The sequence below is a fragment of the Tinamus guttatus genome, unplaced genomic scaffold (genome assembly GCF_059628265.1).
Source record: "Tinamus guttatus ecotype Peru unplaced genomic scaffold, ASM5962826v1 Tinamus_guttatus_pri_ptg000415l, whole genome shotgun sequence".
NCBI classification, from domain to species: domain Eukaryota; kingdom Metazoa; phylum Chordata; class Aves; order Tinamiformes; family Tinamidae; genus Tinamus; species Tinamus guttatus.
In genome coordinates, this window is record NW_028288949.1 from 525,854 (window position 1) to 597,067 (window position 71,214).

General features: G+C 50.2%; 1 protein-coding gene and 1 long non-coding RNA gene across 2 annotated transcripts; one reads left to right on the top strand and one right to left on the bottom strand.

The window, feature by feature from the left end:
• The first annotated feature begins 24,961 nt into the window (after window positions 1-24,961).
• LOC148593347 (uncharacterized) lies at window positions 24,962-25,510 on the top strand. The gene is made up of 2 exons (XR_015913744.1): window positions 24,962-25,078; window positions 25,400-25,510. It is a non-coding gene; the product is annotated as an uncharacterized LOC148593347 (long non-coding RNA).
• Window positions 25,511-33,665: 8,155 nt separating this feature from the next.
• On the bottom strand, window positions 33,666-56,480 carry LOC104565799 (thrombospondin-4-like). The gene is given in 17 exon segments (XM_088531393.1): window positions 33,666-33,735; window positions 36,247-36,386; window positions 38,050-38,222; window positions 38,837-39,033; window positions 39,133-39,181; window positions 40,138-40,316; window positions 40,630-40,823; window positions 42,246-42,298; window positions 43,090-43,208; window positions 45,123-45,282; window positions 46,728-46,835; window positions 47,093-47,197; window positions 47,921-48,073; window positions 49,943-50,020; window positions 50,645-50,782; window positions 55,049-55,221; window positions 56,390-56,480. Coding segments are annotated over 17 exon segments (2,157 nt in total). The 5' UTR covers window positions 56,466-56,480; the 3' UTR covers window positions 33,666-33,673.
• Window positions 56,481-71,214: the final 14,734 nt, after the last annotated feature.

Genomic DNA, 71,214 nt, shown 5'->3' on the forward strand with positions numbered 1-71,214 from the left:
TGCAGGTTTGGATCCCAGCGGCGGAGCTGTCAGATAAATACAGGTGCTGGTGATCAGGTGTCCCGACCCCATCTGTGGTGCAAAATCCCAAGCGGCAGCTCTTGTGGAAGGTGTGACGCAGCGCCGGGCACCTTCGCCTCGGGCCTGGTCTCAGGACCTACAAGTTCATCCTGGCCCCTAAATCCAGAGGCAATATCTCGTGACCTACCGAGGCCACCGCTAGGGTCCACAATTCTGGTGAAGGCTCTCGGGAAGCTGGACACCTCGTTAGACGCAAGGGCCCCACAAGTGCAGGTTTGGATCCCAGCGGCTGAGCTGTCAGATAAATACAGGTGCTGGTGATCAGGTGTCCCGACCCCATCTGTGGTGCAAAATCCCAAGCGGCAGGTGTGGGGAAATTTTGACGCGGCCACGGGTGCCTTCGCCCCGGGCCTGCGCTCAGGACCTACAAGTTCACCCGGGGCACCAAATTCAGAGGCAATATCTATGGACTGATCGAGACGGCCGATAGGGTCCAAAATTCTGGCGAAGGCTCTTGGGAAGCTGGACGCCCTGCTAGGTGCAGCGGTCCCAAAAGTACAGGTCTGGATCCCAGAGGCTAAGCTGTCACAGAAATGCCGGTGCTGGCGGTCCCGATCACCGACCCCATCTGTGGTGCAAAATCCCAAGCGGCAGCTCTTGTGGAAGTTTTGACGCGGCGCCGGGCGCCTTCGCCCCGGGCCTGCTCTCAGGACCTAGAAGTTCATCCTGGGCCCTAAATCCAGAGGCAATATCTCGTGACCTACCGAGGCCACCGCTAGGGTCCACAGTTCTGGCGAAGGCTCTCAGGAAGCTGGACACCTCAATAGACGCAAGGGCCCCACAAGCGGAGGTTTGGATCCCAGCAGCGGAGCTGTCAGATAAATACAGGTGCTGGTGATCAGGTTTCTGGACCCCATCTTTGGTGCAAAATCCCAAGCGGCAGCTCTTGTGGAAGGTGTGACGCAGCGCCGGGCACCTTCGCCTCGGGCCTGGTCTCAGGACCTACAAGTTCATCCTGGCCCCTAAATCCAGAGACAATATCTCGTGTCCTACCGAGGCCACCGCTAGGACCCCAAATTCTGGCGAAGGCTCTCGGGAAGCTGGACACCTCGCTAGACGCAAGGGCCCCACAAGCGGAGGTTTGGATCCCAGCGGCGGAGCTGTCAGATAAATACAGGTGCTGGTGATCAGGTGTCCCGACCCCATCTGTGGTGCAAAATCCCAAGCGGCAGCTCTTGTGGAAGGTGTGACGCAGCGCGGGGTGCCTTCGCCCCGGGTCTGCTCTCAGAACCTACAAGTTCATCCTGGTCCCTAAATCCAGAGGCAATATCTCGTGACCTACCAATGCCACTGCTAGGGTCGAAAATTCTGGCGAAGGCTCTCGGGAAGCTGGACACCTCGCTAGACGCAAGGGCCCCACAAGTGCAGGTTTGGATCCCAGCGGCGGAGCTGTCAGATAAATACAGGTGCTGGTGATCAGGTGTCCCGACCCCATCTGTGGTGCAAAATCCCAAGCGGCAGCTCTTGTGGAAGTTTTGACGCGGCGCCGGGCGCCTTCGCCCCGGGCCTGCTCTCAGAACCTACAAGTTCATCCTGGGCCCTAAATCCAGAGGCAATATCTCGTGACCTACCGAGGCCACCGCTAGGGTCCACAATTCTGGCGAAGGCTCTCGGGAAGCTGGACACCTCGCTAGACGCAAGGCCCCACAAGTGGAGATTTGGATCCCATCGGCTGAGCTGTCAGATTAATACAGGTGCTGGTGATCAGGTGTTCCGACCCCATCTGTGGTGCAAAATCCCAAGCGGCAGGTGTGGGGGAAGATTTGACGCAGGGCCGGGCACCTTCGCCTCGGGCCTGGTCTCAGGACCTACAAGTTCATCCTGGCCCCTAAATCCAGAGGCAATATCTCGTGTCCTACCGAGGCCACCGCTAGGACCCCAAATTCTGGCGAAGGCTCTCGGGAAGCTGGACACCTCAATAGACGCAAGGGCCCCACAAGCGGAAGTTTGGATCCCAGCGACGGAGCTGTCAGATAAATACAGGTGCTGGTGATCAGGTGTCCCGAGCCCATCTGTGGTCCAAAATCCCAAGCGGCAGCTCTTGTGGAAGGTGTGACGCAGCGCCGGGCACCTTCGCCTCGGGCCTGGTCTCAGGACCTACAAGTTCATCCTGGCCCCTAAATCCAGAGGCAATATCTCGTGACCTACCGAGGCCACCGCTAGGGTCCACAATTCTGGCGAAGGCTCTCGGGAAGCTGGACACCTCGTTATACGCAAGGGCCCCACAAGTGCAGGTTTGGATCCCAGCGGCTGAGCTGTCAGATAAATACAGGTGCTGGTGATCAGGTGTCCCGACCCCATCTGTGGTGCAAAATCCCAAGCGGCAGGTGTGGGGAAATTTTGACGCGGCCACGGGTGCCTTCGCCCCGGGCCTGCGCTCAGGACCTACAAGTTCACCCGGGGCACCAAATTCAGAGGCAATATCTATGGACTGATCGAGACGGCCGATAGGGTCCAAAATTCTGGCGAAGGCTCTTGGGAAGCTGGACGCCCTGCTAGGTGCAGCGGTCCCAAAAGTACAGGTCTGGATCCCAGAGGCTAAGCTGTCACAGAAATGCTGGTGCTGGCGGTCCCGATCACCGACCCCATCTGTGGTGCAAAATCCCAAGCGGCAGCTCTTGTGGAAGTTTTGACGCGGCGCCGGGCGCCTTCGCCCCGGGCCTGCTCTCAGGACCTAGAAGTTCATCCTGGGCCCTAAATCCAGAGGCAATATCTCGTGACCTACCGAGGCCACCGCTAGGGTCCACAGTTCTGGCGAAGGCTCTCGGGAAGCTGGACACCTCAATAGACGCAAGGGCCCCACAAGCGGAGGTTTGGATCCCAGCAGCGGAGCTGTCAGATAAATACAGGTGCTGGTGATCAGGTTTCTGGACCCCATCTTTGGTGCAAAATCCCAAGCGGCAGCTCTTGTGGAAGGTGTGACGCAGCGCCGGGCACCTTCGCCTCGGGCCTGGTCTCAGGACCTACAAGTTCATCCTGGCCCCTAAATCCAGGGACAATATCTCGTGTCCTACCGAGGCCACCGCTAGGAACCCAAATTCTGGCGAAGGCTCTCGGGAAGCTGGACACCTCGCTAGACGCAAGGGCCCCACAAGCGGAGGTTTGGATCCCAGCGGCGGAGCTGTCAGATAAATACAGGTGCTGGTGATCAGGTGTCCCGACCCCATCTGTGGTGCAAAATCCCAAGCGGCAGCTCTTGTGGAAGGTGTGACGCAGCGCGGGGTGCCTTCGCCCCGGGTCTGCTCTCAGAACCTACAAGTTCATCCTGGTCCCTAAATCCAGAGGCAATATCTCGTGACCTACCAAGGCCACTGCTAGGGTCGAAAATTCTGGCGAAGGCTCTCGGGAAGCTGGACACTTCGCTAGACGCAAGGGCCCCACAAGTGCAGGTTTGGATCCCAGCGGCGGAGCTGTCAGATAAATACAGGTGCTGGTGATCAGGTGTCCCGACCCCATCTGTGGTGCAAAATCCCAAGCGGCAGCTCTTGTGGAAGGTGTGACGCAGCGCCGGGCACCTTCGCCTCGGGCCTGGTCTCAGGACCTACAAGTTCATCCTGGCCCCTAAATCCAGAGACAATATCTCGTGACCTACCGAGGCCACCGCTAGGGTCCACAATTCTGGCGAAGGCTCTCGGGAAGCTGGACACCTCGCTAGACGCAAGGCCCCACAAGTGGAGATTTGGATCCCATCGGCTGAGCTGTCAGATTAATACAGGTTCTGGTGATCAGGTGTTCCGACCCCATCTGTGGTGCAAAATCCCAAGCGGCAGGTGTGGGGGAAGATTTGACGCAGGGCCGGGCACCTTCGCCTCGGGCCTGGTCTCAGGACCTACAAGTTCATCCTGGCCCCTAAATCCAGAGGCAATATCTCGTGTCCTACCGAGGCCACCGCTAGGACCCCAAATTCTGGCGAAGGCTCTCGGGAAGCTGGACACCTCAATAGACGCAAGGGCCCCACAAGCGGAAGTTTGGATCCCAGCGACGGAGCTGTCAGATAAATACAGGTGCTGGTGATCAGGTGTCCCGACCCCATCTGTGGTGCAAAATCCCAAGCGGCAGCTCTTGTGGAAGGTGTGACGCAGCGCGGGGTGCCTTCGCCCCGGGTCTGCTCTCAGAACCTACAAGTTCATCCTGGTCCCTAAATCCAGAGGCAATATCTCGTGACCTACCAATGCCACTGCTAGGGTCGAAAATTCTGGCGAAGGCTCTCGGGAAGCTGGACACCTCGCTAGACGCAAGGGCCCCACAAGTGCAGGTTTGGATCCCAGCGGCGGAGCTGTCAGATAAATACAGGTGCTGGTGATCAGGTGTCCCGACCCCATCTGTGGTGCAAAATCCCAAGCGGCAGCTCTTGTGGAAGTTTTGACGCGGCGCCGGGCGCCTTCGCCCCGGGCCTGCTCTCAGAACCTACAAGTTCATCCTGGGCCCTAAATCCAGAGGCAATATCTCGTGACCTACCGAGGCCACCGCTAGGGTCCACAATTCTGGCGAAGGCTCTCGGGAAGCTGGACACCTCGCTAGACGCAAGGCCCCACAAGTGGAGATTTGGATCCCATCGGCTGAGCTGTCAGATTAATACAGGTGCTGGTGATCAGGTGTTCCGACCCCATCTGTGGTGCAAAATCCCAAGCGGCAGGTGTGGGGGAAGATTTGACGCAGGGCCGGGCACCTTCGCCTCGGGCCTGGTCTCAGGACCTACAAGTTCATCCTGGCCCCTAAATCCAGAGGCAATATCTCGTGTCCTACCGAGGCCACCGCTAGGACCCCAAATTCTGGCGAAGGCTCTCGGGAAGCTGGACACCTCAATAGACGCAAGGGCCCCACAAGCGGAAGTTTGGATCCCAGCGACGGAGCTGTCAGATAAATACAGGTGCTGGTGATCAGGTGTCCCGAGCCCATCTGTGGTGCAAAATCCCAAGCGGCAGCTCTTGTGGAAGGTGTGACGCAGCGCCGGGCACCTTCGCCTCGGGCCTGGTCTCAGGACCTACAAGTTCATCCTGGCCCCTAAATCCAGAGGCAATATCTCGTGACCTACCGAGGCCACCGCTAGGGTCCACAATTCTGGCGAAGGCTCTCGGGAAGCTGGACACCTCGTTATACGCAAGGGCCCCACAAGTGCAGGTTTGGATCCCAGCGGCTGAGCTGTCAGATAAATACAGGTGCTGGTGATCAGGTGTCCCGACCCCATCTGTGGTGCAAAATCCCAAGCGGCAGGTGTGGGGAAATTTTGACGCGGCCACGGGTGCCTTCGCCCCGGGCCTGCGCTCAGGACCTACAAGTTCACCCGGGGCACCAAATTCAGAGGCAATATCTATGGACTGATCGAGACGGCCGATAGGGTCCAAAATTCTGGCGAAGGCTCTTGGGAAGCTGGACGCCCTGCTAGGTGCAGCGGTCCCAAAAGTACAGGTCTGGATCCCAGAGGCTAAGCTGTCACAGAAATGCCGGTGCTGGCGGTCCCGATCACCGACCCCATCTGTGGTGCAAAATCCCAAGCGGCAGCTCTTGTGGAAGTTTTGACGCGGCGCCGGGCGCCTTCGCCCCGGGCCTGCTCTCAGGACCTAGAAGTTCATCCTGGGCCCTAAATCCAGAGGCAATATCTCGTGACCTACCGAGGCCACCGCTAGGGTCCACAGTTCTGGCGAAGGCTCTCGGGAAGCTGGACACCTCAATAGACGCAAGGGCCCCACAAGCGGAGGTTTGGATCCCAGCAGCGGAGCTGTCAGATAAATACAGGTGCTGGTGATCAGGTTTCTGGACCCCATCTTTGGTGCAAAATCCCAAGCGGCAGCTCTTGTGGAAGGTGTGACGCAGCGCCGGGCACCTTCGCCTCGGGCCTGGTCTCAGGACCTACAAGTTCATCCTGGCCCCTAAATCCAGGGACAATATCTCGTGTCCTACCGAGGCCACCGCTAGGAACCCAAATTCTGGCGAAGGCTCTCGGGAAGCTGGACACCTCGCTAGACGCAAGGGCCCCACAAGTGCAGGTTTGGATCCCAGCGGCGGAGCTGTCAGATAAATACAGGTGCTGGTGATCAGGTGTCCCGACCCCATCTGTGGTGCAAAATCCCAAGCGGCAGCTCTTGTGGAAGGTGTGACGCAGCGCCGGGCACCTTCGCCTCGGGCCTGGTCTCAGGACCTACAAGTTCATCCTGGCCCCTAAATCCAGAGACAATATCTCGTGACCTACCGAGGCCACCGCTAGGGTCCACAATTCTGGCGAAGGCTCTCGGGAAGCTGGACACCTCGCTAGACGCAAGGCCCCACAAGTGGAGATTTGGATCCCATCGGCTGAGCTGTCAGATTAATACAGGTGCTGGTGATCAGGTGTTCCGACCCCATCTGTGGTGCAAAATCCCAAGCGGCAGGTGTGGGGGAAGATTTGACGCAGGGCCGGGCACCTTCGCCTCGGGCCTGGTCTCAGGACCTACAAGTTCATCCTGGCCCCTAAATCCAGAGGCAATATCTCGTGTCCTACCGAGGCCACCGCTAGGACCCCAAATTCTGGCGAAGGCTCTCGGGAAGCTGGACACCTCAATAGACGCAAGGGCCCCACAAGCGGAAGTTTGGATCCCAGCGACGGAGCTGTCAGATAAATACAGGTGCTGGTGATCAGGTGTCCCGAGCCCATCTGTGGTGCAAAATCCCAAGCGGCAGCTCTTGTGGAAGGTGTGACGCAGCGCCGGGCACCTTCGCCTCGGGCCTGGTCTCAGGACCTACAAGTTCATCCTGGCCCCTAAATCCAGAGGCAATATCTCGTGTCCTACCGAGGCCACCGCTAGGAGCCCAAATTCTGGCGAAGGCTCTCGGGAAGCTGGACACCTCAATAGACGCAAGGGCCCCACAAGCGGAAGTTTGGATCCCAGCGACGGAGCTGTCAGATAAATACAGGTGCTGGTGATCAGGTGTCCCGAGCCCATCTGTGGTGCAAAATCCCAAGCGGCAGCTCTTGTGGAAGGTGTGACGCAGCGCCGGGCACCTTCGCCTCGGGCCTGGTCTCAGGACCTACAAGTTCATCCTGGCCCCTAAATCCAGAGACAATATCTCGTGACCTACCGAGGCCACCGCTAGGGTCCACAATTCTGGCGAAGGCTCTCGGGAAGCTGGACACCTCGCTAGACGCAAGGCCCCACAAGTGGAGATTTGGATCCCATCGGCTGAGCTGTCAGATTAATACAGGTGCTGGTGATCAGGTGTTCCGACCCCATCTGTGGTGCAAAATCCCAAGCGGCAGGTGTGGGGGAAGATTTGACGCAGGGCCGGGCACCTTCGCCTCGGGCCTGGTCTCAGGACCTACAAGTTCATCCTGGCCCCTAAATCCAGAGGCAATATCTCGTGTCCTACCGAGGCCACCGCTAGGACCCCAAATTCTGGCGAAGGCTCTCGGGAAGCTGGACACCTCAATAGACGCAAGGGCCCCACAAGCGGAAGTTTGGATCCCAGCGACGGAGCTGTCAGATAAATACAGGTGCTGGTGATCAGGTGTCCCGAGCCCATCTGTGGTCCAAAATCCCAAGCGGCAGCTCTTGTGGAAGGTGTGACGCAGCGCCGGGCACCTTCGCCTCGGGCCTGGTCTCAGGACCTACAAGTTCATCCTGGCCCCTAAATCCAGAGGCAATATCTCGTGACCTACCGAGGCCACCGCTAGGGTCCACAATTCTGGCGAAGGCTCTCGGGAAGCTGGACACCTCGTTATACGCAAGGGCCCCACAAGTGCAGGTTTGGATCCCAGCGGCTGAGCTGTCAGATAAATACAGGTGCTGGTGATCAGGTGTCCCGACCCCATCTGTGGTGCAAAATCCCAAGCGGCAGGTGTGGGGAAATTTTGACGCGGCCACGGGTGCCTTCGCCCCGGGCCTGCGCTCAGGACCTACAAGTTCACCCGGGGCACCAAATTCAGAGGCAATATCTATGGACTGATCGAGACGGCCGATAGGGTCCAAAATTCTGGCGAAGGCTCTTGGGAAGCTGGACGCCCTGCTAGGTGCAGCGGTCCCAAAAGTACAGGTCTGGATCCCAGAGGCTAAGCTGTCACAGAAATGCTGGTGCTGGCGGTCCCGATCACCGACCCCATCTGTGGTGCAAAATCCCAAGCGGCAGCTCTTGTGGAAGTTTTGACGCGGCGCCGGGCGCCTTCGCCCCGGGCCTGCTCTCAGGACCTAGAAGTTCATCCTGGGCCCTAAATCCAGAGGCAATATCTCGTGACCTACCGAGGCCACCGCTAGGGTCCACAGTTCTGGCGAAGGCTCTCGGGAAGCTGGACACCTCAATAGACGCAAGGGCCCCACAAGCGGAGGTTTGGATCCCAGCAGCGGAGCTGTCAGATAAATACAGGTGCTGGTGATCAGGTTTCTGGACCCCATCTTTGGTGCAAAATCCCAAGCGGCAGCTCTTGTGGAAGGTGTGACGCAGCGCCGGGCACCTTCGCCTCGGGCCTGGTCTCAGGACCTACAAGTTCATCCTGGCCCCTAAATCCAGGGACAATATCTCGTGTCCTACCGAGGCCACCGCTAGGAACCCAAATTCTGGCGAAGGCTCTCGGGAAGCTGGACACCTCGCTAGACGCAAGGGCCCCACAAGCGGAGGTTTGGATCCCAGCGGCGGAGCTGTCAGATAAATACAGGTGCTGGTGATCAGGTTTCTGGACCCCATCTTTGGTGCAAAATCCCAAGCGGCAGCTCTTGTGGAAGGTGTGACGCAGCGCCGGGCACCTTCGCCTCGGGCCTGGTCTCAGGACCTACAAGTTCATCCTGGCCCCTAAATCCAGAGACAATATCTCGTGTCCTACCGAGGCCACCGCTAGGACCCCAAATTCTGGCGAAGGCTCTCGGGAAGCTGGACACCTCGCTAGACGCAAGGGCCCCACAAGCGGAGGTTTGGATCCCAGCGGCGGAGCTGTCAGATAAATACAGGTGCTGGTGATCAGGTGTCCCGACCCCATCTGTGGTGCAAAATCCCAAGCGGCAGCTCTTGTGGAAGGTGTGACGCAGCGCGGGGTGCCTTCGCCCCGGGTCTGCTCTCAGAACCTACAAGTTCATCCTGGTCCCTAAATCCAGAGGCAATATCTCGTGACCTACCAATGCCACTGCTAGGGTCGAAAATTCTGGCGAAGGCTCTCGGGAAGCTGGACACCTCGCTAGACGCAAGGGCCCCACAAGTGCAGGTTTGGATCCCAGCGGCGGAGCTGTCAGATAAATACAGGTGCTGGTGATCAGGTGTCCCGACCCCATCTGTGGTGCAAAATCCCAAGCGGCAGCTCTTGTGGAAGGTGTGACGCAGCGCCGGGCACCTTCGCCTCGGGCCTGGTCTCAGGACCTACAAGTTCATCCTGGCCCCTAAATCCAGAGGCAATATCTCGTGACCTACCGAGGCCACCGCTAGGGTCCACAATTCTGGTGAAGGCTCTCGGGAAGCTGGACACCTCGTTAGACGCAAGGGCCCCACAAGTGCAGGTTTGGATCCCAGCGGCTGAGCTGTCAGATAAATACAGGTGCTGGTGATCAGGTGTCCCGACCCCATCTGTGGTGCAAAATCCCAAGCGGCAGGTGTGGGGAAATTTTGACGCGGCCACGGGTGCCTTCGCCCCGGGCCTGCGCTCAGGACCTACAAGTTCACCCGGGGCACCAAATTCAGAGGCAATATCTATGGACTGATCGAGACGGCCGATAGGGTCCAAAATTCTGGCGAAGGCTCTTGGGAAGCTGGACGCCCTGCTAGGTGCAGCGGTCCCAAAAGTACAGGTCTGGATCCCAGAGGCTAAGCTGTCACAGAAATGCCGGTGCTGGCGGTCCCGATCACCGACCCCATCTGTGGTGCAAAATCCCAAGCGGCAGCTCTTGTGGAAGTTTTGACGCGGCGCCGGGCGCCTTCGCCCCGGGCCTGCTCTCAGGACCTAGAAGTTCATCCTGGGCCCTAAATCCAGAGGCAATATCTCGTGACCTACCGAGGCCACCGCTAGGGTCCACAGTTCTGGCGAAGGCTCTCAGGAAGCTGGACACCTCAATAGACGCAAGGGCCCCACAAGCGGAGGTTTGGATCCCAGCAGCGGAGCTGTCAGATAAATACAGGTGCTGGTGATCAGGTTTCTGGACCCCATCTTTGGTGCAAAATCCCAAGCGGCAGCTCTTGTGGAAGGTGTGACGCAGCGCCGGGCACCTTCGCCTCGGGCCTGGTCTCAGGACCTACAAGTTCATCCTGGCCCCTAAATCCAGAGACAATATCTCGTGTCCTACCGAGGCCACCGCTAGGACCCCAAATTCTGGCGAAGGCTCTCGGGAAGCTGGACACCTCGCTAGACGCAAGGGCCCCACAAGCGGAGGTTTGGATCCCAGCGGCGGAGCTGTCAGATAAATACAGGTGCTGGTGATCAGGTGTCCCGACCCCATCTGTGGTGCAAAATCCCAAGCGGCAGCTCTTGTGGAAGGTGTGACGCAGCGCGGGGTGCCTTCGCCCCGGGTCTGCTCTCAGAACCTATAAGTTCATCCTGGTCCCTAAATCCAGAGGCAATATCTCGTGACCTACCAATGCCACTGCTAGGGTCGAAAATTCTGGCGAAGGCTCTCGGGAAGCTGGACACCTCGCTAGACGCAAGGGCCCCACAAGTGCAGGTTTGGATCCCAGCGGCGGAGCTGTCAGATAAATACAGGTGCTGGTGATCAGGTGTCCCGACCCCATCTGTGGTGCAAAATCCCAAGCGGCAGCTCTTGTGGAAGTTTTGACGCGGCGCCGGGCGCCTTCGCCCCGGGCCTGCTCTCAGAACCTACAAGTTCATCCTGGGCCCTAAATCCAGAGGCAATATCTCGTGACCTACCGAGGCCACCGCTAGGGTCCACAATTCTGGCGAAGGCTCTCGGGAAGCTGGACACCTCGCTAGACGCAAGGCCCCACAAGTGGAGATTTGGATCCCATCGGCTGAGCTGTCAGATTAATACAGGTGCTGGTGATCAGGTGTTCCGACCCCATCTGTGGTGCAAAATCCCAAGCGGCAGGTGTGGGGGAAGATTTGACGCAGGGCCGGGCACCTTCGCCTCGGGCCTGGTCTCAGGACCTACAAGTTCATCCTGGCCCCTAAATCCAGAGGCAATATCTCGTGTCCTACCGAGGCCACCGCTAGGACCCCAAATTCTGGCGAAGGCTCTCGGGAAGCTGGACACCTCGTTATACGCAAGGGCCCCACAAGTGCAGGTTTGGATCCCAGCGGCTGAGCTGTCAGATAAATACAGGTGCTGGTGATCAGGTGTCCCGACCCCATCTGTGGTGCAAAATCCCAAGCGGCAGGTGTGGGGAAATTTTGACGCGGCCACGGGTGCCTTCGCCCCGGGCCTGCGCTCAGGACCTACAAGTTCACCCGGGGCACCAAATTCAGAGGCAATATCTATGGACTGATCGAGACGGCCGATAGGGTCCAAAATTCTGGCGAAGGCTCTTGGGAAGCTGGACGCCCTGCTAGGTGCAGCGGTCCCAAAAGTACAGGTCTGGATCCCAGAGGCTAAGCTGTCACAGAAATGCTGGTGCTGGCGGTCCCGATCACCGACCCCATCTGTGGTGCAAAATCCCAAGCGGCAGCTCTTGTGGAAGTTTTGACGCGGCGCCGGGCGCCTTCGCCCCGGGCCTGCTCTCAGGACCTAGAAGTTCATCCTGGGCCCTAAATCCAGAGGCAATATCTCGTGACCTACCGAGGCCACCGCTAGGGTCCACAGTTCTGGCGAAGGCTCTCGGGAAGCTGGACACCTCAATAGACGCAAGGGCCCCACAAGCGGAGGTTTGGATCCCAGCAGCGGAGCTGTCAGATAAATACAGGTGCTGGTGATCAGGTTTCTGGACCCCATCTTTGGTGCAAAATCCCAAGCGGCAGCTCTTGTGGAAGGTGTGACGCAGCGCCGGGCACCTTCGCCTCGGGCCTGGTCTCAGGACCTACAAGTTCATCCTGGCCCCTAAATCCAGGGACAATATCTCGTGTCCTACCGAGGCCACCGCTAGGAACCCAAATTCTGGCGAAGGCTCTCGGGAAGCTGGACACCTCGCTAGACGCAAGGGCCCCACAAGCGGAGGTTTGGATCCCAGCGGCGGAGCTGTCAGATAAATACAGGTGCTGGTGATCAGGTTTCTGGACCCCATCTTTGGTGCAAAATCCCAAGCGGCAGCTCTTGTGGAAGGTGTGACGCAGCGCCGGGCACCTTCGCCTCGGGCCTGGTCTCAGGACCTACAAGTTCATCCTGGCCCCTAAATCCAGAGACAATATCTCGTGTCCTACCGAGGCCACCGCTAGGACCCCAAATTCTGGCGAAGGCTCTCGGGAAGCTGGACACCTCGCTAGACGCAAGGGCCCCACAAGCGGAGGTTTGGATCCCAGCGGCGGAGCTGTCAGATAAATACAGGTGCTGGTGATCAGGTGTCCCGACCCCATCTGTGGTGCAAAATCCCAAGCGGCAGCTCTTGTGGAAGGTGTGACGCAGCGCGGGGTGCCTTCGCCCCGGGTCTGCTCTCAGAACCTACAAGTTCATCCTGGTCCCTAAATCCAGAGGCAATATCTCGTGACCTACCAATGCCACTGCTAGGGTCGAAAATTCTGGCGAAGGCTCTCGGGAAGCTGGACACCTCGCTAGACGCAAGGGCCCCACAAGTGCAGGTTTGGATCCCAGCGGCGGAGCTGTCAGATAAATACAGGTGCTGGTGATCAGGTGTCCCGACCCCATCTGTGGTGCAAAATCCCAAGCGGCAGCTCTTGTGGAAGGTGTGACGCAGCGCCGGGCACCTTCGCCTCGGGCCTGGTCTCAGGACCTACAAGTTCATCCTGGCCCCTAAATCCAGAGGCAATATCTCGTGACCTACCGAGGCCACCGCTAGGGTCCACAATTCTGGTGAAGGCTCTCGGGAAGCTGGACACCTCGTTAGACGCAAGGGCCCCACAAGTGCAGGTTTGGATCCCAGCGGCTGAGCTGTCAGATAAATACAGGTGCTGGTGATCAGGTGTCCCGACCCCATCTGTGGTGCAAAATCCCAAGCGGCAGGTGTGGGGAAATTTTGACGCGGCCACGGGTGCCTTCGCCCCGGGCCTGCGCTCAGGACCTACAAGTTCACCCGGGGCACCAAATTCAGAGGCAATATCTATGGACTGATCGAGACGGCCGATAGGGTCCAAAATTCTGGCGAAGGCTCTTGGGAAGCTGGACGCCCTGCTAGGTGCAGCGGTCCCAAAAGTACAGGTCTGGATCCCAGAGGCTAAGCTGTCACAGAAATGCCGGTGCTGGCGGTCCCGATCACCGACCCCATCTGTGGTGCAAAATCCCAAGCGGCAGCTCTTGTGGAAGTTTTGACGCGGCGCCGGGCGCCTTCGCCCCGGGCCTGCTCTCAGGACCTAGAAGTTCATCCTGGGCCCTAAATCCAGAGGCAATATCTCGTGACCTACCGAGGCCACCGCTAGGGTCCACAGTTCTGGCGAAGGCTCTCAGGAAGCTGGACACCTCAATAGACGCAAGGGCCCCACAAGCGGAGGTTTGGATCCCAGCAGCGGAGCTGTCAGATAAATACAGGTGCTGGTGATCAGGTTTCTGGACCCCATCTTTGGTGCAAAATCCCAAGCGGCAGCTCTTGTGGAAGGTGTGACGCAGCGCCGGGCACCTTCGCCTCGGGCCTGGTCTCAGGACCTACAAGTTCATCCTGGCCCCTAAATCCAGAGACAATATCTCGTGTCCTACCGAGGCCACCGCTAGGACCCCAAATTCTGGCGAAGGCTCTCGGGAAGCTGGACACCTCGCTAGACGCAAGGGCCCCACAAGCGGAGGTTTGGATCCCAGCGGCGGAGCTGTCAGATAAATACAGGTGCTGGTGATCAGGTGTCCCGACCCCATCTGTGGTGCAAAATCCCAAGCGGCAGCTCTTGTGGAAGGTGTGACGCAGCGCGGGGTGCCTTCGCCCCGGGTCTGCTCTCAGAACCTACAAGTTCATCCTGGTCCCTAAATCCAGAGGCAATATCTCGTGACCTACCAATGCCACTGCTAGGGTCGAAAATTCTGGCGAAGGCTCTCGGGAAGCTGGACACCTCGCTAGACGCAAGGGCCCCACAAGTGCAGGTTTGGATCCCAGCGGCGGAGCTGTCAGATAAATACAGGTGCTGGTGATCAGGTGTCCCGACCCCATCTGTGGTGCAAAATCCCAAGCGGCAGCTCTTGTGGAAGTTTTGACGCGGCGCCGGGCGCCTTCGCCCCGGGCCTGCTCTCAGAACCTACAAGTTCATCCTGGGCCCTAAATCCAGAGGCAATATCTCGTGACCTACCGAGGCCACCGCTAGGGTCCACAATTCTGGCGAAGGCTCTCGGGAAGCTGGACACCTCGCTAGACGCAAGGCCCCACAAGTGGAGATTTGGATCCCATCGGCTGAGCTGTCAGATTAATACAGGTGCTGGTGATCAGGTGTTCCGACCCCATCTGTGGTGCAAAATCCCAAGCGGCAGGTGTGGGGGAAGATTTGACGCAGGGCCGGGCACCTTCGCCTCGGGCCTGGTCTCAGGACCTACAAGTTCATCCTGGCCCCTAAATCCAGAGGCAATATCTCGTGTCCTACCGAGGCCACCGCTAGGACCCCAAATTCTGGCGAAGGCTCTCGGGAAGCTGGACACCTCAATAGACGCAAGGGCCCCACAAGCGGAAGTTTGGATCCCAGCGACGGAGCTGTCAGATAAATACAGGTGCTGGTGATCAGGTGTCCCGAGCCCATCTGTGGTCCAAAATCCCAAGCGGCAGCTCTTGTGGAAGGTGTGACGCAGCGCCGGGCACCTTCGCCTCGGGCCTGGTCTCAGGACCTACAAGTTCATCCTGGCCCCTAAATCCAGAGGCAATATCTCGTGACCTACCGAGGCCACCGCTAGGGTCCACAATTCTGGCGAAGGCTCTCGGGAAGCTGGACACCTCGTTATACGCAAGGGCCCCACAAGTGCAGGTTTGGATCCCAGCGGCTGAGCTGTCAGATAAATACAGGTGCTGGTGATCAGGTGTCCCGACCCCATCTGTGGTGCAAAATCCCAAGCGGCAGGTGTGGGGAAATTTTGACGCGGCCACGGGTGCCTTCGCCCCGGGCCTGCGCTCAGGACCTACAAGTTCACCCGGGGCACCAAATTCAGAGGCAATATCTATGGACTGATCGAGACGGCCGATAGGGTCCAAAATTCTGGCGAAGGCTCTTGGGAAGCTGGACGCCCTGCTAGGTGCAGCGGTCCCAAAAGTACAGGTCTGGATCCCAGAGGCTAAGCTGTCACAGAAATGCTGGTGCTGGCGGTCCCGATCACCGACCCCATCTGTGGTGCAAAATCCCAAGCGGCAGCTCTTGTGGAAGTTTTGACGCGGCGCCGGGCGCCTTCGCCCCGGGCCTGCTCTCAGGACCTAGAAGTTCATCCTGGGCCCTAAATCCAGAGGCAATATCTCGTGACCTACCGAGGCCACCGCTAGGGTCCACAGTTCTGGCGAAGGCTCTCGGGAAGCTGGACACCTCAATAGACGCAAGGGCCCCACAAGCGGAGGTTTGGATCCCAGCAGCGGAGCTGTCAGATAAATACAGGTGCTGGTGATCAGGTTTCTGGACCCCATCTTTGGTGCAAAATCCCAAGCGGCAGCTCTTGTGGAAGGTGTGACGCAGCGCCGGGCACCTTCGCCTCGGGCCTGGTCTCAGGACCTACAAGTTCATCCTGGCCCCTAAATCCAGGGACAATATCTCGTGTCCTACCGAGGCCACCGCTAGGAACCCAAATTCTGGCGAAGGCTCTCGGGAAGCTGGACACCTCGCTAGACGCAAGGGCCCCACAAGCGGAGGTTTGGATCCCAGCGGCGGAGCTGTCAGATAAATACAGGTGCTGGTGATCAGGTGTCCCGACCCCATCTGTGGTGCAAAATCCCAAGCGGCAGCTCTTGTGGAAGGTGTGACGCAGCGCGGGGTGCCTTCGCCCCGGGTCTGCTCTCAGAACCTACAAGTTCATCCTGGTCCCTAAATCCAGAGGCAATATCTCGTGACCTACCAAGGCCACTGCTAGGGTCGAAAATTCTGGCGAAGGCTCTCGGGAAGCTGGACACTTCGCTAGACGCAAGGGCCCCACAAGTGCAGGTTTGGATCCCAGCGGCGGAGCTGTCAGATAAATACAGGTGCTGGTGATCAGGTGTCCCGACCCCATCTGTGGTGCAAAATCCCAAGCGGCAGCTCTTGTGGAAGGTGTGACGCAGCGCCGGGCACCTTCGCCTCGGGCCTGGTCTCAGGACCTACAAGTTCATCCTGGCCCCTAAATCCAGAGACAATATCTCGTGACCTACCGAGGCCACCGCTAGGGTCCACAATTCTGGCGAAGGCTCTCGGGAAGCTGGACACCTCGCTAGACGCAAGGCCCCACAAGTGGAGATTTGGATCCCATCGGCTGAGCTGTCAGATTAATACAGGTTCTGGTGATCAGGTGTTCCGACCCCATCTGTGGTGCAAAATCCCAAGCGGCAGGTGTGGGGGAAGATTTGACGCAGGGCCGGGCACCTTCGCCTCGGGCCTGGTCTCAGGACCTACAAGTTCATCCTGGCCCCTAAATCCAGAGGCAATATCTCGTGTCCTACCGAGGCCACCGCTAGGACCCCAAATTCTGGCGAAGGCTCTCGGGAAGCTGGACACCTCAATAGACGCAAGGGCCCCACAAGCGGAAGTTTGGATCCCAGCGACGGAGCTGTCAGATAAATACAGGTGCTGGTGATCAGGTGTCCCGACCCCATCTGTGGTGCAAAATCCCAAGCGGCAGCTCTTGTGGAAGGTGTGACGCAGCGCGGGGTGCCTTCGCCCCGGGTCTGCTCTCAGAACCTACAAGTTCATCCTGGTCCCTAAATCCAGAGGCAATATCTCGTGACCTACCAATGCCACTGCTAGGGTCGAAAATTCTGGCGAAGGCTCTCGGGAAGCTGGACACCTCGCTAGACGCAAGGGCCCCACAAGTGCAGGTTTGGATCCCAGCGGCGGAGCTGTCAGATAAATACAGGTGCTGGTGATCAGGTGTCCCGACCCCATCTGTGGTGCAAAATCCCAAGCGGCAGCTCTTGTGGAAGTTTTGACGCGGCGCCGGGCGCCTTCGCCCCGGGCCTGCTCTCAGAACCTACAAGTTCATCCTGGGCCCTAAATCCAGAGGCAATATCTCGTGACCTACCGAGGCCACCGCTAGGGTCCACAATTCTGGCGAAGGCTCTCGGGAAGCTGGACACCTCGCTAGACGCAAGGCCCCACAAGTGGAGATTTGGATCCCATCGGCTGAGCTGTCAGATTAATACAGGTGCTGGTGATCAGGTGTTCCGACCCCATCTGTGGTGCAAAATCCCAAGCGGCAGGTGTGGGGGAAGATTTGACGCAGGGCCGGGCACCTTCGCCTCGGGCCTGGTCTCAGGACCTACAAGTTCATCCTGGCCCCTAAATCCAGAGGCAATATCTCGTGTCCTACCGAGGCCACCGCTAGGACCCCAAATTCTGGCGAAGGCTCTCGGGAAGCTGGACACCTCAATAGACGCAAGGGCCCCACAAGCGGAAGTTTGGATCCCAGCGACGGAGCTGTCAGATAAATACAGGTGCTGGTGATCAGGTGTCCCGAGCCCATCTGTGGTGCAAAATCCCAAGCGGCAGCTCTTGTGGAAGGTGTGACGCAGCGCCGGGCACCTTCGCCTCGGGCCTGGTCTCAGGACCTACAAGTTCATCCTGGCCCCTAAATCCAGAGGCAATATCTCGTGACCTACCGAGGCCACCGCTAGGGTCCACAATTCTGGCGAAGGCTCTCGGGAAGCTGGACACCTCGTTATACGCAAGGGCCCCACAAGTGCAGGTTTGGATCCCAGCGGCTGAGCTGTCAGATAAATACAGGTGCTGGTGATCAGGTGTCCCGACCCCATCTGTGGTGCAAAATCCCAAGCGGCAGGTGTGGGGAAATTTTGACGCGGCCACGGGTGCCTTCGCCCCGGGCCTGCGCTCAGGACCTACAAGTTCACCCGGGGCACCAAATTCAGAGGCAATATCTATGGACTGATCGAGACGGCCGATAGGGTCCAAAATTCTGGCGAAGGCTCTTGGGAAGCTGGACGCCCTGCTAGGTGCAGCGGTCCCAAAAGTACAGGTCTGGATCCCAGAGGCTAAGCTGTCACAGAAATGCCGGTGCTGGCGGTCCCGATCACCGACCCCATCTGTGGTGCAAAATCCCAAGCGGCAGCTCTTGTGGAAGTTTTGACGCGGCGCCGGGCGCCTTCGCCCCGGGCCTGCTCTCAGGACCTAGAAGTTCATCCTGGGCCCTAAATCCAGAGGCAATATCTCGTGACCTACCGAGGCCACCGCTAGGGTCCACAGTTCTGGCGAAGGCTCTCGGGAAGCTGGACACCTCAATAGACGCAAGGGCCCCACAAGCGGAGGTTTGGATCCCAGCAGCGGAGCTGTCAGATAAATACAGGTGCTGGTGATCAGGTTTCTGGACCCCATCTTTGGTGCAAAATCCCAAGCGGCAGCTCTTGTGGAAGGTGTGACGCAGCGCCGGGCACCTTCGCCTCGGGCCTGGTCTCAGGACCTACAAGTTCATCCTGGCCCCTAAATCCAGGGACAATATCTCGTGTCCTACCGAGGCCACCGCTAGGAACCCAAATTCTGGCGAAGGCTCTCGGGAAGCTGGACACCTCGCTAGACGCAAGGGCCCCACAAGTGCAGGTTTGGATCCCAGCGGCGGAGCTGTCAGATAAATACAGGTGCTGGTGATCAGGTGTCCCGACCCCATCTGTGGTGCAAAATCCCAAGCGGCAGCTCTTGTGGAAGGTGTGACGCAGCGCCGGGCACCTTCGCCTCGGGCCTGGTCTCAGGACCTACAAGTTCATCCTGGCCCCTAAATCCAGAGACAATATCTCGTGACCTACCGAGGCCACCGCTAGGGTCCACAATTCTGGCGAAGGCTCTCGGGAAGCTGGACACCTCGCTAGACGCAAGGCCCCACAAGTGGAGATTTGGATCCCATCGGCTGAGCTGTCAGATTAATACAGGTGCTGGTGATCAGGTGTTCCGACCCCATCTGTGGTGCAAAATCCCAAGCGGCAGGTGTGGGGGAAGATTTGACGCAGGGCCGGGCACCTTCGCCTCGGGCCTGGTCTCAGGACCTACAAGTTCATCCTGGCCCCTAAATCCAGAGGCAATATCTCGTGTCCTACCGAGGCCACCGCTAGGACCCCAAATTCTGGCGAAGGCTCTCGGGAAGCTGGACACCTCAATAGACGCAAGGGCCCCACAAGCGGAAGTTTGGATCCCAGCGACGGAGCTGTCAGATAAATACAGGTGCTGGTGATCAGGTGTCCCGAGCCCATCTGTGGTGCAAAATCCCAAGCGGCAGCTCTTGTGGAAGGTGTGACGCAGCGCCGGGCACCTTCGCCTCGGGCCTGGTCTCAGGACCTACAAGTTCATCCTGGCCCCTAAATCCAGAGGCAATATCTCGTGTCCTACCGAGGCCACCGCTAGGAGCCCAAATTCTGGCGAAGGCTCTCGGGAAGCTGGACACCTCAATAGACGCAAGGGCCCCACAAGCGGAAGTTTGGATCCCAGCGACGGAGCTGTCAGATAAATACAGGTGCTGGTGATCAGGTGTCCCGAGCCCATCTGTGGTGCAAAATCCCAAGCGGCAGCTCTTGTGGAAGGTGTGACGCAGCGCCGGGCACCTTCGCCTCGGGCCTGGTCTCAGGACCTACAAGTTCATCCTGGCCCCTAAATCCAGAGGCAATATCTCGTGACCTACCGAGGCCACCGCTAGGGTCCACAATTCTGGCGAAGGCTCTCGGGAAGCTGGACACCTCGTTAGACGCAAGGGCCCCACAAGTGCAGGTTTGGATCCCAGCGGCGGAGCTGTCAGATAAATACAGGTGCTGGTGATCAGGTGTCCCGACCCCATCTGTGGTGCAAAATCCCAAGCGGCAGGTGTGGGGAAATTTTGACGCGGCCACGGGTGCCTTCGCCCCGGGCCTGCGCTCAGGACCTACAAGTTCACCCGGGGCACCAAATTCAGAGGCAATATCTATGGACTGATCGAGACGGCCGATAGGGTCCAAAATTCTGGCGAAGGCTCTTGGGAAGCTGGACGCCCTGCTAGGTGCAGCGGTCCCAAAAGTACAGGTCTGGATCCCAGAGGCTAAGCTGTCACAGAAATGCCGGTGCTGGCGGTCCCGATCACCGACCCCATCTGTGGTGCAAAATCCCAAGCGGCAGCTCTTGTGGAAGTTTTGACGCGGCGCCGGGCGCCTTCGCCCCGGGCCTGCTCTCAGGACCTAGAAGTTCATCCTGGGCCCTAAATCCAGAGGCAATATCTCGTGACCTACCGAGGCCACCGCTAGGGTCCACAGTTCTGGCGAAGGCTCTCGGGAAGCTGGACACCTCAATAGACGCAAGGGCCCCACAAGCGGAGGTTTGGATCCCAGCAGCGGAGCTGTCAGATAAATACAGGTGCTGGTGATCAGGTTTCTGGACCCCATCTTTGGTGCAAAATCCCAAGCGGCAGCTCTTGTGGAAGGTGTGACGCAGCGCCGGGCACCTTCGCCTCGGGCCTGGTCTCAGGACCTACAAGTTCATCCTGGCCCCTAAATCCAGGGACAATATCTCGTGTCCTACCGAGGCCACCGCTAGGAACCCAAATTCTGGCGAAGGCTCTCGGGAAGCTGGACACCTCGCTAGACGCAAGGGCCCCACAAGTGCAGGTTTGGATCCCAGCGGCGGAGCTGTCAGATAAATACAGGTGCTGGTGATCAGGTGTCCCGACCCCATCTGTGGTGCAAAATCCCAAGCGGCAGGTGTGGGGAAATTTTGACGCGGCCACGGGTGCCTTCGCCCCGGGCCTGCGCTCAGGACCTACAAGTTCACCCGGGGCACCAAATTCAGAGGCAATATCTATGGACTGATCGAGACGGCCGATAGGGTCCAAAATTCTGGCGAAGGTTCTTGGGAAGCTGGACGCCCTGCTAGGTGCAATTGTCCCAAAAGTACAGGTCTGGATCCCAGAGGCCAAGCTGTCACAGAAATGCCGGTGCTGGCGGTCCCGATCACCGACCCCATGTGTGGTGCGAAATCCAAAGCGGCAGCTCTTGTGGAAGGTGTGAGGCAGCGCGGGGCGCCTTCGCCCGGGGCCTGCTCTCAGAACCTACAAGTTCATCCTGGCCCTAAATCCAGAGGCAATATCTCGTGACCTATGGAGGCCGCCGCTAGGATCCCAAATTCTGGCGGAGGTTCTCGGGAAGCTGGACACCTTGCTAGACGCAAGGGCCCCACAAGTGAAGGTTTGGATCCCACCGGCTGAGCAATCAGATAAAGACAGGTTCTGGTGATCAGGTTTCCCGATCCCATCTGTGTTGCAAAATCCCAAGTGGCAGGTGTGGAGGAAGATTTGACGCAGCGCCGGGCACCTTCGCCTCGGGCGTGCTCTCAGGACCTACAAGTTCATCCTGGCCCCTAAATCCAGAGGCAATATCTCGTGACCTACTGAGGCCACCGCTAGGGTCCACAATTCTGGCGAAGGCTCTCGGGAAGCTGGACACCTCAATAGACGCAAGGGCCCCACAAGTGCAGGTTTGGATCCCAGAGGCGGAGCTGTCAGATAAATACAGGTGCTGGTGATCAGGTGTCCCGACCCCATCTGTGGTGCAAAATCCCAAGCGGCAGCTCTTGTGGAAGGTGTGAGGCAGCGCGGTGCGCCTTCGCCCGGGGCCTGCTCTCAGAACCTACAAGTTCATCCTGGCCCTAAATCCAGAGGCAAAATCTCGTGACCTATGGAGGCCGCCGCTAGGGTCCCAAATTCTGGCGAAGGTTCTCGGGAAGCTGGACACCTCGCTAGACGCAAGGGCCCCACAAGCGGAGGTTTGGATCCCAGCGGCGGAGCTGTCAGATAAATAAAGGTTCTGGTGATCAGGTTTCCCGATCCCATCTGTGGTGCAAAATCCCAAGTGGCAGGTGTGGAGGAAGATTTGACGCAGCGCCGGGCACCTTCGCCTCGGGCCTGGTCTCAGGACCTACAAGTTCATCCTGGCCCCTAAATCCAGAGACAATATCTCGTGTCCTACCGAGGCCACCGCTAGGATCCCAAATTCTGGCGAAGGCTCTCAGGAAGCTGGACACCTCAATAGACACAAGGGCCCCACAAGCGGAGGTTTGGATCCCAGCGGCGGAGCTGTCAGATAAATACAGGTGCTGGTGATCAGGTGTCCCGACCCCATCTGTGGTGCAAAATCCCAAGCGGCAGGTGTGGAGAAATTTTGACGCGGCCACGGGTGCCTTCGCCCCGGGCCTGCGCTCAGGACCTACAAGTTCACCCTGGGCACCAAATTCAGAGGCAATATCTATGGACTGATCGAGACGGCCGATAGGGTCCAAAATTCTGGCGAAGGCTCTTGGGAAGCTGGACGCCCTGCTAGGTGCAATTGTCCCAAAAGTACAGGTCTGGATCCCAGAGGCCAAGCTGTCACAGAAATGCCGGTGCTGGCGGTCCCGATCACCGACCCCATGTGTGGTGCGAAATCCAAAGCGGCAGCTCTTGTGGAAGGTGTGAGGCAGTGCGGGGCGCCTTCGCCCGGGGCCTGCTCTCAGAACCTACAAGTTCATCCTGGCCCTAAATCCAGAGGCAATATCTCGTGACCTATGGAGGCCGCCGCTAGGATCCCAAATTCTGGCGGAGGTTCTCGGGAAGCTGGACACCTTGCTAGACGCAAGGGCCCCACAAGTGAAGGTTTGGATCCCACCGGCTGAGCAATCAGATAAAGACAGGTTCTGGTGATCAGGTTTCCCGATCCCATCTGTGTTGCAAAATCCCAAGTGGCAGGTGTGGAGGAAGATTTGACGCAGCGCCGGGCACCTTCGCCTCGGGCGTGCTCTCAGGACCTACAAGTTCATCCTGGCCCCTAAATCCAGAGGCAATATCTCGTGACCTACTGAGGCCACCGCTAGGGTCCACAATTCTGGCGAAGGCTCTCGGGAAGCTGGACACCTCAATAGACGCAAGGGCCCCACAAGTGCAGGTTTGGATCCCAGAGGCGGAGCTGTCAGATAAATACAGGTGCTGGTGATCAGGTGTCCCGACCCCATGTGTGGTGCGAAATCCCAAGCGGCAGCTCTTGTGGAAGGTGTGAGGCAGTGCGGGGCGCCTTCGCCCGGGGCCTGCTCTCAGAACCTACAAGTTCATCCTGGCCCTAAATCCAGAGGCAATATCTCGTGACCTATGGAGGCCGCCGCTAGGATCCCAAATTCTGGCGGAGGTTCTCGGGAAGCTGGACACCTTGCTAGACGCAAGGGCCCCACAAGTGAAGGTTTGGATCCCACCGGCTGAGCAATCAGATAAAGACAGGTTCTGGTGATCAGGTTTCCCGATCCCATCTGTGTTGCAAAATCCCAAGTGGCAGGTGTGGAGGAAGATTTGACGCAGCGCCGGGCACCTTCGCCTCGGGCGTGCTCTCAGGACCTACAAGTTCATCCTGGCCCCTAAATCCAGAGGCAATATCTCGTGACCTACTGAGGCCACCGCTAGGGTCCACAATTCTGGCGAAGGCTCTCGGGAAGCTGGACACCTCAATAGACGCAAGGGCCCCACAAGTGCAGGTTTGGATCCCAGAGGCGGAGCTGTCAGATAAATACAGGTGCTGGTGATCAGGTGTCCCGACCCCATCTGTGGTGCAAAATCCCAAGCGGCAGCTCTTGTGGAAGGTGTGAGGCAGCGCGGTGCGCCTTCGCCCGGGGCCTGCTCTCAGAACCTACAAGTTCATCCTGGCCCTAAATCCAGAGGCAAAATCTCGTGACCTATGGAGGCCGCCGCTAGGGTCCCAAATTCTGGCGAAGGTTCTCGGGAAGCTGGACACCTCGCTAGACGCAAGGGCCCCACAAGCGGAGGTTTGGATCCCAGCGGCGGAGCTGTCAGATAAATAAAGGTTCTGGTGATCAGGTTTCCCGATCCCATCTGTGGTGCAAAATCCCAAGTGGCAGGTGTGGAGGAAGATTTGACGCAGCGCCGGGCACCTTCGCCTCGGGCCTGGTCTCAGGACCTACAAGTTCATCCTGGCCCCTAAATCCAGAGACAATATCTCGTGTCCTACCGAGGCCACCGCTAGGATCCCAAATTCTGGCGAAGGCTCTCAGGAAGCTGGACACCTCAATAGACACAAGGGCCCCACAAGCGGAGGTTTGGATCCCAGCGGCGGAGCTGTCAGATAAATACAGGTGCTGGTGATCAGGTGTCCCGACCCCATCTGTGGTGCAAAATCCCAAGCGGCAGGTGTGGAGAAATTTTGACGCGGCCACGGGTGCCTTCGCCCCGGGCCTGCGCTCAGGACCTACAAGTTCACCCTGGGCACCAAATTCAGAGGCAATATCTATGGACTGATCGAGACGGCCGATAGGGTCCAAAATTCTGGCGAAGGCTCTCGGGAAACTGGACGCCCTGCTAGGTGCAAGTGTACCAAAAGTACAGGTCTGGATCCCAGAGGCCAAGTTCTCACAGAAATGCCGGTGCTGGCGGTCCCGATCACCGACCTCATGTGTGGTGCAAAATCCAAAGCGGCAGCTCTTGGGGAAATTTTGACGCGGCGCTGGGCGCCTTCGCCCCGGGCCTCCGCTCAGGACCTACAAGTTCACGCTGGGCACCAAATTCAGAGGCAATATCTATGGACTGATCGAGACGGCCGCTAGGGTCCAAAATTCTGGCGAAGGCTCTCGGGAAGCTGGACACCTCGCTAGACGCAAGGGCCCCACAAGTGCAGGTTTCCATCTCAGCGGCTGAGCTGTCAGATAAATACAGGTGCTGGTGATCAGGTGTCCCGACCCCATCTGTGGTGCAAAATCCCAAGCAGCAGGTGTGGGGAAATTTTGACGTGGCGATGGGCTCCTGTCAGGCCAGACTGTGATATATGATGAAAAGAAAGGCACAGTGTACAGTTACGCCTATTTCCACTTTGTTTTCTTCTTGGCTTCACTCTATGTGATGATGGCAGTAACTCACTTGTTCCAGTAAGTATATTTCTTTAAGGCCGAGAAATTAATGTCTATTAAGAGAGGGGAGATACGATTGGGAATTTCTCCCATGAGATGAGTGTCTTCTCTCCTAAAGTGGAAAGCTGGAAGAAAGTATCCAAATCTCTCCTGGGGGATTCCTGAGCAAGGTTTTGTTTGCAAAGAACTGCCCTCCCCTGCTTCAGGTCTGGGTTAAATTACTTGACGTCTGTGACTCCCTCAGGAAAGCAGAGGGTACTTCAGTCTGAGATGTGAATAGATGTACATAATGAATTTACTGCCCTTTTTTTTTTCTTTCTTTCTTTCTTTCTTTAACAGTTATGAAAGTGCTCAGATTGAAAATTTCTTCACTGTGACCTGGTCCATCTTCTGGATTAAGATGGTCTCCTGTTGGGTTTGTGTCTTTCTGTATTTATGGACTCTAATTGCTCCACTCTGTTGCCCAATGAGACACTTCTCAGTATGAACACTCGGAAGGTCCTTTTTCTTTTTTTCTTTTTTTTTTCCTTTGTCCTGTTTTTTCATTACAAATAACAAGTACAGCAGTCACTTTATAATGAGGAAATACCCATTGCCAATTTTCATAATGTCCTAGTTTATAACTAATAGTTGAAGAGGTTTTTTTTTAACCTTTTCTAATTGTCATGAACAAACGGTGTCCCAGGGAATGCGTCTGTTCAAAGATTTTTCATAACACTGATGTGTAGAGTGTAGGAATCACAACTATTGCATAAACTGGAATAAGTGAAATGTTTTTAGAATAACTGACAATCCTTCTCCGACTTCACTTGCAAGAAAACAAAACAAAAAGGTGGAAATGTATATTCTTCCTTCCTGGGAATGTTGGATATCTTCTAGCAAATATGCATTCCTTTTTCTACTCTTTTATTAACTGTGTCTTTTACAGCAATTGCAGTGATGGTTTGGACTGCTGTTTTGTACAGCATATAACTCTTAAGTAGTCTCCAGATATTTTTTCCCAAAAATGCACCTTAATACTTTTGTAAAAATAGAGAATATGTAAGAAATTGACTGCCAAAGCATCTACTAAAAATCATTTAACTAAATATTAAATATATTAAGTTATTAAAAGCCTAGTATGAGAAAGGAATGTACCAATGATAAGAGAGTATTTATGCTATTATAACTTTTAAAAAGCACATGAATATTTTATGTAAATCCAAATTGGTCCACTTATTAACAGAAGGGGTGTTTTGCACACAGAAAATCTTAAACTCTTAATTTTGACCAGTTTTGCTTTGCCAGATGATTTATCTGCAAACTGTGTTCTGTGCAGGGATCTGAGGTTCAGTACAGTCTCTAGTCGGAGTATTTGCTGTTGCAGGAATGCTCGTTACAGGAACTGCCCCTTGCTGGTCACGTTAAAGGTGAAGTGCTCAGTTACTGCTGTAACCAGCTGTTTCAACTTCTATCTAAAGATTTCCCAGGCTCTTCCATTCTGTTTCCAATACCAGTTTTATAATATTTTAAATGCAGTGATAGTCAGGAAAAGGACTTCAGTATGTTATTCCTCTTTTCTGCCTGTGCATTGGTTGGAAAATGATCTTTCTAACTTTATATTTTTATACTTCTCTGTTGACGTTAATCCAGTTTTGCTATGGGAACGGGAATTAGCCAAGCAATCCATTAATAGAGACTAAACTTCTTTTGGAGAACTTATGTTCCAAGCAGGGGGATAAGCAGTCGAAAGAAAATAAAATCAAAAAAACACAAATGTGGTAGCAGCTGACAGTAAAAATGACTGACTTGACAATATTAAATCCCACCATGTCACTTTTGTTTGCTCTAAGTAGATGAGTTGCTGGCAGAACACCTCAGACATTTTAAATGCTGTATAAGGTTGAACCCACTTTAGATATCTGCATCCCTGTGGAATAAACTTGTGACATGTTAGTCTTGGAGTTAATTCTCTCTCAAAAACACAAAATATTCAGGATATAAATCAACTTATGTAGCATTTCTTTTCTTAAATATGGTTGAGCCTTAAATCTTCATCCAAAGCTTTCTACAAAATAGAGAAAAGCACAACACAGAAGCCGATGAGATGGTCAAAATATTCACGTCTTGTTCTGTTGCAGTAATGGATAGCTATGCGCATCGGGTAAAAAAAACCTTAATGTACGAGACACTGATCATGCTGTTGTGCTGCTGCCGTCTTTAACCTGTCTCGTGGGGGTCCTGCCCTGCCCTATGGAGAGCTCTCTAGAGCTGTGGTCTTCCCAATTCCAGCACTTTTTAGTGCCTTTTTTTCTTTTTTTTCTTAAGTTTTAATCTTGCCAAGAGCTCTGCTAGCGCAAGGGCCCGTCTCTGTGTCTCTGGGCTGCCTTTGGAGTCTGGCCACGCGGATCCCCTTGCAACAGAAGGGCCTTTGTCAGTGCATTAGCAAACAAGAACTGCTGATCTGCCCCATCTCTAAGGTGAGAGCTTATGGACTGTGCACTGCAAAGGAGCAGTTGTCTCACCTAACTCATAGCGGTTATTCCAGCAAACAATCCTGGTTTACCATTAGAACTGTAGCCGAGATAGCCCAGGCCCTCACCCCCTCCCCAGGTAAACGCTCTTCCCTTTTGTACAAAGCCTTGCAGGAGTTGCCTTCCAGTCACAAGTATCTTGTGATATGAGAAACTGAGCATATTTTATTAAAATTAAACTTTTTTTTTTTAATAATAGCATGATCTGTGAGCAAGGAGCCCTACAGAAGAAGGGCATGTGCTATGTCAAGTTGTAGGGACACAGAATGGTGTAACCGCTCTGATTAATAACAAGTGTCTTGGTCACAAATGTGTATGATCTGAGTACATATCTTTGTCAATGTGTGGTTTTCTTTGTTTACAAAAATGGTGACTTTGTGTAGGTAGCACCGGCCTACATAAAGTCATTGCACAACTCCTTGTGCTCATTTCTTATAGTTGGTATTTAGGGAAATAGCTTTTCTTAATACAGGGAATAGGGTCAGAAGAGGAAATTCCAGTGAGGCATGAACCTGTCCTTCTTGCACAGCACTTGCTGAGTTACTTCTTCATCCTTCCACCCTCCTGCTGTTGACCTTAAACATCAAGGTCTGCACATGTACCTAGGATGGGACCTGGGCGGTGTGGGACTCCTGCTTACTCTGCTTCTAAACTAGTTTTGTGGGAGAAGACTCCAAAAAAACTTTCAGTGGGAACTGCCTGTCTGCACAGAGGACAGATCCAGCCGTGGACCTGAGGCCTTTCCGAGGAGATGGGATTTTGGGTGTCTCGGTATGCAAAGCCTTCCTTTCCTCAGCGAGAGGGGCTTCCTGCAGGGCAGGCAAACACTGCAGCCTTAGCACTACTTGTAAAATCTGTACTGTGAACTTCCCATGTGCAAGTGCTTCACAAAATCCCAGGCTAGGATTTCTAAGATTCAAATGTCCAGTTCGTAGGTTGCAAACAGTTTGCACAAATGGGCTATTTTCTTTCCAAGTGCCTCCATGTTGGCTGCCCCTCGGAACCACATCCCTGGAGTCTGCACGTGGTGAACCCCAGCGCGGGGCTCGCTTGTCACGCAGCTCTGCAGGGCATGGTGAGCGGGGAAACTCACAGGTAGTCTGATGCTTGAGGAAATAATTGCGAGCAGTTGTTGTTTGTGCTTGCGTTTAAGCCGCAAGCAGCACGTCATCTTTGCATGTGTTCACGCGCAGTTCTCTGTGCAGTTTGGCGTGCTTGGCCACGCACGGACACGTGCTTTGCACCGTCACTGCTCCTCGGACCCGCTCCTGAGCAGGAATGGGCTTGGGGGGCTTCTGTGCCCTCCTGTTCCCAAGCTTTGTGGGTCGGTTTTAAAGATGGGAAGACTAGATTCCTCTAGTTTAACTTGATTTTAAGCTCTTCTTATAGTTGAATTGCTTCCTGGAGGAGCAGAGGGTGTTGGCAGAGGTTAGTTCTGCCAGAAGGATGGAATTATTTTATTGGTGGTGTCCTACTTTTTCAAAATCTCCATTGGAGGGGAAGTTATTTGGGAGTTCGCTGCTGCACTTGTGCCTGAGGCTGAAACAACTTTGCTTTTTCTCACAAAGGCAACTGAGAGTCCAAATTATTATTGCTGTGTTCTGGGCTGATGGACTCAGAGAGCAAGTCTCCAAACCCAAGCTCCTGTGCAGACAACTGAGACCATGATCTCTTATGAAGAACACATGGGAAACAGGCAGATCTGCTTTTCTGATGTTTCCCGCCTGGTTCCCCAACGTGTGCAGGCTGCCCTTGCAGGTGGATGCCAGCTAAAGAACTGCATTCTGAGTGCTGATCAGAATCAGGCCTAGGTGACACTTTCAACTTTGAACTTGAAGAGTTTCCATGACGTTTAAAAAGTTTATATTTAACCCAGCTAGTTCAATAAATCCTTGCTGGATGGGCCACCATCTTCTGAAATGGGTAATTCATTGTTGCTAATATATATGTAGTCCCAGGGCTTGTCCCTTGCAGAAATATGAACACTGCATGTCTATTTATTTATTTTATGTTTTAGCACCTTAGCCATCCCCCTTGCAAAATAGCTGGTTTCTAACGATTCTCTATTTCTGACCGAATGCATCAGGAGACTCTGGAAACTCAAATTATCACTGCTTTAACCTTAGCCAGCAGCCCACAGTGTCATGGGGATCTCTGAGTTGATGGGCAACAAAATGATTCACCGTCTGCTTTTATATAATGCTATAAATGATTTGTGCTATGAACAACTTAGGCTTTTCTAAAAGAATAAGTTTGTGAAACAAAAGATTATGAGACTATGTATAAATAGATGAGCAAAACTTTCTGTAGTTTTATCTTCGGAGCTTTAAAAGCAATTGCATATCTATTCCTTGCAGTCCCTATCCCTTCATTTTATTTGCCTTTTCCCCTTGGGTTCCTTTTTCAAAAAGCACTGTAAACCTGCCTAGGTCACATTCTGTTCCCTATTGACTGGGGTCTACCTTCAGTGATAGGAACTTCCTTGCCAGCTGTAGAAGATCCTTTCCTTTTTACAGGAGGACCTGCAGTGCTGAAGCAAAGTTGAGGATCATGATTTCATATTTGGATTGGTCCTTTCTCTATAAAAAATGTATCTTTTTAAATTATTATCTGAAATGGTCTGGTCCTCCTTCTTTGCAATTTTTTTTTTTTCTGGGAGGAAAACACATAAGCAAATGCAGTGAAATTTATTTTCCGTGTGCTCAATTTTGTAAACACTCATTTGAACTGATTGTTTCACATGACTGTAGAAGGGAATGCCAGGTGTCAAGGGCTTAGAAAGCTTTGGCTCTTTGTGCTCTTAACAGGATATATAGCTTGGGAACTGATAGATCTCTGTCTTTTCAGCATCTCAAGGGCATCACGCCTGCGTGTCCCAGCATGAGCATAGGGACATGCAGCACAGTGTTAGCAACAGGAATTCTGGACTCAAGCAGATGACTGGCATGGTGACCACTTTCTAATGCCCAAAGAAATTTTGTAGTTTTCAGGTAGTCTTTAAATCCGTTTTGCTTCTTCCATGCTTGGTTTAGAATGGCTTCACACCTAATAATATATTATTTTTAAAAAATAATAAGTTTGAATGTATTTAAAATATAAACCAAATTGGCCTCCCCCATTTCCCAGTCTCTGATAGCTCCAACTACTATAGAATATAAACCCTTTGCCCAAACTTGTGAGAGTTGCCGGTGTCAGCTCTGAAGTCTCTCCAGTGGTTTAAAGCTTCCAGGGCTTTGGTGAGTCAGAGCCATGGGGCACAGAAGGAGGCTGTGGTTCTGCCAAAGAATTCTCAGTCCCAAGCAAAGAAAAATTTGGGAGAACTATAGGGAAATAATGTAACGTTACTCATACTTTAGTTTTATTTTTCTCTTACTGATACATGTCCAGGTGCTTAGGTGTTGTTGGACATCTGTGCAAGCTTAAAATAACAAGAAGTAATTTTTCTACTTATTGTGTAAAAATTGGGAAAATATTTTCAAGGAACAGACAGTCAAATGCCTGATTTTTACTTACCACAAATCCATGGTCTCTTACATGGCATGTTCCAAAAACTGGATGCAAACTATCTGAAATTGAAATACTTTTTCTTAATGGTGAGGGGTTTTTAATTAGTCCTTTTTTAGGGTTTTTAATATCTCAAGGGATTGTTGTGTGTGTTCATGTAAAGTTTTTCTTACATTTGAAATGAATTCTTGTGATGCATAAAACCAGCTCATTTTAGGACAAATTTTACATGCATATAAGTTTATGAACTAAAGAGTTGCTGACCAGGTAAAAGTATGTATGTTGATCTTTCTTGTTCACAAAGTTTGGGCATGCTCTAACCAGAAGAGGTTGGCCTGAGGAATATTATGTGGCTTTCTCCATGCACGTAGCTCTATGCTCATCCCAAAGGTGATGGCAGAACGTTGTGGGCTCCCATGGATTTGTCACTGGGAGTTGTTCTGTGTGCTCTGGTTCCTTGAGATGGGTCAGGTACTGCTGTGAGTGCAAAGTATTTTCCAGGCTAGCTACACCACAACCACACAGGCTTCAGTGCTGTACTTGAGGGGTATTTGCCATGGGTCATGCAGCACTCAGGAAAGAGTTAAGCTTTGGTGAGGCTTGTGACCCTTGTGTGCACGAGCCGGGCACCCCCAGGAGCACCTGAACATTTGCAGATGTTGCGTAGGGCTAAGGGCAGCTGGCTCCATTTTGGAGACGCAGGATTGCAGCATTTTTACATGCAAAAGGCCACCCAGGGAGCTCGACCTGTGCTGCAGTGGGCTGGGAAGAGGTGGTTGTGTGAACCCTTATACACGGGCTAATGGAAACTCAGGCGGGAGGGTTTCCCAAGCCCTGAGCGTGCCCTTGGGGCAGTCCCTGCCTGCAGGAGTGAGACTCTGCTGCCTAGGCTTGTTGCCCGCTCCAGCATGCGCTCATGTAATCCCGTAGTCGCCTCCTGGAACGAAGCAGCAGCCTGCACCAGCTGCCAGAGTCCCTTCCCCAGCACGGGATGTCGGATGCTCCTCGCTGCAACGTGCGGCATTGTGCAGTTCCCTTATGGCCTGTCTCCAGCGCCCCATGCAGGCTGGGAGAGCCGTGGGGCCAGGCAAGCTCCCAGACGAGAGAGCTGCTGCGAGGAGCTCTCTGCTGCTACCAGGAGCTCTGCACCACTGGGGCTGCCTCAGAAGCCCTTCAGATGCAGTTGCTGTCTGGAAAAGAGGCTGCTCCAGCTCCATCGTCCTGCTGTGCGGTCGTGGCCGCTCCGAGGGCGCTGGGGCTGCCCATGGTGACACATGTGGTAAGGAGTCTTCCCGTAGCCCAGTCCTTTGCCAGCATCATCGCCCGAAGCGTTTTTATTGTAAGGGAAACAAGAACCATTTTTTTGTTTCGATACTGTCACCTGATTTAGCGCAGTGCAGTGTTTTCCCCTGTGGTCTTGTACTGGGAAGCAGGAGTTACTGCTCCTCGTAGTGTCAGTGCTGCTTGTGACTGCAGCCCTCACCACCTCCACCCTCTCCCTCAGCCTCTCTTCTTTCCTGGTGAAAACACTGTTTACATTTGCTATACTGTGCTGTAGAACGGAATATGTTTTTTGTGGCTGTTCTCACCTTCCTTTCCTAGCTCCAGTCTGAAAAAGGTTGTGTTAGAAGTGCACACTGGCTCTTGTTCAGGGCAGTGATGAGGCACTTTTGTCTTTCTTCTTTTTTCCATTTCTTTCTTAATGGTTCCTAGCACTTTTAATCTTTGTTTTGTTTGTTTGTTTGTTTGTTTTAACTTAGTGACATATTTTCTTAAGGAAATACCTGTTCAGAGAGCTCAGCTCTGAGTGGGGGCAGCAGGTCAGAGCAGGCCAAAGCCAGGCTTTGAGTTTTTGAAAGTTAGTAGTATTTTCTCTGTAGGGATGATTGTGAGTTTGCTTCCATGTTTTGGGTTTGTTTGCTTGGTTAGTTTACTCTGGCTTTTCACTAGCAAGTCCCTGAGGATCTGACAGGTGAGTAGGGCTCCCAGCTGCCAGCTTTCCTCCTTGCCACAAGACATGGCAGCACCTGTGGTTTTGCAGGACAGCAGGGAGATGTCTAATGGGGCTCATAGAAAAGGTCTGGCAAAGGCAACCGAATCTCCCAAAAAGCTAAACTGTCCTAAAGGACATAGATAAAACTTCCTTTCCTACCAGGGCTGAAAGGGGTTATGTGAAGCACTTGGCTTTGCCTGGCCGCCCCTCCCCTTCCAACACTCCCTTCCTGTGGATGCAGCCTCTGTTTTTTCTGTCTTTGCAAAGTCTTAACTTCTGCCAGCTCCCAGACGGACAAAATTGCCCTTTATTTCTACCACTTTTTAATACTAAATCCATGATAGCAGTAAGTTCAATCTGATCCTGAGAGTGTTTTAATTAGGTGTCTTTACACTATGTGAATCTTTACAGTGTGTAGAGCACCTCTGAGAGTAAGCAAGCTCCAGTCTATTTTGTCTCCTTTTTATTTTCATTTTTATACAAAAATAAAGTTTGACATAGTTACATCAATAGGAGAAAACTGCGCTCTGCACTCGTGAAACAACAATCATAAGGATTTAAAATTCATTGCTGTTTGCAATAGCAATGTTATTTTGCCTTTCTTTAAATATCACCAGCACCAAATTGCTGAGCTTGAAATTCCTGAAAGTCCTCTGGGATTGTGTCTGAAAACAGAAAAATAAGCAGAAGTTTAGTCTCTTCAAACAAAACCAAGGAACACTTAAGAAATTAATGACTTATCCAACCACATTATTTTTTAAAATGAAGATAACTTTCACCTACATATTAAGAGTGAATATTTTCAGTGTTAGCCTCTACACTGGTAAAAACAGTGACGGGTGAGCAAGACAGTGAGTGCTCCAATGCAAGCCTCTAGTGGAATACTATCAATTAACAAATCTATTTCCACTTGAAAACTTCAGGCTTCCACTTTTACATTTGTGTTAATGAACACTGAACAAAAAGGAGGAAAAAGAAATATTTGTCTTGCTCTGTATGCCAGACTGGATTGGTACTGCCCACTTCTCTATTTCTCATATATCCTAATTCAACTTCCCCTGTCATGGCTCTTCGTGCTACAAGTGGGGACAGAAGCATTAACCCAGGACCAACAGTAGTTGGAAAAAAAGCTGTGAAATTGGCAAAGGGAGATGGATATAGGTCAATGTCACATAAACAGCTACAATTTCTGTTTTAATGTAGAATTTGAAGAATCTCTTTGCCAGTGCCCAGGACACTTCACCTGGACTGGAGAGAGTCACAGCCATGAAGCTGAACTACCAGACCTTGACTTTGCTTTGATTATTTCCAGTCTGGCCCAGGATAGGTAACTCTAGACTAAAAAAAGGGAAATAACTCTATAACCACATACAGTGTGGAAAACAAGTGGCAAGGCCTTTGTTGTTTTTTTTTTCTACTGTTGTTTTGATGACTTTTTGGAGAAGTTCTTGAGAAGCTACTCTGAAAAGGATTCCTGGGAACTCAGAGATTTTCTTGAGTGGGTTTTAGTGAATCACTGCAACACTTGCAGCAGAGCCAGTGCCTGCCATGACTGAGCACTAACCCCTACAAGGGAAGCAGGCTCAGAGGAGGAGGGCAGGGATGAGGTACTCAGGAATGGTGTAGGATGGAACTCATTAACCACATCTGTGCAAAGAGAGCTGACAAAGGGTGAGCTTTGAGATAAGCAGCGGTAGCCCTTAATTAGACCAGGTGCAAAGGTTTCCTCCTGACTTGATCAAAAGAATGTGAATGGCTCCCTGAGATTAGCCAGGCCAGAAGGGGGAAGCCCCATTAAGAGTATAGAACCTCAGCAACTAGCAAAGGAATTTCAAGGAGAGCAACAGGCTTGTGCTGGCTTCAACTTACTTACTCCTTCCTGGTGTGTGGGGCTGCCCAGCATCCTGCTGCTGAGCATACTGTAGAAACCAGTAGCAGACATCCAAGGGGTAGTGGGGTGAGCTGTATGTCTACGCTTGGATCGTGTTTCACTATAGTGCTGGATCAAACTAGATCAGAAATCCTGCATAATATCAAATATCTTTAAAGCCAGCCTTCATACTGAATGATATTTAATATTACTCTGTGTGTGCCGTATCTACAGGAGTCTGGTCAGAGGGTGCTGGACTCTGACACCTGCTCCTTGCCAGGGAAGCCCGTGGCCACTGTGGCAGCTTTGAAACATGCTCTCTGGGAAACCCTGTACTGTTTGGGATTCACAGCAAGTAACTTTTACTTGTAAACAACTTTTCCTTCTTTAGAAGATCCCCTGTTTAACCATTTTTCTCAAGTGTCAGTCTGTAAGTACCAAGTGCCCGAGAACTAAGGTCTAACAGTGACAGATGCTGCGGAGTTGGGGCCCATCCCTGTAGTATCTGTGTTCGCTGCAGACCTGGGTTTCTGGATCCACAGAAGCCAAACAGGGAAACAATTCCAACTTGGTGAGTAACTTACTTTCCTATGGCTGCCTCAGTCAGACAGGGGTTGATGTGGGAGGAGAGAGAAGTCTCTCCAGCTCTCTCTAGTGGAACTGCTGCTGTGGCAGAAACAGCTGGATGTGATCAGTCTGTGTGAGGTATCAAGGTTTAATGCACTTTATACAGTGGAGGATCAGGGCTAAGCTGTGGGGCTCTCATCCCAACTGGAGACAGCCAGTGTATTTCTACAGAGCTGGAGCAGGATTTCTCTTCATGTACAGAACATCTTATGATCTTGTCCTCCTACAGGCAAGAGCAACAGGCAAGTACACAAGCGATGCAGACTCCTGCTGGCTGATCCCCCCCTGTATCTCCAGAGTTGTTTTCACCTTGTACTCAGCAGTCAGGACATCCTACATGCCTGATGTCCTCAGTATATGGCACATACACAACTCCCACACCAGCGCTAGCTTTTGTCGGTTGCTTTTAAATAACATTGCTAATTCTGTGCTGACAGCTATACTACTTAGCTGGCACGGTCCCTGCAGCAGTGACTGCTCGGGGAGCAGCAGCACTGAGGTGTTAGTTCCCCTCTGGCTGGGTTCACTGCACTGCTGATGTTAGGGGAGGTGTTTCACAGCTGCAAATAACTCATAAAGTAAAAGCCCAGGGCAGGATGCACGATGGCTCAATCCAGCAGCCACAGTACCAGTTCTCCGCTGCCACTCACTAGCTAAAATGCCGTAAGAGAAACATTACCATTGCAGCGGTATTTCAGGTTGGACCAAATTATGTTTTCCTGAGAGAAGCAGAAAACTCCAAGCCGCCCTCCACGCATAGTGGTGTTTATAGTGACACCAGAGTCTGCCACTAGGTCAGAGCCTTCATAAAATCTTGCCCTTAAAAAAAACACAGGCAAACAGAATGGATGTCAAGTCATTTCTGAGGCTGCAATATTTATGAGTTGTTTCATCATCTGTTTTGCTTCTAGCCTGGGACATGCTGTCCTCCCACACCTAGCACTGGGGCAAAAAACAGTTATCTCCGTTGGAGGTTGGGAATTGGAGTGCATTGCTGCACTCTGGCAAGAGCTGGGGAAAAAAAAAAGCTTCCTTTTTTCCCCCTTTTCTTATTGTTGCTTTGTTTCTAAATACATCTCACAAGAGCTTTGGACTGTTTTTTCCTGTTCTCGGGGTTTAAGTCTTCCACAGCTGATAACTTGGGGGGAAAGGAGAATCAGATTATATCAGCTGAAGAAGACCAGATAGAGCCTGTCTCACACAGTTTGAAGCTAAACTTTGTGTATTTACAAACAATTTGGAGTCTTAAAGCTGCTCCCTTGACTGTGAGATATCTCTTAAAAAAAATGTAAGATTGATTCTAGGAACAAGTTTTGATGATCTGGCACGTTAGAAGTGTCAGAAAATCCCCAAATACATAGTTGCACACTGTCCAATTCCCAGCATGTGTCGGGGAGTGAGGGCTTGAGTAGGACCATGCTGGAGCCAGCAGGGCTCTCCTTGTACTGGCTGCCCCCAGTCCTCAGCCTCTCTGTACAGGAGGATGCTGAGGCTGAGGGGGCTCGTGTTGAAGGAGAGCACTGTGCTGTCAGGAGCTGCTCTCATGCAGGAAAGCAAGGGGTGGTGAGAGGAAAGAAAGCTCCTATGTCGCTCTCTAAATAGGAAGAAAAACAATTCCTGTTATGTTCCTGAATTCACTTCCTGACTTGCTGAGATGGTTCAAAAGTGTCTGCACAATGAATGAAACTTGTTGTCTTTCAAAATTCCAGGAGAGTGACTTTTCCTGACTCAAGTGCCTTTTCCCTTGAAGCATCAGAAGAGTTTTGCTAGAAATGTTATAGTCTGCAACAACTAGTGTAAACAGGCTGCAGTGAGATGTGGGTGGCCTGACTGCCTTTAGGTTGAAAGATTTCACAATGCTGATGATCACCTTCTTCTAGGGAGCCTGCAGCCACATGCAGATGTTTGCTTGCAAAGCAGCGTTACAAGCCGCTTGATTTAAAGAAAAGCTGCAACCCTTAATCTATTCATTACTGTCCTGAGGCAAGGATGGAAAAATTGACAGTAGAAACATGCTTAATCTATTCCGTAATTAAGTCAAACTCACTCTAACAACCCGGGAAGATAATCTAGGATGCTCTGGAACAAAAAAAGTGGAATTATTATACCACCTAGGTACCATAGCTGAAATGCAGGGTGGTTATTTCCTGAGGATGAGAATTTCCTGAGAAATCTCTGTATTTCTGTTCTTAGCCCTCTCTGAAATATTACAAGATTGCAAAACCTGGGCTGATGATGCCAATGCAGTTTATTTTTTTTGCATTTTGCAGTGCTTAGCAGTAGCTTGAAAAAGTGAAAAGTGGTCTTGGGAAGAAAGGAATTCCAGGTGGAACTTCACAAGTCTAACCTGTCACGGGACTTCCTCACTGCAAAGCCCTGGCATAGTATAAATTCTCATCTTATTATCTAAATGAGGGGTTGAGAAGCAATAGGTGAGTTAGGAGTGTATATTACTCACCTTCTGTATGCTGTTCTCTCTTACCTGATGTACCCTATTTGGGGTCTGTGCTGCAAGAACCAGCGGTAGGAGACTTTGTCTTTCCATCCTACGTTTCGGGGGTCCTTCCAGAGCAACCTGACCTGATCGTTGGTGTCCCCCGTGTGCCAGAGGGAGTTGCGGAGGTGCTCTCCAGGACCTGTCTTTGATTTCACAGCCTGCAGAAATACAGTTGTTTTCCACTACTGACCATAGGGAAATGCTGCTTTCAGGAGCCTGCAGAAACACCCTCCTTCCTGCTCCCAAGCTCGTACCTGCTCTTCTCCAAGTGCAGCCACTGCTTGCATGGAGAAGCAACTGCCTTTAGTTGTTCTCCGAATAGCTGGCACCAAGAAGAAACAGGCTGCCTGGGCAGGTCATGGATGAGAGCAGAGGTTTCCCCGCAGTGAGACCAGCTTTGGCAGCAGTGCACTACTGCTAATCAACAAGGTACATTAAATCATAGAATCACAGAATAATTCTGGTTGGAAAAGAGCTTCAAGATCATTACATCCACCCATAAAGCTATCACCATCATTGCCTGCTAAACCATAGCCCTAAGTGCCTCAAATCAGTATGTTTCCTTCTGCATTTCCAAAGCTCTGTTTAAATTATCTTTTGACCACTTACAGCCAGGCCCTAATCAGAGCAGTGACTAAATGCCCCAGCTGGCAATGAAGTTCCTTAAAGCACCATGCCACAAGCCCTCGGGTGCAGGCAGCCAAGGGCAGCGCTGGCTGGAGGGCTGGTGCGCATGGGGTACATGGCACGGTCAGGGTGCTGCAGGCAGTACTTTCAGCTGGATGCCAGGCTCTGCAATGGCTCTGAAGGGTGTCGCTTGCCAGTACGTCTGCTCTGTCTGCTTCCACATCACCACGTAAAAGCTAGAGCTATCTTGATAGCCAAATATAAAGCCAGCACAGTCATCATCTGTCACCATGTTCACATGAAAAGTGCCTTCAAAGTCAACGCCATTAAAAGCTGTGTAACCTGAGGAAACACACGTGTTAAAAACAAGCCAGAAGAGATGTGGTCACATGCTAAAAGCTGCTCTGCTTAAAACCTGAATTGCAGAAGCAGGATACGTACCAACAGCAAGGCCAGGGTCACTGTTCATAGTCTGCACAATCTCCCTGCCCTGTAAAAGTAAATGCAGGGTGGTTAATGAGCACGAGTGTGGAGGTGTGAAGAGCTGCACTGGCTCTGCCTGGCAGCTTCTCCTGGCCTCCCTCTGGCACTCCTGTCATCCCCCTCCTCCTTTTGTTCATAAAGTGTCTATAACACTTGTAGTGCTGGATTTAAATGAGAACTATAATCAAATTCTAATGTTCAGCTGCTTGTGTGCACAGAGTTGGGAAGAACTTTTCCCATTGCAGAACTGGCCAGAGGTATTCTGATACTTTGTCCTCAATCCTCCAGTTCTTCTCTAGAAATCATAGAAACTAGCCAGAATTGGAGATGGAACTGAAAAGAAGGGGGAAAGGGGTTTGTTTTGTTCTTAAGTCCTGATACAATTTTATTCACAGACTTCATAATTTATTTGCCTGTGAGGAGTGGGTTAAGGCAAGCACATACAGCTCAGCTGACTTGGCAGAGACTTTGGCAATGGGAGTGAATTGCCCATTCCTTGTGCCTCAGAACACATTAGTCTCCTGAAGTTTAAAATGTGTTTGCGTAAATAACAGTTATTGGTCTCCAACTAGGAGCGGATGCTCTGCTACACAACAGGTTCAAGTGTCACGCTTTAGGAAAGACTCATGAGATTGCATTTGCTGCAGGGATATCTCAGTAGGTGATATGAAGGTCTCATGTTTGCCCTCTAAGCAGCTGCAAGATCTGCCCTGAATGAGTCTTCCTGCCTGTAATTATTTTAGTTCATTAATGATGCAGCATCAAGTTGTCATGCCCTTAGAAAGAATTCCTTCATTATAGCTCCTGCAAAACAGTCAGAAAACTTTCAGTGAACTATTTCACTTGCTTGCTAGAGGTCCAGCAACAATACAGAGACAGTAGTAATGTTTTTTCAATTTATTTTTCTCAGACAGTAAGAAGGACAAAAGTGTTTGTTTGTTTGTTTGTTTGTTTTTTTATTACCTTGTTCAGAACCATCCAGTTGGGATCAATCTGTGCATCCCCCTCTGGGTCCAGCACCACTGTCTGATAGGCCCTAAAATCTGTCAAGGCGATCTTTGCGTTCTCAGGGCAAACATCAATCCGATCAATTACTGTGTCCTGGTCAAAGTCAGACTCGCAGACATCCCCAATGTCATCACCTGAATGCATCAGAGAAGAGAGAGCAAGTTTGGGGAGCAGCAAGAAGATACATCAAGCTTGGACACTGGATTGGAGTGTCCAAGGAGTCTCAGACTCACTGCAAGTAGTGTCTGGGGAGGGGACCCCCCCCCCCCCCCAAGGAGCTCTGCCTTGGCCAAAAGGGCCCCTGTGTGCTGGGGTTCATCCTGGGAGAGGTGCCATGGAGGAGCACACCATGCATATGGTGTCTGCACCAGGGCCCAGTGCACCTTTAACAGCTGGGGAAGATGGTAGGGTGTAAGCACCAAAATGGCTCCTGCAGACCCAGCTCACCATTATTGTCTTCCTGCCCTGGGTTGGGGACCAGCCTGCAGTTGTCAGGGCCTGGGGGCAAGAGGTCAGGAACGCCATCATTGTCATCATCATCATCACATTCATCACCCAACCTGTCCTTATCCGTGTCCAGCTGGGAGCTGTTAATGACCGTGGGGCAGTTGTCTGTGCCGTCCTGGTGCCTGCCCCCATCGCTGCAAGCAGAGGCACAAAGAACACCACGTACCAACATCTGCTCCTGGATGAGAGAAAGCTCTCAAGGACCTGAGCGAGAAATGCAACAGGAACAACCCTGCAATCTGTCACCAGGCTGTGGACTGTCAGGGTCAGGGCACTTGGTGGCATTTGGAATCCAGCAAGAAGCCATGGGACAAACAGAAGCCACAACAATAAGATGACAAGAACATGATGACTAGGCCTGGAGCGATAAAAGTGAGTGAGGTCAGGAAAAGAAAATAAGCAGTGCAGTGTCCCCAAGCAACAGGCAGCCTGGAGACGTGGGAAGGCTTGCAAATAGGCGCCCCTCATCCTCCACGCTGCGCACAAACATATGGGAGAATCTAAGTGAGCGACTGATGTCAGTCTTGTTTAAAATAAGCATCGCTTTCACCCTCCTGCAGCCTGAAATTTGTGGAATTGATTTTCCACAGGGGAGCCATGCAGCCCCTGGCACCTCGCTCACACTGGGATCCAGCAGCAGAGTGAAGGAGCAGAAAGCTTGCGACTTCCTCCTTAGAGCCAGGAATTGCAAGGAATGGGCACCCTGGCTGCAGGAAAGGATTTGGGAAGGGCAGCTGCACCCTTTCTCTGTCCCTTGGCTTTTAGACACAACTTGTTGGTTTCAATAGATTTTTTTTTTCTTTAAACCTAAGAGCCATGGTGCTCCTGTTGCATTTCTTAGATTCTGCGTGCACTAGCTTTACTGGACATGATTCCCCATGAGAGGTGCTTGTAGCTGTGGTTATACCAGCCTCTTCTCCCTGCTCAACAAAGGTGCTGTAATTTTAGTTTGCAGCTGCTAACGCCTACAAATTCCTGCAGGAAAATGCAGCAAGGACCAGGCACATGCACCTATTGCAAGGCTCATGTCAGGGAGGGCTCCAGGGTTTCTACCATATGCACATTAGTTCGCTTTGAGGAAAAAGAAAATGCACCCTTTTTCAAACAGGAAGAACCAAGACCCTGACCACCTAACAGTAAAACAGTTGCCAAACCCTGGGGGCGGCAGCAAGGCCTAGGAATGGCCAGTGTGGAGGAGGAGGAAGCAAGCACTCACGGACCTGGACCATGGCACCGCCAATGTCCGCAGCAGCTGAACCTCGGCGTCAGCACAGGATTTAGCACTTCCCTTTCCTCTGCTTCGGCGAGGAGCATGGGGGAGGACCTGCCATCCCCCAGAGCTGGCTGTGCAGAGGGGCTTCTGTCACGAGGCTCTGAGCGCGCATGAACATGGGGATACAGGCGAAAGGCTCTGCTGCTCCACTGCCACAACACGGCTTATAAACAATAACATCATCTTTGAAGTAACAAATCCACCAGGAGGTACTGACACTAAATCCAGCCTAGATTAGCTTGTCCGGCCGTCGTGCGGCTATCAGGAGCTGCGCATCGCATACCTGTCCTGATTGGTGTCGCACGAGTCTCCGACCAGGTCGTTGTCAACGTCCAACTGCAAAAGAAAATGGAGAAAATTCCAGCACCAGCTGCTGAAGCATCTGTTAAAATGTCAGTACTGAAACAAATCACAATCAGATCAAACACAAATAAAGTAAAACATTTAAAAAAAGGAAAACACATCCTCTTGTCTGCATCATCCAACACGTCAGTTTTATTTAAGAAAAAACAGACTAGGGATAAACAGGGTTAATCTAGACTGGAGCAGATCAAGCAACGCGAGAGAATGAGTATTGCCTCCAATACTGGAGGAAAACACCTCTCAAATGAACCTAGTCAAGGTTCATTTCTTGAGAGGCTTTAAAAATGTACTGTGTTTCTACAAGTAAGCTTCCCCCATTTTTTGTTAGTGACAAAGGGTTTAATCAGAGTTGTAAACATATGTGAACTTTCCCTGATGTCTCACCTAAAAACAGTAGAAGTTTTGCTAAATAAGAACATCAGGATTTGATCCTTATGAAAGAAATACCAGTGTCCCACCATCATGTAGGGTCTGGCCCTGGACCCTGAGGGCTTGGAGCAACCCAGCAACCCACCTTTTAGAGCATCATGGGCAAGAGATTGATGTAGGAGAGGGGCTAACAACAACCCAGCGTACGAGAAGATACCTGGCAGCTCCCTCTTCCAATATCAGCAGCTTTCAAAGCTCTATATAAGCTTCCTAAATACCCGCTGTCAAAAGTCAAGCACTGTGTCTGCACTGACTACCTTGTCCTCGTGCATCTTTTTTGAATCTCAACAATCCTTCTCACTAAACGAGGATATTTTTTCATGCTGCTGGCTAACCTGGTTTGGGTTGCTGATGGTAGGGCAGCTGTCACAGACATCACCAACACCATCATTATCCTTGTCCTCCTGGTCTGGGTTGGGGATCCTCTAACAATTATCCAAAAGGTTCTTAATACCTAAGAAAAAATGGATTGGATGTTAGTTAAAAACAACTTCCTTTATTCGCCATTGTGTAACATAAATAGAGAAAGTAAAGATGCTATTCCTTTTCTGCAACTGCTTTATTCTGCAATGACATTATAGCCTGTACAGCCAATCTTTCTTATCTATTCATTATTAGAAATTAGGAGTATCTTACTGAAGAACAGTTGTCCTGTTCAACCCAACATGTACTTCATTAACTACACACACTTTAGCTTCTTCTCTGTGTCAGTTTACAGGATGGCACATTCCACCTTCATCACTTCAGCTGTGATTTTAAGACTTCTTTTAAGCCTCCTCCAGCAATGAAAATAACAGACTACATAGCTGGGGCATAACAGACAACAGCTGGGACGCTCAGAAACTCTGGGACATGTTTGAACCTTTAAGGAATCACAGAATCACAGAATGATTAAGGTTGGAAGGGACCTCTAGAGATCATCTAGTCCAACCCCCCTGCTCCAGCAGGGACACCCAGAGCACACGGCACAGGGTGGCGTCCAGGCGGCTTTGGAAGATCTCCAGGGAAGGAGACTGCACAGCCTCTCTGGGCAGCCTGTTCCAGGGCTCTGGCACCCTCACAGGAAAGAAGTTCTTCCTCACATGGAGGTGGAACTGCCTGTGTTTCAACTTGCACCCGTTACCCCTCGTCCTGTCACTGGCCACCACGGAGAAGAGCCTGGCCCCATCCTCCCTACAATCACCCCTCAGGTACTTGAACATGTTGATCAAGTCTCCTCTCAGCTCTTCTCCAGACTAAACAGGCCCAGCTCACTCAGTCTTTCCTCATATGATAGATGCTCCAGTCCCTTCATCATCTTTGTGGCCCTATGCTGGACCCTCTCTAGAAGCTCCACGTCCTTCTTGTCCTGGGGAGCCCAGAACTGCCCCCACTACTCCAGGTGCGGCCTCACCAGAGCTGAGCAGAGGGGCAGGATCCCCTCCCTCGCCCTGCTGGCAATGCTCCTCCTCATGCAGGCCAAGAGCCTGTTGGCCTTCTTGGCCATGAGGGCACACTGCTGCCTCATGGGCAACCTGTTGTCAGCCAGGGCTCCCAAATCCCTCTCCGCAGAGCTGCTTTCCAGCAGCTCAACCCCTAGTCTGTACTGGTGCCTGGAGTTACTCCTCCCCAGGTGCGGGACCCTGCACTCGTCCTTGTTGAACCTCATGAGGTTCCTCTCTGCCCAACTCTCCATCCTGTCCAGGTCTTGGTGAAGCCTTGCTGAAGTCGAGGTAGACAACGTCCACGGCTCTCCCATCGTCCATCCAGCCGGTCACCTCATTGTAGAAGGCTATCAGGTTCGTCAGGCACGACTTCCCCTTGGTGAATCCATGCTGACTGCTCCTGATCACCTTCTTTTCCTTGACATGCCTAGAGATGGTCTCTAGGATGAGCTGCTCCATCACCTTTCCAGGGACGGAGGTGAGGCTGACCTGCCTGCAGTTTCCCGGCTCCTCCCTCTTGCCCTTTTTGAAGACTGGAGTGACGTTGGTTTCTTCCAGTCCCCCGGCACCTCCCCACCCTCCATGATCTCTCGAAGATGATGGAGAGCGGCTGAGCAGTGACCCCCTGCCAGTTCCCTCAGCGCTCTTGGGTGCATCCCATCCGAGCCCATAAATGGCATTACTGAATACCCTTAACTTATACAAGAAACATTCAGTGTATCTGTATAAAGTATATGGTGCTTCAGAGGAGGCTAAAAGATATATACAGATATATAAGATATATAGAGATATGTAATAATCTAATTACGATTACACCAACCAGAAGTCTCATGCAGGAAGGGAATGTGTTATATGACACTTAGCAGCTGGTGAAAGTTTCCTAACAGACAGCTCAGTATGGGCAAGTTTCACAAACACCACAAAAACTGTAAAGAATTACAAACCATCTCCATCCATGTCATCATCACAAGCATCTCCTTTCCCGTCACCATCAGTGTCCCGCTGGTCATTATTCAGGATATTGCAACAGTTGTCACAAGCATCTCCAAAGATATCCTGGTCGCTATTTCTCTGATTAACATTGGGAGTAAAGACACAGTTATCCTGCAAGAGACACAGACCCAGGTCAGGTATGAGCTGGGCTCTGAATCCTTCATTTTTTAACTTCAGAGGATTTATATAAGCCTTGTATTTACTGCTATTTTCAGGGAAAAGCAGCAGCAATTTGCAAGCAGTTTGACATTTTATGTGAATGTTAGCTCTGGACTAGTTTTCAGTGGTTCCCTCAAATATCTGCTTTCAACCATTCCATGGGAATATTAAATGCAAACATCCAGTATGACAAGGCTTTACCTATAACTTTCTTTTGGGGTTCTCATTTCAGATAGGCACATGTAAGCAACCTCTAGGGAAGCCCTGGTTGCCTTCATGGTCTGTCTCAAGGGCTGCAGTCCAGGGCCCTGACAGCTCCTCAAGAGGCTCTTGATGAAAGGTGGTTGCCCCCTCCTGGTAGAGACTTGAACCAAAGTTGAAACACTTTGAAAATGGTATCTCATGATGCAAAAAGTCCTACTGTTTTGTCAACTAAAGTGCTACTGACCCATAGGACCATCAAGAGGCACAGGGAGATCTATTTCTCAGTGATGTGAGTGTGTTTCCCCCACCAGCACACCCACATCCTCATCCTGCCATGCACACGCAGCGAGAGGTATAACAGGGCCTGGCAAATTCACTGCAGTTACTTGATTGCTCTGGGGGATTTAACATCTTAGACAATATAATGCAGTCAACTGCTCCAAGCTGCCAGAATTTTTGTCTCAATGGCAAACTACCCCAGAACAGACCTTCCTTGACTGCTGGCCTGCCCTAGCTCCACATGGACGTCCTTATTCCAAACAGAACATCCCTCTTGCCTTCCCTGGAAGTATGGTAAGCAATACCACACAAATATTTTGGTGTGAAATAACAGTGAAGAGTGAAAGCAAAAGAGTTTTTATAATCTGAATTTTTGCTCCAATATACTCTACAGAGTTATCCTCACAAGCAGAGCTCTTTTTCTGGAAGAACCTGATCCAAAGCTTCTGAAGTTATTGCTAAGACAGGCACGAATTTCTACAGGATTTGCATCCCTCACTCAGTGTGCCATCTGGGCACTCGGTTCTTTAAACAGAACGATGCTAACTTAAGTAATGTTCTTAAGGACCAAGCTATGGGAGACTGTGACAGAAGAGCACAAGACGATGTCTTGTAGAAGGTGTGTGTTCTACAAACAAGCTGTATTTGAGAAAATAAAATTCAAAGCACAAATATAAATAAAGGAACATTCACGGGTGGGATTAAAGTGAGGATTTTGGTGAGGAATTTTCTTTTTAGGTCTCATAACAGTTAGCCTGGATTTACAGAGGTACTAACAATAATGAATATGGGATAATCATTGGCAAATGGCAGCAGATAAGATTTTGAAATCACTGCCTACTGCAATAACACAAGATCCTTCTGTTTACCCAGTCCCCCAGGCCCCAAGATGGATGCCCAGGTCTACACAGCACCTGCTCATTGGGAATTCCATCTCCATCTGCATCTTCATCACAGGCATCTCCAATTCCATCACCATCGGCATCTTCTTGTCCAGAATTTGGGACAAATCTGCAATTGTCCTAGATAAGAGAAACAAAACAAAACAGGTTTAACTGAATACTATCATGTTTTGAATTACTTTTTCCATTATTGTTTTCACTAAATAACCAAATGAAATGATATTTTTTCAGAAGAATTCAATAACTTGAAAAAAAAGATGAAAACATTTTTATTCATGCTTTTTCTGTTCTGTTCTTTCTTCATATGCTCTACATGTTTCTTCTTTTTTTTTCTTCCCTCCTCCATGTTATTATGGGATTAAGAAAGAACTTCTTACCTTTCTGCAGTTTTCAGCAGAGCATGAGAGTTCTTCATTAGGGTAGCCATCAATGTCGATATCTTTTCCACAAATAAAACCATCACCAGCCCAGCCGATGCCACACTAACAATAAAACACCATGTTAGTATTACCAAAAGGTAATGGTCACTTCAGCAACACTCAAGATGGACCATGGGTCTTGAAAAACAGTAATACGTAAAAGGCTCCAAAGGATATTGAAGTACAGTGAAGTTCCCCTTGCAAGCTGAAAAAAATCCCCCTTACAAGCTGGAAAGACTAAGGAATATGCTTCAGTCAGACTCTTATAATGAATGTTCACATGCCCTTTGTGCTCCTCTGCTCCTAGGACTGGAAAGCACGGCACAGTCTACTACAGTCAGGAATCTCTGGTCCTGCTTTGCAGGGAGGTTGGCATTTATTTCAGCAAGCAAATGAGAGCACTGTGGATATGCAGACTGGATCCCTCATCACAGCTATGGAGCTGAATGTGCTCTGAGCAGCAGCACATCAGGAGAGGAATTTGCTCATGTAATGCTCTCCATGCAGTGACACTAGACGGTCCTTTCTGAGGAAACTACAGAAGGGGCTAAAAAGGCCCTTCCCCGCCAAAATAGTTGCACAGACACTAGCAACCACTCATTTAGACATACTGCAAGAAAAAAATGCAACGCAGACTTAGCTCAGTTATTTTTGTAGTCAAGTTGGACCAGTATTCAGTTAAAAAACACAAACTATACTAATAAAATGACCACAAAGACTTGCTCAGTTGCAGCCTTCTAAAGTCCAGCTCTCACTGCAAATGCATGGATGAATTTAGCAACTTACCATACATGTCACTTCACCTCGCCTCTCCTCAATACACCGGGCATGGACACTGCACGGATTGAGGGCTTGACTTCTGCAGCTCCTCACGGCCTGGCACCCCCTGGTTTGGTCTCCTATGTAGCCTGACTTGCATTGCCCACACTGGTAAGAGCCCTGTAAGAATAAAAAGTTACAAGCCAGTCTTTTAACTGGATTTATTTTTAAAACAAACGTGAATAAATTTCATGCCACACTGCTTACACTGTGCAAGCACAATTTTCCATCCATTAAGGCCCCTTGCCCTGCAAACAGACTTTTCTTTCCACATACCATTCAGGTTTAGTTCCCACAGCACGTGCTGGAAAATATACTCAACTCATGCCTGTGGATACCGGGTGCCAAAACTTTGTGTAAACTCATCAGCAGCACCTGCTTAGTCAGATCAGCATAGCCAAACAAGCAAAGCTGTGTGGGTGCTCCTATTTCAGGCTAAAACAGATTCCATCTCTATCTTAGCTCAGCTGGGGACTGAGTGAAAGAGTGGAACTATGCATTATTTTTGTACCACATTTAAATTCTGTGCTATCTGTACACTTTTAGTCTGAAAGTGAAGATATACAGGTGACTGAATAGCAAAATGATCACTGGGCCATCCCAAAGGTATGGCCTATATGAAACATAATGGTCTGTGCACTTTCTCCTAATTGAAGCCAGGCTAAAATCTTCAGGAGCATGCTGAATTTGCTCAATATATTCTCTTTTGTGCATTAAATAGCCTTTAAGGCAGTGCTTCCTGACCTAACAATTTGTAAAGGAAGCAAAGAACAAAAAAATCATAGAATCATAGAATCATAGAATGCTTAAGGTTGGAAGGGACCTCTAGAGGTCATCTAGTCCAACCCCTCTGCACGCTGCTCTGTTTTGTCAGCTAGCTGACTTCCGAATATCCAGAGACCACCAGCCTTCAGAAGAGGGCTAGCCTTGCAATAGGTACAATATATGATAGAAATCTTCTAGACATGTAAATAAATTCATTAATTAAATTTAAAAATAAAAAAGGAAAAATGCAGTGAGCCGTGAAAACAGCCCCTAGAAAGACAAGGCCATGAGCAAGGAAAGCATGCCACGTGGAACCACACTGGTGGCCTCCAAGATACCCAGCTGCAGAAAGGACCATCTTTACACCTGTAGGTTATTTTTATCCTTTTTTTCTTGTTATGAATAGAGCCTTCTTTATGCAACCATCATGCTACTGTAGCAGAACAGTATTTGACAGGGGGATAAGTTACATGAAAGGTCAAAATTGCTTCATAGCATTAAAATGGTCATAGGCCCCCTCCACAGGACTGTACCACTGAATCAGAAAGTGGCTGAGGTTGGCAAGGTCCCCTGGAGCACATCGCTCAGGACTGTGTCCAGATGGATTTTGATCATCATCAAGGAAGGAGGCTCCACATCCTCTCTGGGCAACCTCTTCCGGGGCTCAGTCGCACATAATATCCTTCAAACTAGTTTTAGTTCTGCAGTGCTTGTTTTACTCGATTATCAACCAGGTCTATAGGTATTAAATGTGTTGTACCAATTGTAGCTCTTCTGCTCATTGTATCATATAGAGCGATATCTGGTACTGTCTTCATCAGATACTCTAATGAAGTGAAGATACTGCTCCTACAAAAGGGCACCCACAAGATCAGCTTGCTGCAGTGATTCCTACATGGCTAGAGACAAGGGGAAGTAAAGTTCAAATCTTTCAGAGGAGGTTCCTTCCCATAATATGCTCATAAATGCACATAAGTGGAGGGTGAACAGGGAATTCCTAGGGTTCTTCAGAGAAAGAGATAAGAATACAGCTAAGTGTACATGTTAATGACAAATTATTATTGACTATTTTATTCTTATTCATGAAAAGGAGATTCTTTGATTTAGACAGAGCCAACAGATTACGTTATTTAGCTCTTGAATCAGACACACAAATACAATCCTATCCTCCTAGAATTTTAAACTGATATTTTTTTTTAATGCCACAAATGAAGAGGGGCTTACCAACATGTTCACACAATGGGAATTGGGAACACAGAGTCCATCTCCATCATTTTGACATTCATCAATGTCTAAGCAGACCTAGCAATAAAACAAAACAACCTATAATAAAAACTAAGTCAACTTGGATCTAAGTTTCAAGAAAAGCCACCAAAGTTTAGATTCAAAGAGGAGTCATAACCTCTCCTGAAACCACTCTAAGAATGGCACAGATATACCCACAGACTTAACTTTTGGATGGTTCTCCAGACCCACAAGCCAACCCTGAAGAGACACAGTCTGATAGTGTCAAAATGTCAAACTTAGGATGGGTTTCTGGTTCACCCACAAGAATTGAGAACTATGTTCCCATTGCAGAGCTATACAGGAAAATTGATAAAAACTGTAGTAAAACAGAGCTTTTTGATCAAACTCTTCCTCTTCCTAGGTCAGAAGCAGTTTATCGAAATCAATAAAGCTTCTCTCTAAAATTGATCAGATGTGCCTCTGTAGATAATGACATTTTTTTTCTGTCTTCATCCTAATCCTGTATATTAGGCAGTTAATACTCTCATTAAAGCCAAGCAAACACAACAATCAGCAGTAACAATCTAAGCTCTGCCTAACTGCACAAGGCAGCTGTGTAGTGTCTGAAATACAAATAAAATGTACAAATAACCCCCTGCCCCTCACACTGGAGATTGCTGCAAGGATGCTGCCACTTACCTGCTTATTGTTCTTGGTGTAGCTGAGTCCTACCTCTTGCACCGTCTGTCCTGTATATCCTGGGGGACAAGTGTCGCATTGGAAACCTGGAGCAGTGTTCACACAATGCACTCCAGGGAAGCAAGGGTTGTAACGGCACTGCAAGGACAAGGATCGAATGGAGCACATGTTGATGCTTCAGTAACAGCCACTGACTATGTGCAGAGACCTCTCATGTCTCTGGGACCTTGAATTTGCTGAGGCAATGCTACATGCAAATGTCTGTATGTCCTCTGTCCAGAGCTGGTCTGCACAGAAAACACTCTCAGGTATATTTGACCTCATGGATATTAATGGACACATATAATCTTGCACAATAGCCTGCAGCAGTGCCTCAAGCCAGACAGACAGGGATGTGCCTGTAGTACCCACACATAGGCCAGAGGACCACAGACAACCCTCAGCACTTCTCCCAAAATGCCACATACCTACCCCATCACCCTTGGGCTGAAGATGCTGCTCACTTCACTGCCTAATGTGATTTCACAGAATGTTGTGGCCCATTTCTGTGACCATGGGACTCTATTTGAGGATCACCAGCTAGTGGGGAAAGATGAGAACCACCTCAGCAAGAGGGGCACGCGTGTCTCTGCCAAAAGGTTGGCCAGCCTGGTTAGGAGGGCTTTAAACTAAGCATGAAGGGGGACGGGGAATGTTACATGGACAGGGCGATCAGTACCACACAGCAAAAGTCAGATGGCATCCAGCAGGAGTATGCTAGTGGGGAAAGGACATGATTATAGAGGGTCCTCTTTCACCCCTCCTGGGAAACCTGCAGGCTCAATTACTTTCCTGAAATGCCTGTACACCAATGCGTGAAGCATGAGGAATAAGCAGGATGAACTAAAGCTCTGTGTGAGGTCCCAGCGTCATGATCTCATTGGAATCACAGAGACAGGGTGGGACAGCGCACACGACTGGAGTGCTGTGATGAAAGGCTATGTGCTCTTTAGGAAGGACAGGCTGGGAAGGCAAGGTGGTGGAGTTGCTCTTTATGTGAGAGAGCAACTGGAATGCATGGAGCTCAACCTGGGGGTGGAGGATGAGCGAGTTGAGAGCTTGTGGTTAAGGGTTAAAGGGCAGGCTAATGTGGGAGACACTGTGGTGGGTGTCTGCTACAGGCCACCTGACCAGGATGAGGAGATTGATGAGGCCTTCTATAGTCAGCTGAATGTTGCCTCACAGTCATAGGCCCTGGTTCTCATGGGGGACTTCAACTACCCCGACATCAACTGGAAGGACAACACAGCCAGGCACAAGCAGTCCTGGAGGTTCCTGCAGAGCGTCGACAATAACTTTTTGACGCAGGTTGTGGAGGAGCCAACGAGGAGAGGTGGGCTACTGGACCTCATGCTAACAAATAGAGAGGGACTTGTAGGAGATGTGAAGGTGTGGGGGCGGGGGGGGGGTAGGGGTAGGGGTAGCGGTAGGGGTAGGGGTAGCGGTAGGGGTAGCGGTAGCGGTAGGGGTAGGGGTAGCGGTAGCGGTAGCCTTGGCTGCAGTGACCATGAGATGGTGGAGTTCAGGATCCAACGAGGAAGAAGCAGGGCTGTAAGTAGCCTTGCACCCATGGACTTCAGGAGGGCCAACTTTAGCCTCTTCAGAGACCTCCTCGGAAGAATCCCATGGGCTAGAGCTGTAGAAGGTAGGGGGGGGGGGCAAGAGAGCTGGTCAGTATTCAAGCAGCCCTTCCTCCACGTTCTGCACCAGGAGCGGTGTGTCCCTTTGAGTAAGAAGTCAGGCAGAGGGGGCAGGAGGCCTGCATGGATGAGCAAGGAGCTGCTGGCAAAACTCAAACAGAAAAAGGCACTATACAGAAAGTGGAAAAAAGGACAGGCTCCTTGGGAGGAATATAGGAATGTTGTCAGGGAATGCAGGGATGTGACAAGGAAAGCTAAGGCACAATTGGAATGAAATCTGGCAAGGGATGTTAAAAATAACAAGAGGAGCTTTTTCAAATATATCAATGGTAAAAGGAAGATTAGGTAAAACGTGGGTCCGCTGGTGAACGGGGTGGGTACCCTGGTTACGAATAACACAGGAAAAAGCAGAGCCACTGAATGCCGCCTTCGCTTCAGTGTTTACCAAGGGCAGCCCTCTGGAAACCCAGACCCTGGAAACCAGAAAAGGTGCCTGGAGATAGGAAGACCTGCCCTGGGTAGAGGAAGATTGGGCCAGAGAGGACCTAGGGAAAGTTGACATCCACAAATCCATGGGCCCTGACGGGATGTACCTGAGTGTGCTGCGGGAGCTGGCGGATGTTATTGCTCGGCCTCTCTCTATCATCTTTGAGAGGTCCTGGACAACAGGGGAGGTGCCAGAGGACTGGAAGAAAGCCAATGATGTCACGCCAGTCTTCAAAAATGGCAAGGAGGAGGACCCAGGCAACTACAGGCCAGTCAGCCTCACCTCCATCCCTGGAAAAGTCATGGAGCAGCTCATCCTGGCTGTTGTCTCCAAACATGTGGAGGACAAGTAGGTGCTCAGGAGTAGTCAGCATGAGTTCACCAAGGGGAAATCTTGCTTGACTAACCTGATAGCCTTCTATGATGGAATGACCAGCTGGGCAGATGTCATCTATCTGGATTTCAGCAAGGCTTTTGACACCATCCCTCACAGCATCCTCCTGGGCAAGCTCCAGCAGGGTGGGTTAGATGAGTGGATGATGAGGTGGATTAGGAACTGGCTGGATGGCAGGGCCCAGAGGGTGGTGATCAGTGGTGCAGAGTCCAGTTGGAGGCCTGTAGTTAGCTGTGTCCCCCAGGGGTCAGTCCTCGGCCCAGTCTTGTCCAATTTATTCATCAATAACCTGGATGAAGGTACAGAGTGCTCCCTCAGCAAGTTTGCTGATGATACGAAGCTGGGAGGAGTAGCTGATACCCCAGAGGGCTGTGCTGCCATCCAGAGGGATCTGGACAGACCGGACCACTGGGCGGTGAGAAACCTCATGCAATTCAACAAGGCCAAGTGCAAGATCCTGCACCTGGGGAGGAATAACCCCAGATACCAGTACAGGCTGGGGACTGACCTTCTGGAGAGCAGCTCTGCAGAGAGGGACCTGGGCGTCATGGTGGACGACAAGGTGACCATGAGGCAGCAGTGTGGCCTCGTGGCCAGGAAGGCCAATGGGATCCTGGGGTGCATTAAGAAGAGCGTCTCCAGCAGGTCGAGGGAGGTGATCCTGCCCCTCTACTCAGCCCTGGTGAGGCCACATCTGGAGTGTTGTGTCCAGTTCTGGGCTCCACAGTACAAGAGGGATGTGGAGCTGCTGGAGAGAGTCCAGCGCAGGGCCACAAGGATGATCAGGGGCCTGGAGCATCTGCCCTATGAGGAGAGACTGAGGGAGCTGGGCCTGTTCAGCCTGGAGAAGAGAAGGCTGAGAGGGGACCTGATCAGTGTATATAAATACCTTAAGGGAGGGAGTGAGGAGGATGCAACTGGTCTCTTTTCAGTGGTGGCCACCCACAGAACTAGAGGTAATGGCCACAAACTGAAACACCAGAAGTTCCACAGTTTTGGCCAAACTTCCTTGCCCTTTCCAAGGTCAGCTCAGCTCTGCCACCCGCTGCAGCGGTGGGGACATGAAGCCCACACACCTCTAGGAGCAGAGCCTGGCTGCTCAGACAGACCCAGCGTTACCACAGCTCGGCTTCCACTTGCTTTCTTGCAGTGGTACCCTGAGCAGAGTTGCCCCCACACTGACAACAGCAGTGACGTGTGGCCCAATGCTCTTGTCTCAGCTGCCTCCGACTCCTTGTTTCGTATCCTCACCTCCAGCTGTGACACCTTCTGATGCAGCAGACACAGCTCATGCCACATGAGGCAAAATAAAAGATATCACCTACATCTCAGGAAGCTGCAACATCCAACCTCAGTTCTCCCCTCTGTGTACTCCACAGATGGGTTTAAGTTGGACATATCATGCCTAGCTGATGACACTTTTTGTCATAGACCTTTAAGGTTAAGCTGAAAGTACAGCAGCTGTAAGGGGTGAGCAGAGGACTGGTCTCCACGGCTGGTTCAGGAGCACTACCATTTAAAGAAACAAACTCCATATCAACAGGAAAGGCTCCCACAGGTCAGCCCATAACAGCAGATACTCTTTAAAATCCTAAAAGCTCTAAACTCCTTTAAGTAGCTTCTCAGCTCACTGGGCTATTCCAAATTTTCACCCACATAACTTCCACAAAGTTGCAGCAACAGCAGAATAGAGGGGTGGAATCACATCAGAATATTCACTGTATAAGCAGTCAGCAAATGCTGAAGCCACCAAGCATTAGCAACACATTGCTATGTACGAAACCAGATGGTTTTCAGCTTTTTTTTTTTTTTTTCTTTTTTGTTCTGCAAAAGTCACTGTTTTACCTCATTGATATCTGAGCATGAAACTCCATTGCCTGTGAAGCCTTCAGGGCAGGGGCCTCACTGAAATCCCTCAGTTGTCTCCGTGCACCTGACCCCTCTGAAGCAGGAATTGGCTTCGCATTTGGGTTTAGAGCACCTAGGAGGTGTCGTTGGAAAATTCACTATTCCCAAACCTGTAACACAGAAAGAACAGCCGTTTTAATGATTAAAAGAAACATCCATCATGGCTTTCAGCTGGCAAGCATTCCGCAGAGCACCCCATGGTGCTGCTTGGCAGGGATCCTGTTTCTGCCCCGCATGCTGTGAGGCTGCAGGAACTACCAGCTGTGCTGGGCCTCAGGAGACTTCATGCTGGAAGTCTCACATGGCTTGACAAGCTCCAGACAGTGGAAATTAAGCCTGTTTCATTAGGGCTGCTTGCTGCTCTTGACTACACATGGCAGCCCTCCCGCTAGGTTTGTCCCAGCACAGACCTGCTGCTGGGCAGGGGAGTGACACTGTGAAAGCTGGGGAGCTCAGAAGGCCAAAAGGATCCCCAAGAGCTGAAGTTTCACGGTACAGGGCACTGTGCAAGCTTAATCAGCAACACTACCTCTTCATATGAAAAAGAGTGCCACAATTCCACAAGAGCAACATCTGACCTAAGGGGAGCAAAGCAACTGCAGTTAGCAGCAGGCAGGATGCACAGCAGGACAGGCAGTACAACTGCTTCAGATACACAGAAGCCAGCCTGGGGAAAAGCAACATTTCTCAAGACTCTGGCTGGTGCTGAACCTTGCTACTGATGCATGGGTTACATCTTTGCAAGATTTAAAGACATTTTCTTTGGCACTTGCACAGGAAGCTTAGTCTTGCCAGTTGTGTAGGAGGGCCATGCAGGGGTGTTCCGGAAGGTATTTATTCCTTCCGCTTAGGTAAAAGATAGCCACTGTTTCATTTGGATCCTAATGCTGTTAACCAATGACTACCTGCTCAGAAGCAGACTATTTTCAGGTGATACCCATGGGATCTTCCTCAGCTTGAAAATACCAACCATTCTAGAATGGGATGCTTGCCTTATCCTTCCACTACAACTGGTGCTGAGACTGCAGGGTGAGTTGGCGCTGCATTGTTTAAAGTGTTTTATCCCCCAGTAGGTGACTGTCAGGGGTATAGAAACTGAAAGCTTTTTACCCAGGTGAAATCTATCTTAAAGTTGTGACATATACATCTAGAATTTTAGACATATTTTTTAAAAAGTACTCTTCAGAATCCAAATAAATCTCATGTGATCAGAATTAGTTTTAAAGTAACTGCCTATCGCATCCAGTTGCCTTTTACAGGCAATACAGGAATACTCACCACATGCTTGGCACTCAGCTATGGTATTTCTCAGAAAAGTTGTTTCCTTGACCTTCAGGATATAGAAAACAGACATTATTTGGATACAGGCAGCTCCCAGTTTGCACCTGGCTGCCAGAAGAACCATTATCTTTTTTCCCCCAAGACGCCACTCAAACCATGTAACATATGTACTACATCTTGAAATGATACACTCTTCATAATCCATAAAAGTAAGCTCAGCTATGTCATAATTCAGTTCATCCTTCATCAGAAGGACCTTTAAGAATGACACGTTTAACTAAAGGCATGTGCCAACAAGTCCTGCTCTGAGACCCAACAACAACTAGTACAAATTTATTTCAGTTCTATGCAACAGATCTACCTCCATCTATCAACAGACTATGTCAGCTGCTGTAGCTCTTCTCCACGAAGCCAGGTGGCCCTGGTCCTAGGCTGCCAGCAGAGACCCCGTGTTAAGGTGCGCCTTCACGGCCCCCCGCTGGTGACCCCAAGGATATTAGAGCTCACAATGTTAATTGATACAGGGGCAGATGTAACGTGCATACCAGAAAGCAACTGGCCGGCCACCTGGCCGGCATCCCCAGCGGGCTTGCTAGATGGGGTGGGGGGAACAACGGACGCGCGATGCAGTGCTGTGCCTCTGGCGTGTGAATTAGAGGACCCGGGAAGGCCCCCCATGCAAGCGATTGTCCGCCCATTCATAGTGACAATACAGGAATCCCTAATCGGGCGTGACGTATTGGCTCAACTCGGCATTCGCCTGACAAATTTAGCGTAGGGGCCACTGCTTACCTGCTGAGCCCTAACAAGGCCATTCCCTTGAAATGGAAAACAGAGGAGCCGGTGTGGGTAGAGCAGTGGCCCTTAACTCAAGAGAAGCTGGTGGCCGCACGGGCCATTATACAACGCGAATTGGATCAAGGACATTTAGAGCCGAGCCTGAGCCCATGGAATACGCCTATCTTTGTCATTCTAAAGAAGGATAAAAGTAAGTTTAGATTGCTACACGACTTAAGAGAGGTAAATAAGAGAATGAAGGACATGGGGGCTCTTCAGCCGGGGCTTCCACTACCCGCGGCGATCCCTCGAGGATGGCCGGTCGTGGTAATGGACATCAAAGACTGTTTCTTCTCGATCCCACTGGCCCCTCAGGACTGTGAGAAATTTGCCTTTACAGTCCCAGCTGCGAACCTGAGAGAGCCAGCGCAGAGATATCAGTGGAAGGTGCTCCCTCAGGGGATGAAAAACTCCCCAACTATTTGCCAGAGGTTAGTGGCCCAAGCATTGCAACCCATTCGTGACCGCCACCCCGGGGCGGTGATCATCCATTACATGGACGATTTGCTGCTGGCTACAGCCACGCAGCAGGCTACTGACAAACTGGAAAAGGAGGTGGTTGATCATCTACAGCAGGAAGGGCTGTATATTCAGGAGGCAAAGACGCAGAGAGGTGGTTCGGTGTCTTACTTAGGGACACAAATCCTTCCTGAAACCGTCCGTCCACAGCCGATCAAACTTGACCTGGAGGTGAGAACCTTGCATGATGTTCAGAAGTTGGTAGGGGCGATTCAATGGTTGCGCGCCTTGGTTGGCATACCTACCAACCTCATGACACCGTTGTTCGAACTGCTGAAGGGCCAGCACCCATGGGAGAAGCGGGAACTGACGCCCGCAGCTATCGAGGCCCTAAAAAAGATCGAAAGCCTAGCCTCTGAAAGCCACCTTTGCAGGTGGGACCCGGCGCGCCCTGTTGAGCTATACCTAAATGTAACAAGAAGGGGAGCCGTGGGGCTGTTAGGACAAGGGAACCCCGAGAGACCACATGCCCTATGGTGGATCTTGTCCAAACAACTGACAACAGCCTACATGTCCTATTTAACGGCGATGGCTAAGCTAATCATTAAAGGCAGGGCCGCATGCATCAGACATTTTGGCGTTGAACCGACTGCGGTGTGGGTGCCAATTAAAAAGGAATTATGGGATGAAGTGATGCAAGAGCAGAGCAGTCAGCTCGTGGCAATAGAAGGGTACCCTGGGGAGGTGAAATACGGCCCCGCCTTGGAACTATACCTGCACCTGCCACTCGTTGCACTACGGTGCACCCCACGAGTGTTGAGCGAGCTGAGGGAGGGCCTTACGGTCTTCACTGATGCCTCCTCCACGACTGACTCAGCTGTTGTAGTATGGCGTGATATTACCTGGGAAAGGGTCAGGATTACCGTACCGGGCAGTAGTGTACAATATCTGGAAGCTACCGCGGTCGCTCATGCTTTGAGAATCTGGCCGGGACAGCATGTGAACATAGTTACTGACTCAATGTTTGTTTATAAGCTACTGCTTAACATGGCCACTCCCGGATGGGCAGGAACCCCACTAGCAATCATGCTGGAGGAAGCGCTACAGTATAGAACGGCCACGGCCTCCATTGTGCATGTAAGAAGCCATGACTCCCTAGCGGGATACTACCAAGAAGGTAATCAGAAAGCTGATGAGGCTGCAAAAGGGGTTTGGACTACTGCACATGCCCGAGAGGTGCACAAGTACCTACATATAGGAGCCAAAGCGTTAGCAAAGCATTGCGGGATCCCACTAGTGGCGGCTAGAGACGTGGTGGCAGCTTGCACCCTCTGCCCTCTCTTGAAGCCGCAACTATGGCTGGCCGTCACGGTGGATACGCACAGTGGGATAATCATGGCTACGCAGCACCGCAAGGTGACTGCACGTGCCGCACAGCAACACTGGACTACTGTCATTGCCTGGCTAGGTGTTCCACACACCATCAAGACAGACAATGGCTCTTGCTTCACGGCTCAGTCCACACAGGACTGGGCCGAGAAGTGGGGGATCCGTCTGGTACATGGAATCCCATACAACAGTCAGGGGCAGGCTATAGTTGAGAGAGCGAACCAAACACTCAAAGAGAAGATTAGGGTTCTTGGGGAGGGGGAAGGACATCCCCAAGGAATCCCCATGGTGAAGCAACCAGAAATTTTAATGCGAGCGTTATACTCGCTAAACCACTTTGTCCGGGGTGACGAGAACAAGACGTCAATAGATAAACATTGGGCGGTCGCGGCTGTGGAGGACGGACCTCCAGTTCTGGTCAGATTCCCGGAACAGGGGGTTTGGGAACCCGGCTGGGACCTGGTAACCCAGGGAAGGGGTTATGCAGCTGTGCGACAGCAGGGAATAATCAAATGGGTGCCGGCAAGATGGGTGAGGCCGGACCTTAAGACTAATAGCGACTGCAAGTCTTCTCTTACAGGACCGAATTGTGGGACGTCCTCGCAACCCGTACGCCCGTCTGGAGGAGACGAGGAAGCCGGAGGAGCGAAACCCTCGTAGACGCGATGAGAAAAGGCCACCGAACTTGTGCGTTATCCTATTGTTGCAGGTTTTGTGGTAGTTCGTTCAAAGTAGTGATGTTTAGGTTAACATAGGATGTTTGGGTTAACATGGGACGTTTACGTTGACATAGGATGTCTAGGGGAGGGGGAGATGTAGGGTACGGCGGTCGGAAGATCTCGTGCTATGCGGAAAGAATAGGGGAGATGGGCACGTGCAGGGAAGATGGGCACGTGCCCGTATAAGGCGATGTTAACGCTATTGGCTACGGGGCGCGCTTCCGCACACAGGCGCCCTATATAAGTTCGGATGTACCTGCAATAAACGCCATTTGCTGCATCCACCATATTGGTGTCTGTGCTCATTTGGCCCGGGTTCCCGGGTGGTGGCGCCCGTGCTCGCTCGAGGTAACGACGAGGCAATTGAAGCCGAAAGGCAGCAGGTGTGTAAGTTGTACATACAATGCAAGGGGGCATCAAAGGGAATTGTGAACTGGCAGGTTCAAAGTAAACAAAAGGAAACACATGTAATGGGCTCTTTACCGGGAGATGTAATTAATCCCACATTCAAAACTGACCAGACATATCATCTACTGAGTACAAAGCACAAAGACTCCACTTCTGGGTCAAGAGGTCCATACATCATGAATCGATGGAGGATGAGAGAACATTTGGGAAAGCAACACTAAAGCTGCGCTTTCTTATACGCTTCTCTTCAGGTCCATGACAGTATACCAGACTAAAAGAATCTTAGGTCTGATGCAACACAGACTTTTCATTTTTCTGCATTATGTTAAGTCTAGCTACCCTAGATGACCTTCAAAAGTCCCTTCTAACCTGAATGATTTTGTAATTCTGATGACATGTGGCATATTAATCTCAACTACCAAAAAGATTGTGTCTCGTACCATATTTTCCTGCCCAAATGGGAAGATTTGAATACCCATGTTCAGCCTCTACCTGAATATAAAATTCTCACCTCTCGGCTATGCTGCATAGTTGTCTCAGCCTCACAGCCTGAGCACTGAGGGACGCCTGCTGCCACAGTAGCAGCAAACACCAGGACTCTCAGTCAAAACCAAGTACCATTATTCAGGTCCTAACCTTTCACACATGTTTTCTGATTAATATAAAAACACTCATACTCATGCTTATACCAAGGCACATAAGTGCCATATCCCTACACAGCTAAACACTTCCATTCCTGTTTTTTTCTGGCTAAAGCAAAGTTGTAGTTACCTGATATATTGCTCCTGTAAAGGGCACCATGAAACATATATGATGTGCGAGGCAGCTGAGTTAATATTGCTGTTGGAAGACTTGCACCTCTTCTTTCTGTGTATTTGACCATCCAGACTTTGAATCTATTCATGGGAGGGTTTTTTTAAATTTAATATGTTATTAATTTCATTTGAAGATTATAAGGAATTGAACTTAAGAGGCCAGTCCAAAAAGCCCAGCCAAGCATAGGCAGCCAAGGAGACAGTATCTCCCCACATTACTATGGTTTGAATTATTGATTAATGAGGAGAAAGTTACAAATGAGAACAAGTGTAGAATTTGGAAATCCTGCTCATGGAGCTGTGAATTATTCCAGGAGGAAACACTGAATTGCCCTTCCCTTCTATCTGTGCCAATAGGCAAAACAGATTTTGTCACCACTGCACAGCAGTGATGCCTACATTCATGTAATGGACACAAAACGGTCTCATATCAAAATTGTGTCTTGTCTCCAAATGGCATTGAACCTATTTTAATCAAAATCAGCCCTGCTGCACTTTTCTGGAAGACAGGGAAGAGTGATAGAGAGGCAAGCTTCTCAATTGCTATTCAAACCTTAAGCTCACATTTTTTGTTTCGCTGCTGTCATATGTCAACATACTGCATGCATATCATGAACCCATTGCGTTCCCTTGCTCCCACACTAGAAAGGCAGATTGACAGGGCTGGGTAGGGAGTCCGCATGGGGCCATCTAGTCCAGGTTCCCTGTTGAGAGAGAGGGCTGGAGAGGGGAGGGCTGCGAGCACCCTCTCCTGTCACTGGGAGGGCACCCAGCCCCATGGCAGCTGCCCACAAAACGTGAGCACTGGCCACGTGGATAAGTGTACTCATAGGTTTGGTTCCTCTCTCCATCTGCCTATTTTCATAAAGCCTGCAGTAGGGCATTACCTTTAACATTACACAGAGCACGATCACATTAGGGGTATGAAATTAGACTAAAAGGCCACTTCTCATCACCACAGACTCTTTTTCCGTAGGTCATCAACTCAAGTGCTTTGTCACCTGCAGTGACTGTTCTCTTGCTCAGACTGAGCTGTTTCCAAAATATTTTAAGGATATCGTTTTCAGTCAAAAAGATCACTACTCATCTACAGAGTTTCTCCACAGTTTTTAATATTAACCACAATAGGATATCAATGCAAAGAAGCTAAGGAGTCAGAGCATTTAAACTCCCAATTGTAGAGCCTACCGGTGTACTGAGGAACAGGTTCAGTTTGTTGAAGGAAACAATCCTGCAGATTCCCCGCTTGGGCAAGTGATCCTCCTGTTACCAGCCAGCTCATCTAGGGTATCCTGGAGTCATGGGAGAAAAGGAGAGATCACAGTTCTGGTACAATAATGGGACTGATTTTTCAGAGAGCATCTCCATTTCCTAAGCATGCAGAGCTCCTATATCGCCTCTTCAGGACCACCCATCTCCATCTAACTTGTAATAAAATTGTGTGTGGCAAATTTTCACATAGCTGTGGTTTTGTTCTTCTTTTTTTTTAACTACTAAAATTCATACAATCTCATACCAGGAAGTTCACATATTTTTATATCTGTAGTATATAAAAATAATTGTTTTGATGATCTGAATCCAGAGAACTCTTTTTCCCTTCCAAGGAGGTACACACTCACATCAGGAATGTGGGCACCTTAGTAATTCTCCACATAGAGGGGCTCATTTTCCAGTCTGCAATGAAACCAAGGGAGGGGGCAAACTTGGGCCAGAAAGCCTTTGCACCTAATGCATATTTTGCAATAATAGCAATGAAAGATGTTTGTGGAACATGCTGCTTATCCTGGATTGCTGATACAGAAACAAAAGGAAACAAGCCAAGCTCCTGGTTGGTAGATAGAGACAGAAAACTATGACAAGATCTTTTATTCAAGCAGCTGGGGTTTAGACTCTCATCTATCATCAAGGGAGTCTCCCCTTTGTATCTCATCAGCCCATGTGGCTTATTGTGAAGGGGAAAATCACACTCATGGTCAACTTGCTCACGCTAAACTGCCGTAAGAAACTCATAAAGAGCTGTCCTTATTGGGTCAAATAAGAGCTCACACAGTCTGATTCCTGGGAAATGCCTAGACTGCAGCAAGGGAGTGCAAAATTTTTAAATAAGCTAAAATCTGTGTTTATAATTACAATGAATAGCAAAACTCTTACTGGGTTCACTGAGACTAAGATTTCACCTGTTCCACAGTGAACATGTTTACATTTCTTTCACAGACTGTTTTAATACTCTGGCATTTCCAAAACACTATCATACAGAGGTTAGCTGCTGTGAGGGCAGAGGTCTGGACTCAGTGATCCAAAAGGTCTCCCCTGGTCCCTCCAAGTGCTCAGGCTTCCAGTTCTGCCACTCACCTGTGACTTCTGGAAACTCCGCAACTCTACAGAGGCCGACTTCTGCGGCAGAGCTGAAAACGCTTTGGGTAGGTCCTGAACGGCACCGACTTGCAGGCAGTCCAGGTACAACTCAACTGTGCTCGAGCCCTGCTGCAAGCCACTCATCCTCAGGAGGACAGTGTGCGGTTTCCCATCTGCCAGCTGGATGTTGCTAAAGACAACAGAGTTCAGCCTCCCATCGCTCTTGAGATAGCGAAGTGCCACTAGTACAAAACACACAGAGTAACTCTGAGAGGGTAGCAGATAATCCAAGCCCGATCAAGGAAGATCCTGTGGAAAATCGTCATGCCTCTGCTATTCATCCTGATGTTAGCTTCAGTAAATGCATCCCATGTGCAGATATATGTGGTAAGAATAAATGGGACACAGAGTCTGGAGCTGGATTACCAGGGCTCTTGCATGGCTCCCCATTTGTAAAGCATTGCTGCCTGCAGACCATTTTCCACTGCTTTGTCCAAACCTTTTTAAAGGGCTAAAATTATGAAGTTATTACCTAAAGTTATTACCTTTAAGTTACCCTAAAAGGTAATGTGCACACACAGACAATGGGCATAGTTGACACACGGATAGTCAGCACTTTGGGAAATATATATTGGACAGTTCTAGAATTTACTGCATAGCAGAGAAGTACCACTAGAACAACCCATTTGATAATGCATATTGCACTAGCGAAGCTGACTGACAGCATAATATTCAACAGCGCCACTAAAGAAACAGAACAAGCAGGAATTGTCGACAATTTGTTGTAATAAATAGTATGTATACTAGCAACCAAACAAATAAGCAAATAAATAGCAAATAAATAGCAACCAAACAAAAATTCTTACACCCTAAAGTAATATTAAAAAGTGCCTCTTTCTTTAGGAAACTGGATCTGCAAGCTAGATCACTTAGACCTGCTGGCATATCCACTGAAGCAATGAGCTGGTGCAGCCAGAGTGTGTAATTATTTTACAGTGTTAAGCAGATCTTGTTTTAAGGATCCTGTTTTACACATCCCAGCCTGCATGTCTCTCACATTTCCTCACCTAGCAGCTACATAGACTGGGCAGTCAACCTGCACACACATCAGGCACCTCAATGGTTAAGTCTTTCTGAACATCTGTTTGAAGTTCACAGAGAACTGCCACTACTGCATCAAGTGAGAGCTCACAAATGCTCTGACCTCCAAGAAACACCTAGACTAGAATGAGGTCAGATAAAAATTGTGGATACAGCAGAGGGCAAAAACTTTTAATAGCTTCCGAAAGAGCTTCTAATAGCTTCTGATGTCTAGTGAACTTGTCCTACTTCTATTTGCTTAGTAGCAGAGAGACAGGAAGTTGATTTGTTAATGTACCCTCCTTGATGCCACGATATCTCTGTTAGTTGGGAATGTGTAGCTAGTAACCCAGATGATCCCTGACAATCTTTCTAATTGCTTGGTCTAATGATTGAGCAAACCCAGATTTAAACCAGCATGAACAGAGCAGCACGTGTCTTCATCGTGTACGCACGTGTCTTCAGTGTACGCGACTGCTTAAGTCCCAGCAGCTGCGATCAATATCTGAATGTTTTCACTTCTGTCTATGTTTAAATGCTGCCAGAGCTGAGATTTCCACAAAGGTGCATGAGGTCACCAGTAACTTGCTAAAAGGTAGCATTTGTTGGCAAAGTAAAAGATCTGGGAAGACAGAGTATGTTGCAGGTATTCTACTTATGTGAATACTATGCACACGGACTTGTATGAATGCAAGATCCTTGGATTTGGGCCCTGCATAGAGAGAGACCAAATGCAGCACTTAGAGGGAGAAAGAGAACGAGAGAGAAAGTGAGAGAGAGAGAGAGAGAGATAGATAAAGAGAGAAAGAAAGGGAGAAAGAGAGAAAAAGAGAGAAACAGAGAAAGACAGAAAGAGAAAGAGAGAGAGAGAGAAATAGAGAGAAGCAAAGAGATAAAGAGAGAAAGCGAGAGAGAAAGAGAAAACAAGAGAGAGAGAGAAAAAGAGAGAGAGAGAAAGAGAGAGAAATAGAGAAAGACAGTAAGAGAGAGAATGAAAGAGAGAAGGAGAGAAGGAGGAGAGAAAGAGAGAAAGCGAGAGAGAAAGCGAGAAAGCGAGAGAAAGAGAGAGAGAAAAGAGAGAAAGAGAAAGAGAGAAAATGAAAGAGAGAGAGAAAAAAAGAGAGGGAAAGAGAGAGGGAGAGAGAAAGAGAGAAAACAAGAGAGAGAGAGAGAAAAAGAGAGAAAGAGAGAGAGAGAAAGAGAGAGAGAAAGAGGCATGGAGAGAGAGAAAGAGAGAACGAGAGAGAATAAGAGATAAGCAAAGAAAGAGAGAGAGAAAGAGAGACAGAAAGAGAAAAAGAGAGGAGAGAGAGAAAGCGAGAGAAAGCAAGTTAGAAAGTGAGAAAGCGAGAGAAAGAGAGAAAGAGTGAAATAGAAACAGAGAAAGAGAGAAAAAAGAGAGAGGAGAGAAAATGAAAGAGAGAGAGAGAGAAAGAGAAAGAGAAAGAGAGAGAAAGAGAAAGAGAAAGAGAAAAAGAAAAAAAAGAGAAAAAAAGAGAAAGACAGAAAGAGAAAATGAGAAAGAGAGAAAGAGAGAGAAAGAGAAAAAAGAGAAAGACAGAAAGAGAAAGAGAAAATGAGAAAGAGAGAAAGAGAGAGAAAGAGAAAAAAGAGAAATTGAAAGAGAGAGAGAGAAAGAGAGAGAGAGAGAGAGAGAAAGAGAGAAAGAGAAAGAGAGAAAAGAAAAAGAGAAAGACAGAGAGAAAAGAAAAAGAAAAAGAAAAAGAAAAAGAAAAAGAAAAAGAAAAAGAAAAAGAAAAAGAAAAAGAAAAAGAAAAAGAAAAAGAAAAAGAAAAAGAAAAAGAAAAAGAAAAAGAGAGAAAGGAAGGAAGGAGAGAGACGGTGGCAGGGCCCAGAACGGACCAGTGGCGACCTGCCAGAATAGTTGCAGGGCAAGGAGCAGTCTGTCTTGGAAGGAAGATCAAGAATTCCTTACTCGGCCAAAGCCAAACATCTATCTGGTAAAGTAGACTAGACTTTTGAAGGGACATTTTCCTGGACCACAGTTTCAGTAAGACTTAACCCATCCAAGCCCTGACATTACCTGTCTACTGCCAGAATATGCTGCAATGACACTCCTGAGAGTGACTCACCATATAATTTACAGATTTTCCATTAAATTATTGATCCAGTAAAACAGGAACTGCTTCACAGAGTTGCTCAGTTACATCAATTTTGTGTATTTGCTGCTATTTGTTCTAAGAATGTATGAAGCAAAAAGGACAAAAAAGTCTCTGAACCTATTTGAGACTTTGCCTCTGTGAAGTGCATTGGTTTAACCAAAACAACTTAAGCAAATGCCTAGTAATTTAGATATATTTAAAACATCTTAACTGAAGCATATATCAATTTATCTTGCATCCATAAAACACATTTATCACAAACTGGTGAAAGCAAGAGTTAAACTAGTTTACATAAACTGATTAGATAAAATGGCATAAGTTCTAGCATCATTGTAGGTAAATCAGTGCACCTCTCCAGGCCCAGCAAGACCTTATTATAGATTTAGCAAATCAAAGGCAAAAATAATTTCATATAAAAATTCTGCTGTAAAGTGTTCAGTTACTGCTAACATATTTACAGTCCACTACACCATAACAAAACCAGAATGTGAGCAGAACAGTTTTCAAACTATTTCAAACAAAAGTAGTTTTCAAATGTGGCACTGTAAAAGATAACCGAGGCCTGCTTTGGGCTACCGAGATCAGAATTTGGGTGCATTGTAGGGTACGGCGCTCGGAAGATCTCGCGATGTACGGGAAGAATAGGGAACTAAGGCATATGCCATATTAGGTAAAGAGCAACGCTTATTGGCTATATAGGCATGCTTCCGCCTTTGCTACCTTTATAAGATCCAGCCTGCGTATATTAAACGCCATTTGCAGCATCCTCATATTGGTGTCTGTGCTCTCTGGCCCAGGTGCGGGTTGGACGTGCCTGGCCGCCTCGGCGGACGGAGTCGATTGCCAATGTCAGGCAACAAGTGGTGACCCCGACGTGATACTCCGAGGCGGCGGACCGCAGGCGGTCGAGGGATCCACGGATCATGGAAGGGATAGTCAAGGTCGTACTATCTGGTGCTCGGGAATGGGGGATTTCTATGAAATCGAACGCAGTTAAGAGCTGCATTGAGCGGCTCCTTGAAGAAGGGGCGGTTAACAGTGCCGGGGAAGTTTTATTCCCCCAGCACTGGCAGAGATGTACCACCGCGTTAACGGAATATGGTATGTCTAAAGGGAGTGCGAAAGATCTAAAGACATGGGGAGTGATACGGCAGGTCCTCCAGAGAGCAAGGGAGGAGAGGGAGACTTGGAGGGCAGCACGGGAGGCGCTCGGGAAGAGCGAAGCAGTGGGAGTGCAGACAGAGGCTGATGAACAGACCCTCTGCAAGCTTTCGATCTGGTGCAGAGAGAATGGGTTCAAAGCCGAGCCCCACCTAGTATTCAAACCCGATGTGAAAGCCAAAAGCAAAGTGGCCATCGGAGCCACGGCAGCCTTTGCAAGCACTTCAGGACCGGGACCGCCACGCCACTGAAAACCGCTGGTGTTTGGAGATCCATCGCCAGCCCTCCCCCGCCCGTGCCTGCCTCTGTGCCTGCACCTGCGGCGCCTACACTGTCTATGCCCCCGCTTCCGCTTGTTAGATTGCCTTGAAAAAAGGAGAAAGGGGTGCTGGGGAAGAGAAGGCGAATGAGATCAAGGAAACTTATGTTGCTGAAGGCTTGATGAAAGCCAGGAGGGAGGTGCAGAGGAATTTGATCTGTCTTTAAAAGTGGGGGTTGAAGAACTGTAATGCTTTAAGTGAGGACGGAAACCGTTATTAGGGCTATTGTTTCTGTTTGCTATGTTCATCTCTATTATGTGTTGTATCCTTTGTATATTGATGCCGACACGAGGTATGGTTGAAAGGTGGAAATTTGTATGATCTGTAGAGTCATAAAACTATTGTGCAAAATAGGATCCAAGACCCTGAGAAAGAAGATGTTTGCCTGCCCAGGCTGAGCGATAAGGAGTGCGGAGGCGGCTGCCCAGCCAGGCTCAGAGCCGACCTCCTCCAAAAGCAGCTGAAGGCGGCTGCTCGACCGGGCTTGTAGCCAACTTAACTGCAAACATCCTCTAAATTAGTTTGAAGGTCAAACACCCGAGAGGGAGGGAGATGAGAAAGGCAGGACCCTCAGACTGACGACTGGGACAATTTACTGACATGCGCACCTGCGCACCCAGGAGGGAAGGTTATGTGACTGAAGGCGGAGTTTGTCCGCCCCCTGGTCTGCCTGCTGGCACGTACTGGCCCTACGTGGCAGGATGCACCGGGCATAAACAGACAGTGCAGAGAGAAAGGAGGGGTGAGACTCCTAACACTGAGACCCACGTTGTCTCTGCGGGGACGCCCGCTGAGTTGGGAGCCTGTCAGCAACCCTCTCATCTGCCAACTCAAGAGAATGTTCAGTCTCAGTGTCCTGCCAACAAGTATTACCTCACGAGTAATTAGTCATACTTTGCTTCTTTAACGTGCTTTCACCTGAATAGCCGTAGCCACTTTGTTCTGTGTGATTATTGCCGAATCCCAAACCCATTCGCAACCTAATTGGCAGCGAGGATGGGATTAGGCAATTGAGACAGTGGAACTCACTAGTGGAGTGCACAGCTACGTGAGGTCGTGCCACTGGATGGAAATTGTGTTTGTGCTGTTTGTATCTGTGGTTTTTAGATCTTTATTGTGTAATATATATCAGCAGAGAGGGCTAAATAAGCACAACAAGAAAGTCCAGAATTTGAAAGTGGGAAAATCAGGAATAACTCAGACTACGGCGTCCCCCCCCACCTCCCCCGCCCACCCACCCCACCGATGGAGGACTGGGAGCCGTACTCTGACTTGTATCCTTGGAAAGAGACTAGGGAAGTACTTCAGAATGGGAAACAAGAATGAAGCGATGGCCACGCTCCAGTGCAACTGACACGGAAGGACCTGCAACAGTCCTTACAAATTGTAAAAGCCTCAATGCTACTGGAGCGGGCGCCTCCTTAATATACAGAAATCCCAAGCAATTTCTGGGGAGGAAACCAAATTGAAGCTATGCAAACATAAATAGAAATGGAAATCGAGAACCTTTCAAAATGATTTGGACATCTTAATAATCGATTTGAAAGATTGTTTTTTCACCATACTATTGCATCCTGAGGACCATGACATAGTGGAACATATGAACCAAACGCTGAAACGCCAGCTACGAAAAACGAAAAATTGGCAAGAGCAGAATATATTTTAAAATTTTGAGATTGCCCCAGGATAGCCTAGTCCCTCTGATGGTCAAACACAGGGCTGGGCTAAAGGGAGGCCTGACAGAAGTAAAGTCGGGTCCGTGTAAGGTGATGCTGAGAGACTGGAACACGGGAAAATGGACGGGACCCTTGGGCTTAATAACCTGGGGAAAAGGGTATGCTTGTATCGTTACAGATACTGGAACCAGATGGGTGCCAGCAAAAATGGGCGAGACCTTGGCTGGAAGCAAACTCGCATACATCAAACGTAGCAGGCAGGCAGCTGGTACCCTAGCTGTGGAAAGTGTGAGCCTGCAGAAGAACAACATGGGAGGAAGAAGTGTTATTATTATTAGCTGTATATTGTGGCTTTTAGGAGGTAATATTACTTTTAACGCTATTATAGAAGCTGATGCTACTTTTAACACTAATGGATATGTTATGCTACTTAGGCGTATTGTTAATTATACCCAAATTAAGAGTTGTTGACTTTGTGGGACAGCGGATCAATTGATGCACTGGTGTTAGGTATTCCTCAAAGCAACTGGACAGACCTGAATCCATATAGCCTACTCAATACATCATATCAGTGCACACAGGAGAATGTATGGGCGGGCACGCCAATAGCCATCATGCTGGAGGAGGCGCTGCAACAGCGCAGCACCACAGCCTCCATAGTCCATGTGAGAAGTCATGCCAGTATACAGGGATATTATCAGGAAGGCAACAATAAAGCTGATGCAGCAGCCAAGGGTGTATGGACAATAACACAAGCTCGTGCTATACACGAGCACCTCCACATAGGAGCGAGAGCCCTCGCAAAGCATTGCAACATTCTCCTTGCAGCAGCCAGGGATGTGGTAGCCACTTGCCCGTACTGCCAACGATCGACTCTATGGGGTGCTGGGGTGAATCCCCGTGGCCTAAAGGCAAATCAAATCTGGCAGTCAGACTTCACATTATGCCCTTTATTCAAACCACGACCCTGGTTAGCAGTTACAGTGGATACATGCAGTGGACTGATCATAGCCACACAACACCAGAGGGTTACTGCGCGTGCAGCTCACCAGCATTGGATAATGGCTATAGCATGGTTAGGCGTTCCGCGAATAATCAAAACAGATAACGGCTCCTGCTTCACAGCCCAATCTACGCAAGACTGGGCTGACAAATGGGGAATTCAACTGCAGCACGGAATTCCCCACAATAGCCAAGGACAGGCAATTGTAGAGAGAGCAAATCAAACCCTCAAACAAAAAAATCAAGATCCTTGGGGAGGGGGAAGGTCATACCCAAAGAATTCCCAGTATGAAGCAACCAGAAATTTTGATGCGAGCGCTATATTCGCTGAATCATTTCATTCGTGGAAATGAGAACAAGGCACCAGTGGATAAGCATTGGGCGGTCGCAGCTATAGAGGATGGGCCCCCAGTTCTGGTCAGGTTCCCAGAGAAAGGGATATGGGAGTCTGGGTGGAACTTGGTAACCCAGGGAAGGG